Below are 72089 nucleotides of genomic sequence, written 5' to 3' on the forward strand. Positions count from 1 at the left end.
TGGGGGGGGGGGTTGAGTTTATAGGTTTGGAGGTTTCTGATGAAATCAGATATACAAAGGACCTTAAAAAATACATTGTTTGTATACTATAAAAAGTCTTTTAAGAATAGTCTTAGATAATTATTTAATAATAAATATATTTGAAGGTGACTGGGACAAAAATTATGTAACTTTGATAATTGATGACCATGTTGAAGTTAATGAAGAAAGAATAAACTATGATGGATTCAATTTTATTGTAGAGGTACACGACAATAATTGTTTTCTTTTTTGACATATTGTGATGTCTAAGAGCCCATCTAGGGCAAGAAACCTATTATTTTTAAAATACTTTTTTTAGGTTGGAAGCTCATTGGGACTTTGGTTGGGTCTCTCAGCAATGGGTACATTTGATTTCTTTGTAGTGGCTTTTGTTAAAATGATAAATTTAAAAACTGAAATAAACAAATAGAAAAACATTTATGTTTTCGATTGATGCAATCGGTTTTTTTGTAGACCTCTTATTTTTTAAGTAATTTAAGTTTTTTTTAAAAATAATTAAGTCGGTTTTAAGGTACTAAAACGCAACAAAATAAAAGAAGAAAATGGCCAGTATGAACAAAAATAGTAAGATCTTTAATTTGACACCTTACTTTTAAAATTCTGTTGAGTAATTATTGAAGAAATCAATTTTTTTAACCTCGGTTTAATCAAAACTTTGAAGTAAAATATAATCTCCCACAGGCATAAAAAATATGGGTTCATATATACCTTTAGAATCAGAAAAATATTACGAATCCATTGTAAGCAAAATTGCAAAAAAGTAAAAAAAAAAATAATAAAAATGGCCTAACGTATTATTTTTTTCAGGTAACACTTAATTGTAACTATTAAACTAGCCAATCACAAGTCTCAAAAATTGACTAATCGGGAAGCTTAACCTCAAAACCTCAACCAATAGAATTGACAAAAAAAAAGGATAATGTTCATAGAATATACAGCATGACCCTCGAAAAAGTATTTTTAAGCATCTGCAGCCTATATTTCTCAATAAAATATTAAAATATTCATATGTACTTGTTCTCTATAATTTTCTACATCAAAGGATATCAAAATATTTTTTTTACATCAATTAACAGCCGAGATTTTTAAAGCCAAAGTTTGGAAAAAGTGCTTGAGAAACTGGATATTGCTAAATATTTCTTAGTTTTTTATTAGTATATTACTTTTTATCAACCAGTTAAAAAACAAATAAGAAAGAAGGGCAAGTTTACAATTGATACATTTTTTATTGCATTTAAAAACGTTACTTTTACATATAAAAAACTACTTTTCAAATTTTACTGAATACATTTTTCTTATAACCATTTTCCCTCAAATCTTATAATATCTCCCACTTATTAATATGACCTTAAATAAACCCCTCCCCAATTTATGCTCATTACCAGAAGGATTAGCGCAACCTTTACCAATAAATTCACGCCCACTTATCAAATTAATCTAAGACACATAAAAATCATTTCAATTATTAAATGTTTAATAAAAGTTTGTAGCTGTAACTTTTTGGTTTTTTAACTTATTTTGATAAAATAAAAAGTGTTTGATTTCTGTTTATGTAAACTTTCAATTTGCTACTATTTTTTATAGGATTTCTTTCTGTAAGTGTGTTTTTGCAATTTACACTAATCTAAAAATGCCTTTTAGAGCAAGTGAAAAAAGTGCTTTCAGCATGAAATAAATTTCTTGGAAACATCTTTATATAAGGTTTATAAAAAGTATTGAAATTATGAGGAAAACACGTCATTTCACTTTAAAAAAACATTTTTCTTGAAAAGTTACTTTTTCCTCAGCCACTTTTTCAAAACTTTGGCTCAAAAAATCTCAGCTGTTAATTGATGTAAAAAAAATATTTTTATATCTACTTGTGTGGAAATCTACAGAGAACAAGAACATATACATTTTTTGATAATTCATTGAGAAATATGGGCTGCAGATGCTTAAAAATACTTTTTCGAGGGTCATGCTGTATACAATAGATACTACAATGAAAATAGTGATACTTACATAACATGTAAAGAACGAAAAATTATGAACAAATATGCTTCAATCTGTTTATAAACTTCAAAACAATGCAGTTAAAAATGCTTTATTGTTTCTTGTGTTTAAAAAATATCTGTTAAATTGTATGTATATATATTTAGGTTTATTTCAAGTTTCAAGTTTTCAAGTTGTTTAACCCTTTAAAGTCGAAAATTATGATTCTTAAAATAAACTCATATTTTTTATTATAGTTTTATAAATCTTTTTCAATTTAGCTTACAATGGATTCCTAATATTTTTCTGATTCTAAAGTTATATATGAACCTATATTTTTTATGCCTGTGGAAGATTATATTTTACTTCAAAGTTTTGATTAAACCGAGGTTAAAAAAATTGATTTTTTCAATAATTACTCAACAGAATTTTAAAAGTAAGGTGTCAAATTAAAGATCTTACTATTTTTGTTCATACTGGCCATTTTCTTCTTTTATTTTGTTGCGTTTTAGTACCTTAAAACCGACTTAATTATTTTTTCAAAAAACTTAAATTACTTTAAAAATAAGAGGTCTACAAAAAAAACGATTGCATATCTGAATTTTATGAAAAGTTTTACATCTACTACTTACTGAAAGAACCGGCTAGCTATCTTAAATAAAAAGCAAAAAAGGTGATACATCTTCTTTGGAAAAAAATAATGAATATAGTTTCAAGATCACGTAACAATATCTTTTTTATGGCTGATTTTTACTTCAAAGATTTTAAATTAAAATTGATTTTAAACTTTTAAGAAATTATTGACAAACGCCCTAATAATTTTTAAATTCACATTAATACAGCATTTGTAATCTTGACGGTTACAAATTTGTACATAAGGCACTTTAAGTGAAAGCAATAACCTGATTCTTGGTAGGGCTCTAAATGGATTCTTAAAGGAAGGTCTAATTTTCTTTAGTTTCTTCTTGCCAGTTACTTCACTTAAATTCAAGAATTAAATTACAAAGTACTAGGATGTCCGTTATACCGTTTGTCAAAATACCAAATAACAATTTTGCACCCCTTGGACAAAAAATATTCATGGTAGTTAACAGAAATGACATTTCTATGTAAATAAAAACTCTTTTTTATGTCAAGAATAGTTTTTTACTTTTTCTTTCCATTCCTTTAGTGGCCATTTCGATCTCTCCCTGACAGATTTTGAATTTTAGTAGAACTTTCAAAAAAAAACTCTTCCAATAATTGCTTTAAAAATATTCAAATAAGGACCCTCAGGGAAAGAAATGGATGATTGACTGCAATTTTTAACTAAAATATGAAAAATGAGGTTTTATATCTTTTATTTTGATAGTGTGGTTAGGGTATATTGGGTACAGGGTAGACCCGCAGGGTTTAGGCACTGTGGTATTGACTCAGCATATTTATTAAACCCCAAAATAAAAGTAGAGGGGTGGTTTGTGTGCTCGTTATATACTTTTAGATAAAGTATAAAAAAATTACCTCATCTTTTTGCCCTCGTCTTGATTTTCGTTGTTTGAATCCAGAGATGGAAATTTATCAGACAACAAACTAGAACTATAAAATGTTATAGATCAAGTCAGGGATCTTAGGGATAAGACATTGAACAATAGATTGATGTATATCCCTAATGATGATAAACAAAGTTAACCATTCTGTAGTTTGGATTAAAATTAATGATTGAAAATTTTATACAATTCTTTAGGCCCACGAAAAATGAAACATGGTTATAAAACTTTGGGACCCCTTCCCTCCCTTAGACCATGTGGAAGATAAGAGAAATGGTATTTTATTTCCTTTTTTTAGCATATTCGAAGCGGTCTTCGGTCTATTTTACAACCCACAAACAAAAAAATCTCTACAAACAATTTAAAAATGGCAGAATACCTGGCATCAAGTTCTGTTGCTGGATAGATATCAGCTGGAAGGTTTGGGTCTCTCATAAAACTGATCATTGTGTTTTGCTTCTCTAAAAAGCAAATTGTTGTATTACCAACGTTTTAGCCACAAACCGCGTTCTACAAAAGGGATAGAACAATTGGCGGTAAATTTATGTTCATTGAAAATATTAGTTGAAGTTATGACACTGCTAGTTTCAATCAACAAATCAAGATTTAATAAAGGTACCCAAAGTTTTACAGCCTTCAAAGGAGATAACGACGATAAATTAATGTACATCACTAATGTTGATAAACAAAATTAAGCATGTTTATAATAAACTTTGTGTACCAATGTAATTTATTGTCAAATGTCTTCTCCCCCCCCCCCCCAAAAAAAAAAAAAAAAAAAAAAAAAAAAAAAAAAAAAACAGTTGTTCTGAATTAAACGAAGATACAAACAAAATTAAAAGCATTAAATCATATCATTTAGAAAATATTCTAATTTCCAAGTGTTTTTCTTCATTCCTTTGATGGATAAATAGAAATATGATAATATTAATCATGGATTAATTTTGCAAAATTATCTAAATAAATATTTATACATAAATAAAACAGTTTAAATTTGCTTGTATAAATAACATAAATCTTTATATAAAAGTAACACAATCTTGTCTGTCTATACTGAAAGGTCTTTGGTAACCAGCGGCTACGCTTCTACAGGCAGTTGAATTTAATGGAAAATGTCGACCTTAGCTCATTTACAAGTTTAGTTTTTCTAGGGGCAATTTATCTTGGGGAGATGGTGGTACCCAAAATAGTTATAAACCTTTCCAGGACCTGTGAGAAGCTATATTATGTAAAGGAGAACCATATCGGCTTAGCTGCGAGAAACTTTGGTACAAACAGACAGACACAGATCCTGTTACTTGCTGATTGTAAAAACACTGAATTATATTCGAGCTAAGCTGTTATCAATAATGACATCCTTGTTTTCATTAGGTCAAACAATTATTTTATCAAATTTGCTTCTAGAAAATTTCACAAAAGTTTTGAAAGGGGAATTGGATTATGTGTGCTAACTTCCACAAAAAATAACTTTACTTATTTATCGCATCGTATTATAAATATTGTAAAAAGATTACCACGAATAATTAAAACGTTAAAATATAAGATTAAAACAAGATTTTTTTACTCGTATGGCCAAAATCCTGGGCTAACAAAACTGGTATTGAAAAATGCAACGTTTACACACACTAATAAGTTTTAGCGATTTCAATATGTAGTAAATTTTCATTGTATTTTTAAAGTGAGAAAAAATTCCTCCAATGGAAGCATCCAATAATGTTATTGCCAAACTTCTCGTGCTTCGTTAAAAGATGTGGATGTATTGTAAACGGAATTGAAGTGATACCTAATTGAATTGATCTACTGAAAGTATGTCACGTCGCATTATTGCATTTTCTTCACGGATACAGAGATACATAAGATTAATAAAAACCACGTACGTGGCTCAACACGTAGCACATCCGTAACTAAAGACGCTAAAATAGTTCCTACTATGTCAGATGTACGACATTGATAGTTAGAGTAGGGAAAATGCCTTAGCCTAAAGCAGGTGCAACTTATTACCATAGTTAGGACTTCTAAGACAAAGGTCGTGCAATCAAAGAGTTGGTTGTCTCTTGGGTGTTTAATTTAATACTCTGTTTGGACAGAAAAGAATTGACAGTCTCCTCTTAGTTATCCTTGGTTGTTGAACCTGAAGTTCAGATGTCAATGCCTATGAAAGAATAGGGTAAACTTTGGTTTATAAAAAAAAATAATGACAACAGCAAAGCTCAAATATGTGGATGTACCAACGGATAAAGTGAATAAAGAGCAGAAAAATCACGAAATCTTTTTGAATGAAAGATGTACTGGTCTTTTGTAACATGAACTACAGACCGACATTTTAAATACTTGATGCTCATTTGGAATCTTCACTCTAAATTTTGATCGGTATATCTTGTATGACAGCCATAAAATGCATGTTTTCCTTTCATAGACGGACGAACAATTTGTATTATAGAGTGGCATGGATACTTAAAAACATAGTATTTAGACAAAAGAGAAAAAATTTATCTTTCGATGACCATTCTCTATATCCCTGGATTTCATTAGTACAATAGATCAGCTAACATTTAATTTTCATCAAAATTATGTTTTGAAAATAAGTATATAAAACAAGCTTAAAAATGTGAGAAAATAATCCTATGAACCAGTGACGTCAAAGGGGGGGGGGGAGGGGGTTAATGGGCTAAGGGTGCTTAACCCCCAACCAAAATATTTTAGTAATACATTAAATTAGCCCCCACGCGAAAAAAAAGCTTGGACGCCCTAGCTAGGAACAAAAATCATCCTGGGTACGGCTCATCAAATTCAAGAAGCTTAGTATTGGTGCTGGGCAGGATTTTAGCTATAATTTGAATAGATATTTTCATTTGTTTAGAGAATCAAAAAAAGAATTTGGAATAAAAAACATATTTTTGAATAAATATTAGGGAGTTAGGAGTGCCCTGTATGGTTTGCTCCCCGCCAAGTTAGTGTCCTTTAATAAGTAGGAAGGGGGTTAGTGGTTTATTTATCAGTTCGTGGGATATTTAGTTTATTGTCCATCACTCAAAAACCTATATTTAATGAATATTTGTCTTTATTTGAACAAAAACAATGCTCGCATTCTACATGGTGCAAAAACATCGTTTGACCGGCTCAAACAGCGCTGCAAAAATAATGGATATAGAATATACATGGATATTATGACAGGAGAAAAATTGTATTTCATTTCGGTTGCTTTTTTCCCATATGATTCATTGGTCAGTTAGTTCATTTTGCAGGAGGGGAGGGGGAAATCTTTATTTTAGCCTGCTGCGTATTTCACTTTATTAAAAATATGAAAATCTGGTTTAAGATACAAGTAATAATATATCCATTGCTGCAAAAACGCTTTTCATAGAGAGAGAGAAAGAGAGGGATAGTGAGGGGGACGGGATAGACAGACACAAGAGAGAAAGAAAGAGAGAGATAGAATGTAAAAAGAAGAGAGAGCGAGAGAGAGAGAGAGAGAGATAGGGAGAGAGAGAGAGAGCGTAAACGAAAGAAAGATAATAAAGAAAATGAGAAAAAAAGAAAGCAATGTAAAATTTCTTGTAAAAACAACAAGAGTAGACACAAAAAAATTGTTAAAAATCTAAATTAAAAAATCTCCAAATGATATTAAAACTTTTAATTTTCAGTTATTCTTAAAAAACTGAAGTAAAAAATAAACAAAAAAGCCTGTATGTATACCTTAACCTTGATTAAAAAGCTTGGAGCTTTCACATAAAATGCCTGTTGAACACTAGTACACCCCCGCCCCCTTGAAAATTGAAAATAAGGGGGCGGTGCTGCGTTAGTTTTGTCATAAGCCAACACTCTAAGGGGCTACTTAATACCCAATATAACCTAACCTAAACAAAAAACGAAAAATTACCTCCCCCCTTTAAATTTTAATTTATTACAAAAATTATGGGGGAGGGTATAAGTGTTGAACAAGGTAATTTGTGTAATAGCGCCATAAGCTTTCCGTTCGACCTCTCAGTAAAACAGCACATTTTTTTAGCAACTTTTAGAAAATGTTAGGATATGTCAAAGTACAGCTGGAGCCAGACTAGAAACCGATTAATATCCGCTTTATTAATACAGCTTATCAGCCATACTGAAAACTCATGTATTGCATCGTATTGCAGACAATTTTCCACGAATATAAAAATAAAAGTCATAAAATCAATACCAATTTTGTCAAGCCAGGTCCTTCGACACCTTTTTTTTTATTTTAATCTGCAGAAAGATGTCTATAACACGATGCGATTACTAACTATTCAGTTAATAATTTGCATTTTTTTATTAATCAATAATGATCATTATTGAAACATAACGTTTAAGTTTAAAAACGTACAAAAATTGTGTTTACTATAAAAGAAATGGGAAAATTTGCTATGACAAATTATTATTTGCAATGTATCAACACCAAATCGCATCCTAGAAAAATGTCCTAAGCATTTAAAATACATAAGTATACATTATACAATATATCTATAGTATATATGGGATTTTGACGTTTGTTTGTTGTCTCTATGAGAATAAATATCTACCGCGTGTGTGAGATACGTCCACAATTAAATGTCCCACTTTTTGCATTTTTGCGTACGCCAAAATATTTTTGCACTTTTGTGTGAGCGAATTTTTGAGAGCGATAGAAATTCAAATGGTGATTTTTGAGTGATTTGTATTAGTTGGACTGTTACAGTGTTTTCGTGAAACGTTCGTTTGTTCAACCAGAAGAAATGGTTGTTCGAAAACAGGTATTATTTAGTTTTAAACAGGGAGGAGAGGGACATTGGACTGTAAATTAGTTTGTTACCACTTTATCTAAAATGTTCGCGCAAAAACTATGGTAATTTTTTTCAAACTAGAAGTGTCCAAATAATTCAAACATAATTTTAATCTACTGAAGAACGTAATTTTTTTCTTCGTCATTAGAGTTTTATATCAATTTATCGTCCAATGTATCATCCTTTATTATCCCTGGTAATAAATCAATATTTTTATTTTCATAATGGTCACATTGTTATCAGCGCAACTGCTGTAAATTTAATTTCAATTTTTCTTTCTTTTTCTGTTTTTTTAATTGCTCGGCCGTCGCAGGGGGGGGGGAGTCAGGAAAATAGTTTAAAACCACCTCAAGACATTGGTCGAACTTGAAATTTCCCAGATCTTTGGCTTTAGACAAAAAAAAACTTACTACTTACTACTATTATAGTAGGTATATTTGAATTGATTTATTTAGGTTGGAAAGTTAGAAAAGTTGTGCATAGATGCCAGTGTAAATCTAATATACCAAAGGTCAGGATTATAAAAAGTAGCGCAGCAACTTTATAAATAAGATTTGGTCCGAACGTCCGTACAAAGCTGGATAATGTGATGTGGTTAAGACTAATTTTTAAAAAATGCTAAATTTCTTTTGGTTAGTTGAACATACTTTTTATTCACCCCTCTTAATTTCCGGACGGGTGTAATTTTTGTTGCCACCTCCCTAACTACAATATCTGGTTGTATCAGTTAGACACCTGTCAAGGAGGGTGTAAAGTCGAGGGATGTATATTGTATACACCACCCATTAATTTTGCCATGGGAGTAATTACACCTCCCTCCCTTCTGCACGCCTTCAAATTCTACATGTCAAAACGTTTATCTAACAATAAGCCCCACACGGATGACACACATATTTCTTTATTAGTGACTAACAAAACTTCTTTTTTATTTTAATATCTGCGGTGAGCTGTCTATAATACGATGTAATAAATAACTATATTAACATTTTGTTTAAGGTGTAAATATTTAGCAGACGAAGTAATCAAAATTGGTTTAGAAATACCAAGGTAAAACAATTCTAATCAGTGATCTTAAGGGATAACGCTTTGAAAGGTAAATTTATATACAAAATCTCCGCGATTAAAAACTAAATAACCCCTTTTGTTTTTAACCTAACGAATTTCAGAATAATCTTTCAATGTCCCATCCCTGTATTTAATAAGATATGATTCTGAAATATATTGTTAACAATGATGACCACATCCATAAAAGCGAAGCTCTGAAACGGTATGACAGACAAACATTAACTTTTATAGAGTGTCAGAACTGAACTTACAAAATATAAATATAAAAGTTTTGACAAAATTATATGTATATTTGTTGCAAATTTCTTAAATACAGAATTCTGTTTAACGGCATACTGACATTTTTAGGACTTGATTATAGAGATGCTTCGCTTATAATATTGTACCTTATTGTATAAGGAACCAGTACTCCAAAAATGAGATCAATCGGATGATTATATGAAATGAAAATTGTTGTTGAAAAAGTTTTAAAAAATCAACATGTTTAAAATAAACGTACGGACATTCTGGTAACGATTTTAGAGTTGCTACTCTTTCTAAATCGTACCTAACTGCTACAGATATCATCATGCAAAGTTTAAAATCGATAGGACAATTCTAACATGCCTAAATTAACGAAAAAAACTATCCGTTACGTACGGACGGGCGGAGTGGCTCTAATTATGGAAAAGCTTCGCTTTTAAAATCCAATGACTATTAGCAATAACTAACTTCTCTCAGAGTGTCTAGTTAAGCACAGAATCTCCCGCCATATTTTAACAATCTTTAAAAATAGTTGAAAAGGAATTGTTTTTTGTTTATTGATTTTATATTTTCATGTCAAGTTAGGTACGTTTATATTAGGTAGCTTACCGTAGATTAAGGCCCCGCAGGATTCAGTGCTCGATTGGCACTTTGAGGAAAAGCACTATATATCCCTCTGTCTATAATAGATTGCCAAGTAAAAGCATTTTTTGAGAAGCATTCATTTTGTATTTTACTTTGTCCTTCGGTCTTTTAGACATTTTAAAAATAATTAACATTAAAAAAATACAAAAATACGTAAGAAAGGTTTCGTGATTATATTTTCCATTATATATTTCTATTTTTGAATCATAAAATGCTCGTTAAAAATCTTTGTCCGTATTACCATCCATGATTTTTGTGATTCGCTTCTTATGGATGTTGTCATCCTTTTTTTTTCCAGAGGTGATGAGTCTGACAGATTGTCTATAAGAAATGCGGGCATCGAGGTGTTTACAGATCTAGGAAATGGTCATATGCTCGATAAAGATAGGGTGAGATTCTTAAAATTTTCTTTTGTACAAAGTAGACCTCCGACTGTGGCGTAGCTCTTAGCGCATCCTCTAATTGTCGTGAAGGTCATAGGTTCGAATCTCGGCCCAACACAGCGTCATAAGCTAAGACGTTAAAGATGGTTCCCGCTGCTTCTAAGTCAGGTGCTTGATATAAAAAGTTATATAGAAGGGGGAGTGCTTTGGCCAAAAACAGTCGCAACTCATTACCATGCAAAGTTATGACTTCCAGACAATGGTCGGGCAATCAAAGAGTTGGTTGTTTAAAGGACGTGTGACCAAATAATTGTGGTCAGTAATTGAGCAAGATTTGGTTCAGAGATGCACCAAAAAAAGATCTCCTGGTATATCCCGTCCTCAAAGGCTATCTTCGATATCTATAATACAAAGTAGGATGATGTCTGTCTGTCCGTCTGTCCGTCTGACCGTCTGTCCGTCCGTCTGTCTGTCTGTCCCTTAAGATCTCGGTAACCACTGAACCGATCGGATTCTACTCTTCAGGGTATCTACCTATTGGTCCTGTGGTGGTTTTAAGCTATTTTCTTGGGGGGTGGGACACCCCCAACCCCCCCAAAAACCAAAAAATCCCCCCCCATTTTTTTTTTTTTTTTTTTTTTTTTTTTTTGAAGGAGATTTCCATGGTCCTTTATGGTCTCTCGCAATAATTTTTTTTTATCACCTCTTGGGCAAAGCCCCTAGAGGCTAGGGGCGAAGCCGCTAGTATTATACAAAGTATTAGGTTGACTGTCTATTCTTCTTTAGTAACCTCACAGGAAACCGTACCTTCAAACAAAATAGTTAAAAACCTTTCTTGAACCTTTATGTTTCAGTTAAAAGGATAGCAATATCGATTCAGCAGTCAGCGAGATCCTTCGCTACAAACACACGCACAAATAGACAGACGTTATGTTACTTTTATATATGGTTAGTTTAGATTGAATTATGATTTTTTAATTTAGGAAATTTCTAGTTATTCATCGGAAGAAATCCGCCAACTTATGGTGAACAAATTTGTTGAAGATATTAGAATGTAAATTATTTTTATTTAAGATTAATGAGTGTTTTCCCACAAAGCGCCTAGGATGCTGTACGTATTGGTGCAAAAAATGGGGACAATTTTTAAATTGATTTGACGGGGCAGTTTATTTACGTCACAAGTGAGGGGAAAGAAAAGGGAAGGAGGAAAGAAACCCCCGAGAAAAGAGATGGGGGTATGACGTCACACGCCAAAACAATTTGAAATTTGTCCCCATTTTTTGCACCAATACGTACAGCATCTTCAATACCTACCTAATTAACAACATAAAAAATTATCCCCTTATTTTCATTGTATTTTATACAGGGAGGGGGGGGGGGGTTAGTTCTTAGGGAAACCTCCAAATGCTACTTTGATTATATTTTGTAAAGCAAATCTTTTCTGAAGTTATAGTTAGTCTGTCTATCCGTAATGGAATAAATATCAAAATTGTATATTTTTTTCTAATAATCCTTTCTAATATTATAAACTTTTTAAGGATGTCTTATCAATTTTATGAGCAATGCTACTCCATTATTCACTTTGTTTTTTAGTCAGTCCGTCCGTAACGCTATTGGAGAAATGTGATTATCTCAGCTGCTATTTAAGATCCAGAGCATCTAGTGTGTTATTCACTTTTCCGTCGTTCTGTCAGTCAAACAAAATACAAAAATTAAAACTATGTGAGAAAGGTTTCGTTATTTTTTCTGCAATATTTTTCTATTCCTGACTTGGACAAATACTCCATCCATGATTTTCGTGCTTCGCTAATTATGGATGTTGTCATCCTTGTTTTCATTTTTAGTTATCTTTGGAGCTATATACCCTTCTACCTGTATGATGAAATGGTCTCTGCTATTCTCAATGGGGTTAATCAAACAGTCGAAGAAATGAAGAAAAATTGGAAATTAGGTGAGAAATTTAATTTAAAAACTTAGGCTTTTAAGTTGCTAAGTAAAATTTTAACATGTTTCCAATGGACTTAAAGACTTTTTAATCGTATTATATATATTATGTAAAGGAGTAAATTGTTGTGTCTGTAGCTTAAGATTCGTTGACTGAAACTTCACTCCTTCGAATACGTAGCTCCTAGAAGCTAAACGCGCATCCACTTGTAAATAAAATAAATTGGCAAATTGAACCTAGCTGTATCAGGAATATTCTGGCAAAGTTTTAAATCCAAAAGACAACTCAAACATTATTTAATTTTCAGTGCTATTCTTTACGGATAGGAGAACCTAATACATAATAATAAAAATCCGGAATTTCTAGTAAATGTTAACTTATAAGGATAGCGGACTTAGTTTAAGAGTATCTACTATCTACAAACAAAAAAACATAGTGCTTCCCCTCAAAGGGCTTTGCAAACACAACCCCCCCCCCTTCCTCATTATCTAAAAATCTATATTATGGGAGTGAGGGGGGTTGTGGCATTTGAGCCTCCCCCCCCCCCTTTGTGGAATATTTAAGAAATAAAGGGGAGGGGGTGGGATGTCTGTGATCGTATAGTCACTTTGAGGGAAACCGCCAATATAAATACTTATTTAGGTACGAACATGCCTATATTTACACAGAAAGTGTATGCAATAGTAAAAGTAACAGAAGCCATCCAGCATAAACGATTACAGGTTATACTAATATTAGTAGTAGTAAAGCTCCTCTAGAAGTGTCTGTCCCTGTTAATTTTGTATATATGCTCAGTTCTCTGTTGAGGTACTTTAACTTAATCTTTTTCCCCTCTCTCCCACAAAAAGATAGTCTTAGAAACCAACACAAACTTGTAAGTCATTTTAACACTTCTGCCGAAAAATTCCCTCCCCCCCCCCCCTACAAAAAAAGGACCAAAACATTTTTTTTCCTCCCCCTTTCTCTCTTTCTCTGTATATCTTTTAATATCTTTCTTTCTTTCACTCTCATTTTTTCATCTCTTTTCCCATTTATCTCTTCATCTCCCACTTTTTATCTTTTATTGTTATTGCAGATAGACGGACAAATATGAATTGTAGTAAAACTTTGCTTTATTTTTTTGGAGCAGCTTACAGAGTCTAACAAAGGAAAGAAAACACTAGTTTTAAAATTTGGCCATTCTATGCATATTGACGTCATATTCTCTTCTAATAAAACGTCAATTGGGATAGTTCGGCCAGGCATTTGTCCACTTTTTTTTGTAGACACAATAGATGCTTTTTATAGTGCCTATAAAAATGACGTCATACTGGCCTACCATTGATTATTTAGTGTTTGTAGTGGCCTCTCATTGGTCATTTAGTCTCTGCAGTTGCCTATCATTTGTAGTTTGTATTTTATGACGTCATTTTTACAGGCACTGTAAGGAGCTTTGAACTATAGGAACCGAGTAATAGTGTCTAACTTTTTATCTTTGTGACGTAACAAAAATCCATTTCTTTTTAGAGGTTTCCTTTCCCACCTCCCCTCTCATCCTTCGATTTTTGTTACGTCACAAAGATAAAAAGTTTGATACTATTACTAGGTTCAACTATAGGCTGCTTAATTTTTTATATTCTAGAAATTAAAAGTTGATACAATGCCAAAGATGATAAGAACAAATGTTATCAGAAATCTAAACAAATTTCCAAAACTAAGAGTTCTAGGTAAAATTTTGTAGATTTTTTTATATTTAATTGTGAAATTTAGTAAAATATACAAAAAGTATTTAAATATCTAAAAAGTAGGAAGATTTGAAGAAATTAGTTACTTAAATAGTCCTTATTTAAAGAGTAATTAATTATTATTTTATATTTAGAATTAGAAAATATATTAGGTAAGACATTAAAGATAGAATTGATTCTAGCAAGTATTATTAGTTAGTATTGTGACTTAGTATTAGTATTATACAGGGAGGGAGGAGACATTGGACCGTAATTTACAAAGTTGAAACTGGATAAAACGATAATAAATTCACTTTTCATTATTGGGGTTGTACATCAAATTTTTAGTCCATTGTCTTATCCCTTGGAGCCCTAGAATCATATAAATATGTACTGAGACACGAAAATAGCTAATAGTCTAATAATATCTAGAATAATCTTGCTTTTAGGCTAACTAAATGTAAAGGCGATCGTATAATAACCCCCATAAAAAAGTAACGGGATGTCTATCTGTATCGAAGTTTATAGCTAACTGCCGTACTGATATGGTTCTCCTTTACAGTGAAGCTTCATATAGGTGCTGTGAGAATTTAGAGCTAATTTTGGATAGGTTACTACCACTCTCCCAAGAGAAATCAACCCCAGTAAATAATGACACAGTTTCATTCACTTTTTCTTTCTTTTAAAAATTTAAAAAGAGGGAGATCGATTCCTCCCCCCCCCCCCTTAACATCGAGTTCACCTAGAGGACTATAGGGAAGTAGCCGATATTGTTAAATAAACTAGGACTTTGAAGTATTTTATAGTTGTGTTGTCATTAGTTAGATATATTGATAAAATTGATATTTTTTCATATATAGTCCATTAATCACTTTTAGATAAATTTTGTTGTGTGTGGGCTTATTTAAAAAGAATTTTTAGAGTGCTCACAAATATTACCAATTACTACACCCCCCCCCCCCTTTCCTCAATTTAATATTTAAAAAATTGTTTTTAGTCACGAGAATCGTTAAAGTACCTTTCCTACCTAGTCCAGCAAAAACTGAAGCTCCTTCTTAAAAACTCTTCCAAACAATGAGCACTCTAATTATTTTCTATTATAAGCTTATTAGTAAATTAAGAACTCTAATTATTCTCTATTAGACGCTAAGTAGTAAATTAAGCACTCTAATTATTCTATATTTGTAGCTTAGTAGTAAATTAACCTTTAATAGATTTTGGATCTGTCACTGGAGACGCGACAGTTAGGATGCAGAGGCAGGGAGAGTTCATCATGTACAGGTATACTTTCAGACAGACAGTCAGACAGATAGACAGACAGATAGACAGTTAGGATGCAGAGGCAGGGGGAGTTCATCATGCGCAGGTATACTTACAGATACAGACAGATAGACAGACAGATAGACAGACAGATAGACAGACAGATAGACAGACAGATAGACAGACAGATAGACAGACAGATAGACAGACAGATAGACAGACAGATAGACAGACAGATAGACAGACAGATAGACAGACAGATAGACAGACAGATAGACAGACAGATAGACAGACAGATAGACAGACAGATAGACAGACAGATAGACAGACAGATAGACAGACAGATAGACAGACAGATAGACAGACAGATAGACAGACAGATAGACAGACAGATAGACAGACAGATAGACAGACAGATAGACAGACAGATAGACAGACAGATAGACAGACAGATAGACAGACAGATAGACAGACAGATAGACAGACAGATAGACAGACAGATAGACAGACAGATAGACAGACAGATAGACAGACAGATAGACAGACAGATAGACAGACAGATAGACAGACAGATAGACAGACAGATAGACAGACAGATAGACAGACAGATAGACAGACAGATAGACAGACAGATAGACAGACAGATAGACAGACAGATAGACAGACAGATAGACAGACAGATAGACAGACAGATAGACAGACAGATAGACAGACAGATAGACAGACAGATAGACAGACAGATAGACAGACAGATAGACAGACAGATAGACAGACAGATAGACAGACAGATAGACAGACAGATAGACAGACAGATAGACAGACAGATAGACAGACAGATAGACAGACAGATAGACAGACAGATAGACAGACAGATAGACAGACAGATAGACAGACAGATAGACAGACAGATAGACAGACAGATAGACAGACAGATAGACAGACAGATAGACAGACAGATAGACAGACAGATAGACAGACAGATAGACAGACAGATAGACAGACAGATAGACAGAGAGGTAGACAGACGGATAGACATAAAGATAGGATGCAGAGGCAGGGGGATTTCATCATGTACAGGTATACTTACAGACAGACAGACAGACAGACATACAAATCTTCAGATAGGATGGAGAAACAAGAGGAGTTCAACCTGTAAAGATATATTTACAGACCGACAAACGTACAGACAGACAGGCAGACTGACAGACAGACAAACAGATAAAGTGTGGGATATTTATACAGACAGACAAAATGCATGAACTGACAAATTACAAAAAAATACTTCATTTGAAATGAAATATGGACATATCAAATTAAATGCTACCCTAAAGTCAAACAGACAATAATTATGAAGAAAAACAAGAATTTAGTTCAAATACAAATTAAAACATATTATAAAATGTATGTAATTATTTCAAATTTTAGGTATTAGTACAGAGAATCCTCTACTTGATTATATCACAAGGATTTCACTTTATTATTAAATAATTTTTTACTTACTTTCCGATACTTTGTCAGTTATAATATAGGAGTATAATATGCATTTTAAAAAATTTGAACCAGTTTTGTTAGTCCTTGCCTCCGGCCTATATTTTTTTTATTTTAATATCGGCGGAAAGCTATCTATGATACGATGCAATAATAGTTATTTATTGCATCGTAGTATAAACAGCTTTTCGCGGATATTAAAATAAAAAATATAGGCCACAGACAAGGACTAACAAAACAGTTTTTTTTAAAATGCATATTATAATAGGGTTTTAATCTTAAGATTGTACATTTTTATGATTCGGAGAAAGCTTGATATAATACGATGCTATACATAATTTTTCAGTATGGCTGAGAACCAGTTCTAATCCACCGGATATAAACAGTTTTCGTAGCGATAGGAAATAACCATTACACGTAAATTTTATCAAAAGACTCATAATAAAGTGAAATATCATTTTAGTGCTATTCGAAAAATGCCAAATCTAGGTTTGTGATTTATCATACAAGGATGACAACATCCATAAGTAGCGAAACAAAAAAGCATTGATGGACAAACGGACAAAGTAAGTAATAGATTAGCCGGACAGTTGTCATAAAAGAAAGATATGTGTTTTATGAGTAATTTTAAATTACTATTATTTTACTTATTTAGTTGTGTTCTCGCTGAAGTATAATTGCAATGAAGATATTCTCAACGCCCTAATGACCTCAAAAAACACTTTAAAGGTAAAATTTCCAAAATCTTTTTTAAATTTAAGAAAGACGGAAAATCATTATTGGCTTTAGATTTACAGGCTTACTAATTCCCTTTTAAGGGATAAGACAATAGGGGATAAATCGATGTAAATCCTCGATTATGATAAACAAAATTAATGCATTCTGCAGATTAAACTTATTGGTTTAAATGTTTGAACACTATGAATCAATCTTTTTAAAATTAATTTTTGTAACCCAATCTTTTTAGCCAACGAATAAAACTTTGGGTATTGGTATAATATAAGTCATCAAAATTAAATAACTTTTTTTGTTTTAGGTGCTTGATGTAGAATACTCTAGGAAAGATAAATATTTATATTAGGTTTTGAATTTATTCTTTTTTATAAGGCGTAGGCTGCTGTCCGAGAGAAAATGGACCTGCAGTTTCAATACTAAGTAGCAGTGTCTGTTAATGTAAGATCTTTCTAGGGATTCTTGAGGGAGGAGAGGGGAAATGGGATGAGGGGTAAGCTGACACTCAAATTTCAAAGTTATTGTTAAAGAAGTATTTGAAAAATGTTTTTTTTGGGTAGGTAATTTTTATAGGAGAAATTTGTCTTGGGTGGCTTAACTTAACCTTTCCCCAAACTATTTTTAAACCTTATCTAATCAAGATCCTTTGATACCCACACACACAGACTTTTATATAAGAATGTATATTAAGCTCCATGTTTATTAATATTATCTTTCTGAGCAGATTAATAACGGATGATTGTGTACCTAAGATCCTGGAGTTTACAAATATTGAAGAATTGAGTATGAGCAAGACTAAACTGTCAGCCGAGGCACAAGCAAATGTCATATTGGGGCTGCCTAATCTTAAAGTATTGCCAAGGTAAAAGAGAGTAGTTTTTTTACATAATTCTGTAAAGTTGAAGTCAAATGTTCTTATGAAGTCAAAGTATTCTTAATTATAAGCAAATGTATATATATGAAATGGTCCAAAATTAAGAACAGTTTGACTTAGTAAGAGCATTTGACTACAACCCAACTTTATGGAATTACACGAAAAAAGGTCCCTCTTGCTTTTGAAAAAAAAAACACTAATGGAACCATATGTACATAAAAGCGAAGCTTTACAAATTAGAAGATCAAAGCATTTAATATTCAAAATTATTCCGAAAATAGCTATCCTCAAAATAATAGAATATGTACGTTTATTGTTGATCCTTGCATTTTAAGACTTGATTATATTGATACTTCGCTCTCTAAAATGTTTCTTACTGTTACAGGAATCATTTGAAACTGATAGGAAAATTCTAACAATCATAAAATATAGGCTATTCGTTATTGATATACGGACAAACATAGAAGATAAACTTATCTTTAAAAAGACCATAATAATAACTTGGACACCTACCATTAATGTTACAGAAATCACTATGCTATGATATCGAGAGGAAAATTCTTACATTATTCCCTATTATTTATCAATCATATTTTTTAGAGGAGATTTTCTTTGTGAAGCATTAGAGTGGATAGCATGGGAGCAAATGAATGAAGTCAAAACTTATCATAGGCTAAATATTAAAGTAAGTCTAATATATCATTAGAATTAATTATTGAGTTAATACAACTATACAACGCACGGTTACTCCCCTACAGGCCGCTGGTTATTTCTTATGCAACTGGTTTTCACATATCATAATTGTTTTTTTGTCTGAGTTAAAAAGAATTTTGATAGTTCAACTATCAAAATTGAATTACCCGCCATTATAAGGGATTTTAGTGTCTTTTGATAAAAGAATAACTAGATCTTTAATTCATTTTTTAACATATATTTGGTCTGTTATTCCAGTATTTCCAATTTTTGTGAATATTGGTATTAAAAATGAAAGGCCTTAAATGGGAATTTAGTAACTATAGTTGAATATTTTATGTTACTTTGAGTTTGTTGATATTCTTTTTTTATATTTTTGTGCTTTACTACTAGTACTCATAGATTTTGTAATAATACTGTCTAAACATTTTTTTTATTCCTAGAATTTCTGGTCCTCTGAAGTATACTATTTTCACACGCTGGATCAGATGACACTGGTATCAGAAATGTGTCCCCATATCTCACACATGCTTTTTATGTTTCAAGACAGGTATAGTTGAAGTTTATTGGTGAATATTTCTTACAGTATGGCTTCGAAACCGATTAAAATCCGCCGGATTAGAACCGGTTCTCATCGATACTAAAAAAAATATTTATAGCATCGTATTACAGACAAATGTCCACGAATAATAAAACAAAAATCATAAAATTATTACCAGTTTTATTATCATTTGCCTTCGGACCCCCTTAGGCTAGCAAAACTAGTTATTCATCTTAATATCCGCGGAAAGCTGTCTATAGTACGATGCGATAAATAAATATTCCAATAATTGATTTCCACTAAATGATTTTGTAACTAAATATAAACGAGATGCAACACTTTATATAATAATAATTCCTATGGTTTTTTTCAAGCTTTCTTTCAAGGGGGTTTAATTTATTGGTTTTAAATGTTTAAGGGGGTATTATAATGTATTGTTTCTAATTTTGTTTGGGTTAAAATGAGGGGTTTCAAAGTGTGATGAAGTAAAAGCCCCTTAAGTAAAACGTCTATAAGTGATACTATAACTCTTTTAAAACTTTAGATTTACCTGCCCCTTAGATGTTCTGAGCAAGTTTAATTACCTCCAGGTATAATATAAAGATAGATTTGTTGTTTTATGACTTGTCCAAGGCTTTTGATTGTGTGCTAAAATTTTTTCAAAATTTTTAAAAAGTTGCATTAATTGGGATTCATTTAAAAGAAAGCAATATGTACGTCATGGGGTGGTCTTTATTTATTTATTTTGGGTGGGGAGATTTGTCAACCTTCCTTTAAAAAATCCGTATTTTTTTAGGACCTAGAATTATGGGGAGGAGACTTTTACCTAGATGAGTTTGAAATTGTTCTTCAGGCTGTTGGTAAAACTTTAAAAAGGTAAATCAATGCATACTCGTTTATGAGTCACTTGCGACTTTCTTGAGGGGGTATAAGTTGACCCTCCACTTTCAGTTTCAGTTTTAAAACGAACATTTTTGTTGGGGATGATTTATTCTAGGATTTATTTATTTTAGGAGAGTAGGTATATCCTCCCCAACATAGGCGTCCAAGGGGGGGGGGTAATGGGCCATTTGGCACCCCCAAACGATTTTGGGGGTGCCGTAGGCACCCCCAAAATTTTTTGAACAATACCCCCCCCAAAAAAAAATTACCCCTACCTTGGGGGTGCCGTAGGCACCCCCAACGATTTTGGGGGGTATATTTACCCCCCCCAAACCATTTTAGGGGGGGGAAATTACCCCCCCAAAAATACATGTTCTTTAAAAAAAATTTTGGGGGGGGGTATTTACCCCCCCCCAAATGGAATGTTCTTAAAAAAAAAATTTTACTGAAAATTTTTTTTTGGGGGGGGGAGGGAGTAATCCCCGCCCCCCCCCCCCTAAACCATCACGGGGATCTATGATGTAATTGTAAAGCACTGAAGATTCCATAAAATAGATACCTAACTAAATTAAATATTTCATTAAATACTGAAAAAGAATTTCTATAGGCGATTTCTTTTGGGAGGATGTCAGGGTGTCTCAAAACTAGTTATAAAACTTACCAGGACCTATAAGACGCTTCACTTTAAAGTATAATCATATTGGTTCATTGGTTAGTGAGTTAATTATTGTATTTTTATGTTCTAAAGAATGAGATACTACTATATATTTGAATAGTAGTGGCGCCCTTAGCATCTAAGAACTCGTGTTTTCTAAAGGGTGAAAAGGGAGGAGAAAAATAGCCTAAAACCACTCAAAGGATTGACCTTTAATAGTGTGGAACCATCATGGGATCTATGTGAAGCTTTCCTAAAAAGGAGAACTCAGTATTAAAAGTAATGAAATCTGAAGCTATAGTCAAATAAACCTTACTTACTACTTTATGTTATAGGATAGTACTTATTAACTTAATAGATTAGGTAGGTGCTTTTTTTACATAATTGAATTACCCCCCCCCAAAAAATTTTACCCCCGGGGTAAATTAGTTTGGGGGGGTAATTACCCCCCCCCCCCCAACAGATTTTGGGGGAGTATTTACCCCCCCCCAACAGACTTTAGGGGGGGTAATTACCCCCCCCAATCAAATTTTACCCCCGGGGTAAAAATTTTGGGGGGGGGTAAAAAAAAATTTCGGCGCGCTTCGCGCGCCATTTTACCCCCCCCAAACACGATTTACCCCCTCCCCTAAAATTTTTTACCCCCCCCCAAAAAAAAAGCTTGGACGCCCCTGCTCCCCAAATCATTAATATCAACCTATATGAGAGGAGAGAGGATCCTTTGCTAAGATAAATGGAAACGGACCATTATATTTTTAAAGTATTGTTAAAATTGAAAAACTAGAAATTTATCACAAACGCAATTGCTAAAAAGAATTTGATATTTGGGCAGTTCCCTCAAAGTGCTATGTCGAGAACTCCCCCTCCTCCTTCTTTAGAAAATAAAGTTGCGTTTTTGTGTTTTAAATATTTTGGGACCAGTTATGTTAGGTTATATTTGGTTCAGGGTAGCCCCGCAGGTACAGATCCTTTAAGGCATAAAAAATAAACTACTATTTATCATTAATTCATTTTAAATTTAAGAGTGGAAGATTGGTGTGTTTGCTCGCTAAACACTTTAGGGAAATCACCAAATCTAGCACGCTGGACACATTTGGACACTTGCATGTCAAACAATTCTGTCACACATTACATTCTTTTTGTCCCATCAAATTGCACATTTTTAAGGGATGCAAGGATATATAACTGATAGACAGAGATGCCCAAGAGTTGGATGGCTAGTGTTAGCCCCCTCAAACTTTGAAATCCCCTATTTTACCCCCTTCAAATCTTAAGATATACACCAGAATAACCCCCACAAACCTTTTTGATTCATTATACCCCTATCAAAAAAGCTTGAATGACCTTGTTATAATTAAAATTTAAATGATTTCTTTTATAAACATTTATATAATTAATGATTATAATTGATATTTGGTAGATAAAAATACGAATAAATCGGTCTGTAAAAATTCCTTCTCAAGGAATGAAGTAACTAAAAAAGATTAATCTATTTTTCATTTATTGTTCTATTTATCTCTGGTATTTTCTATGATTGTTGCCTTAATTACATTATATCAAAGTGATTGTATTAAAAGTGTATAAACAAAGACAACGTTTTAATGTCTTGGTGGAGAAATATATGGACGGAAAGACGTACAGTTAAACCCCAGTTACAAAGTTGTTACAACCCTTTAAAAGGCAAAATATCTATAATACAAAGTAGAACGATGTCTGTCTGTCCGTCTGTCCGTCTGACCGTCTGTCCGTCTGTCTGTCTGTCCCTTAAGATCTCGGTAACCACTGAACCGATCGGATTCTACTCTTCAGGGTATCTACCTATTGGTCCTGTGGTGGTTTTAAGCTATTTTCTCGGGGGGTGGGACACCCCCAACCCCCCCAAAAACCAAAAAATCCCCCCCCATTTTTTTTTTTTTTTTTTTTTTTGAAGGAGATTTCCATGGTCCTTTACGATTTTCGCAATAATTTTTTTTATCACCTCTTGGGGCAAAGCCCCTAGAGGCTAGGGGCGAAGCCGCTAGTATTTTATAAAGAAAGCTTTAAAAATATAATAGAGTTAAGAAAAACAGGGCTAAATCTTTGTGGGCTATCGCCAAAAAGGCTTAACTACTTTTTGACCCTCTAGTTAATAAGAGAAACATTCAAGTTAAATAAAAATTAATGATTATATCCCGAACTAAGTAACTTTTTTTGAACAAGAAGTTTGCTAGTTGTACTTAAATACTTTATTTGTCATCATACTTTAATCATAAGCATCGGGGGTGTACACCAATTCATCGTCTATTGCCTAACTTATGCCATATGCCTGACATAGGATTATTTTACGCGCTCGACTATTGATCAACATACGTGATCAATAACCTTGATTCAAAAAGTTCATTCAATTCTTGAAATAATCTGCACATTTGATGATAAGAAATCCGCGTAAAAATAGAAATTGCAGATTGGAAAACATATGACGTACATCAAATTGACCGGGAACGTTTTTTGCTATATGAGTTCGGTTTAGTAGCGAAGCTACTTTTGAAGTAATTGCATTGTATATCCTTTTTTTTATTTTAAGGGAAGGGAAAGTTATGCACTTGGGGAGGGGGGGGGGAGGACTATAAATATTTATGAATAATCTACACTTCTATAAATGCCAAAGAACCACCTAACATTAAAGACAAACACAAAGCTTTTTATAGTGCCTATAAAAATGACGTCATACTGGCCTACCATTGGCCAATCCAAATGTAAACTGGCCTGCCATTGGTAATTTGGCCTTTGTACTGGGTTATCATTGGTCATTTGTATTGTACGACGTCATTTTTTATAGGCAGGTTCCAATAACAGTGTTTTTAGTGTTTTTAGTAGAATCCTTACTTGACCAGGGGCGTCCAAGCCTTTTTTTTTGGGGGGGGGTAAATTTTTTTTAAGGGGGGGGGAAATGAAAAAAAAATTGGGGGTGCCTACGGCAGCCCCAAATTCGTTTGGGGGGGGGGGGTAGCCCCCACTTTACACCCCCCCCCCTTGGACGTCTCTATGCTTGACCTTATTTGAACTTACGCTATTCTTAATCTATTTGCTTGTCTACTAAGATCTATTCTTAATCTATTTGCTTGTCTACTAAGATCTTTCATGTCGCTAAAGAAAGAAAGTTCTCTATATTTCCAAGAAAAGGTCTAGCCTATTTTAGATTTGAGTATAGCGAAGGGTTATCCACCTCCCTCTACCTTCGAATATAAAGTAACATAAACTAAAATATTAAGGTTGGATCTGCATCATTTTGATGGAATGGACCTAAAAAGTTTGAGCCTTATCTCCCTGTACTGTGCTAATCTTCAATATCTTGGCTTCAGCGGCTGTGGATTTAAAGGTATGATAGCGGGACAGACTTATAAAAATGCTATGCTCCCGTATTTAATTGAAATGATTTATGTAATTTTGATTTCAGTATTATAAATTTGTTATAATACTAAATAGCTAAGCTGCATTTGACTGAAGAGAGTAAAATGATCACCGAAATATTTTTTAAATAAATCTATCAAATCTATCAAATTTAATAATTTTTATGTAAATAACACTTTTTCCCCACCAATTTATTTTAACAAAAAAACAGCCAATTTACGCAATTGTCTCAATTATATTATAGTAAAACAGCTTTAAAATACACAATATACAATGAGATTAGAAAGTGTATTTTTCAATTTTTTACAACCAATCTGAATTGAAACAATAAAACTGCCATTATTATTTTTGTATTGTGTTTAGAATCGCCAACAAGTACCGATGAATTTGAAGCATTTGATAGAAGGTAAAACAAAATACATTAAGTTAATGTTAAGTTTGTTCAAAGTTTTTCAGACATTTTTCTCTTTTATGATCTCAAAGTAAAACCTATTTAAATTGACATAAGAAATTAATATTTTGTGTGTGAGTAAACCTAAACCTTTAACCTACACTATGTGTTAAAACTTTCTGTTAATAATTCTAGTACCCTAAATTGCAGGATACGTGGATAGGTTAATAAAAGATAAATTTTAGTTTATGAATATTGTTAATTGTAAATTAAATGTTTTAGGACTGAAAAAGATATAATAAATAGTATGGAACTTTTTCTGGAACTTAAGGTAATTTTTCTGCAAATCTTCTCTAAAATTCACTTTCTCTATTTGTCCATAGCTATTTTTTTTTTGGGGGGGGGGGTTGTAAATATTTGAAATGATCCCTTGGTCTGTCGATCATGATTCAAAGGACAAAAGGAGGGAATTGGTTCCTTTTACCTGGGGTAATTTCTCTTGGGAAGGTGGAGATACCTGTACCCCCAAAATAATTTGAAATCTTTCCCTGAACCTATGATAAGCTTTACTGTAAAAGAGAATCTGTGCAGCGGTTAACGAGGTCTTCAGCTACAAACAGATACACAGACAGACACATAGACAATCATTTTGATACTTTTATACATATATAGTTTATACGAACACAGATTGTCAGAAAGACAATCAGTTGTACATCCTACTCCTTTAGCATATGGACCTAAAATTTGATATTGATTTTTAGACAATTTCCATGAGATCACCATGTCCTGCCAATATACTTTTAGTCCTACTACAAAAGGCTATAAATATCAGGTAAAACTTTTAGAAATCAGCAGTTTTTCCTCTAGATATCTCTAAATATTTATTCTGAAGACATCTAAAAAATGCTACACAAAATATCCCCTTCTGTAGATTACAATTAGTGATTGAAACGTATGAACACAAAACTTAGTAGCCTAATCAATCAAAATTCAATCATAGACCCTAAAGTTGTTAAGAAAACGAATAAAAAAATGTTACTATAAAACTTTGGGGACTAAAATACACAAAATCACCCCTTCTGTAGATTAGAATTAGTGGTTTAAACGAGTGGACACTACTCCAACCAACCAATAAAAATTAAATAAAAGTTTTTAAAGTTGTTAAGCAAACAAAGTTTGGGGACTAGTGTAATAAACAGCCCATTAACTTCTTCCTCCTGTCTCTAAGTGCATATAAGAGAGAAAGAGGGGAAGGTCACCCCACCACTACAAATCAACGTTTGATACCAAAAAATAAAAAAAAACAAGAAGTTTATCTCCTGAATAATCCTTATACTAAAGTAACATGATGTTTGTCTGTTTGTTTGTGTGTGTGTGTGTCTGTGTATCTGTACCGAAGGATTTCGCTAACCGCTGAACCGATCGGGTTCTCCTTAACAGGGTAACTTCTCATAAGTCCCGTGAAGGTTTATAACTATTTTCTTGGGGGGTGGGACACCCCCAACCCCCCCCCCCCCAAAAAAAAATGAAAAATACCCCCCAAAAATTTTTTTTTTACATTTTTTAACTAAAATTAAAAATGATGGGGGGGCACCGGCACCCCCCCCCCAAAAAAAAAAAAAATTTCCACCCCCTAAAATATTTTTTTACTTTTTCTTTTAAAATCTAAAATAAGAAATTGGGTTATCAATTACGCTAGAGGCCTCAAGGGCGTAGCCGCTAGTAAAACATAAAGAAAAAGACAAACAAACCTATAAAATAACTTTTGGTCGGATTTTATAATTATTCTTATTTTTAGAAAAGTATCTTTTGGTTTTGATTGTGCCTTAACAGATGAGCTAATGGACAAAGTATTAATTGAAAATAGATTTCAATATTTGGAGGTAAAATTATAATTTCTTTTCTCGTATTCATTTGAATCCGGTGGATAGGAACCGGTTCTCATGAATACGAAAAAACTATGTCTAGCATCGTATTATATCCAGTTTTCTACGAATATAGAAATGTACAATCATAAGATTAAAACTTGTTTTTTTAGCCGGTGCCTCCGGCACCTCGGGGCTAAAAAAACTAGTTTTAATCTTATAAATGTACACTCTATATCCGCGGAAAGCCGTGTATAATACGATACGAGAAATAACTATTCTCGTATTCATTCGAATCCGGTGGATAGGAACCGGTTCTCATCCATACGAAAAAACTATCTCTAGCATCGTATTATATCCAGTTTTCTACGAATATAGAAATGTACAATCATAAAATTAAAACCAGTTTTTTTAGCCGGTGCCTCCGGCACCTCGGGGCTAAAAAAACTAGTTTTAATCTTATAAATGTACACTCTATATCCTCGGAGAGCCGTTTATAATACGATACGAGAAATAACTATTCTCGTATTCATTCGAATCCGGTGGATAGGAACCGGTTCTCATCCATACGAAAAAACTATGTCTAGCATCGTATTATATCCAGTTTTCTACGAATATAGAAATGTACAATCATAAGATTAAAACCAGTTTTTTTAGCCGGTGCCTCCGGCACCTCGGGGCTAAAAGACTAGTTTTAATCTTATAATTGTACATTCTATATCCGCTGAAAGCCGTTTATAATACGATACGAGAAATAACTATTCCAGTATGGCTATTAATATCCGCTGAATTAGAACAGGTTCTCAACCTTACTAAAAACCTTGAATAGCATCGTATTACAGACAATTTCACACGGATATTAGAATAACAATCATAAAATTGCCCGGAGCTAACAAAACTGGTTAATCTTGTAATTTTTTATTTTATTATCAGCGGAAAGCTGTCTTAAATACGATGCGATAAATAACTATTCACGGAACAAGAAACCAGCTATTCAACAAACAATCAAGTAAAGTTGCAAGATTTTGTATGTCTGTTATTATCTTGCTAACCACTTAACCGATTTAGTTCTCCATTTTTGGGAAGCTGCACATAGGTCACAGGATGGTTTTAAGCTACTTGTTGTATAATCTTAATACTTGGGATGGTTTAAGGCAATTATCTTGAATACAGAGTTTTAAAAGATTTTTTTCTAACAATTTTTGTAGGAATTTGAAGTGAACAAAACAAATGAGCTGAGCATGAAAACTGTTAGTTCTCTTTTGGTTAATTGTGATAATTTAAGGTAAACTTTTTCTATTGTTGTCATATCTCCCTTTTTCTGAGTTTTTCAAAAGTGATAATTGATAAATATAATATTCTATTTTTTAGGTGTCTCATGGATTTATCCTGTTGGACTAGAATTACAGAGTAAGTTTTGTGGTTTCCCTCAAAGTGTTTAGTTAAGCACATAACCCCCCCCCCCCTGATTATTCTGAAATAGATTTAAAATTAGGGGAATATTTTCGTTTGTTTTGGTTTTACTTTTAAAATGGTTAGGGACCACTTTGTGGGTTAGACTTATAGAAAAAAACTAGACCTTCTTCCTATTTATCAATTTATCTAGAAATAGGGGGGGGGTCTTTGCTCGCTATGAACTTTGTAGAAAAGTTTTTTTTTTATTTACACCATTCTAAACGTCATTTTGGTAAGAATATAATGTCATTTGATTGAGGGAAAACAGATGGGAGGAAGGGTTGAATAAAATTCAAAAATATTTCATAAAAGAGTTCATATTCAAAATGAAAACAAATCACTAAAATTTAATAGATTAAAAAATATCTTTAAATGATGTATTTTCTAGGGAAGATTTTGAAGAACTTAAACTTCACATGAAAGGTAACAAAAACTAATATAAATTAAAAATTATTTTTTTGTTGTTCCTAAGCAAACTAAAACCAAAAAATAACCCTACTCTTTAAACACTAAATTAAAAAATTATTTTGCTAAATGTTAAAACTTCTAAAAAGCTCTTGTATTAAAATTGTAAAAATATTTTATTATTTATTTTGGCCATAGTTTAATTTAATTGCAAAAGTGTGTATAAAATAAGCAGGCAGCCACGCGTCAGCCGCAACGGTGCCTCAAATCTATACCCGTTTGGATGCTTAAATTTTTTGTTGAAAAGATGGATTATCATATTTTGGTCAAGTTTAGACTTTAAGTTAATTTTTAAAATTGTAAAATGTTTATTTTCCTGAGTCGTATTTAGCTGAAGTACTGCTCCTGAGCCCTGAAAAAAAGTCTTAAAAAGTAAAATCAGAAACCAAAGGATATAACTCTGATTTTTAGTGAATAACATAGAGATGAAATTGGAAGAGGAACTGGAAAGAGAAATAAGTTTGTATGAAATATGCCAGTCACAACTTAAAGTAAGTATTTACAAGAGTAATTATAAAGAGAAATAAGTCTGTATGAAATATGCCAGTCACAACTTAAAGTAAGTATATACAAGAGTAATTATAAAGAGAAATAAGTCTGTATGAAATATGCCAGTCACAACTTAAAGTAAATATGTACAAGAGTAATTATAAAGAGAAATAAGTCTGTATGAAATATGCCAGTCACAACTTAAAGTAAGTATATACAAGAGTAATTATAAAGAGAAATAAGTCTGTATAAAATATGCCAGTCACAACTTAAAGTAAGTATATACAAGAGTAATTATAAAGAGAAATAAGTCTGTATGAAATATGCCAGTCACAACTTAAAGTAAGTATATACAAGAGTAATTATAAAGAGAAATAAGTCTGTATGAAATATGCCAGTCACAACTTAAAGTAAGTATATACAAGAGTAATTATAAAGAGAAATAAGTCTGTATAAAATATGCCAGTCACAACTTAAAGTAAGTATATACAAGAGTAATTATAAAGAGAAATAAGTCTGTATGAAATATGCCAGTCACAACTTAAAGTAAGTATATACAAGAGTAATTATAAAGAGAAATAAGTCTGTATGAAATATGCCAGTCACAACTTAAAGTAAGTATATTCAAGAGTAATTATAAAGAGAAATAAGTGTGTATGAAATATGTCAGTCTCAACTAAAAGTAAGTAAATACAAGACGAATTATAAAGAGAAATAAGTTTTTTGTAAAAATGAATGCTTTGCTAATAAACTCATTAAAATTACCGTAACCATAAAAATTATTTAAATATATTCAAACTTGAAAATGTCAAATAACTGTTTTTTTAGGAAAGATACCAGCCCGTTGCATGGTTTGATGGAGATTAAAGTTATTTTGTTCAAAATTTATCTTATATATATTAAACATAATATAATGATTGTATCTAACCAGGGATAAGGGATGGGAAACGTAGGAAAATATTATTTCAGGCCTATTTCAAGCCTAGGCCTATTTCTAGCCTAATAAACCAGTTTTGGGATGGCGCAGTGGTTCGTATAAAACGCTAATGAAAAAGCTGTGTGTGTGTGTGTAGATAAAGTATAGAATCAAATTCAGGTAGCTAGTTTAAAGTAAAAAACATAACTTTTTATAAACCTATATATTAATGGCTTTTGTTAAAATAAAGTTTTTTCTCTCCCAAAATTTTTTTATCTTTTACTTTGGTAATTTGAACTGTCAGAAAGCTATCGTTGGGTTTCCTTCAGACAGATTTTAGTTTGTATTATTTGCATTTTTATTAATGAGTAAAAATTTTATTTGAAAATTTCATTGCTAATTAAAATTCAAAATAAATAAATAATATGCACTTGGGTAACATTCTATCAAGTTCTTTGGATACTATTATGTAATGATAGATTTGTACTGTGTTGTATTGTACATATATGAGGGTTAAGGTGGTGTATCAATTCCGTATTAAATTTTTAAAATTCAAAATACAACATCTAATTTATAAACTACCAAATGAAAATTTGTAGCTACCTTCTTTCCAAAAAATAATCCCGTTATTTTTGTTTTTTCTATATGGCCCTTTTTTAATGTTTAACTCTAAGCAGATTTAATAATTAAGTTAATGTGATCTAACACCATTTATATTTATTTTTTAGTAGCTGACGAAATCATTATTTCCGCCAATTGGTGATTGGTTGTTAAAAACAGGCCAATTCTTTTTGGTTTAGAGCGATAGCTACTTGGGAGTGTCCGCCAGTTTGATAGGAATTTGTAATAGTTGCAATATCCCTTTAGAATCTAGGCCGGGACCTAATTAATGGCCAGGTTTCCTATCCCTTATCCCTGTATCTAACATTTTCTAGATTTATAAAAAGAAAAGTATCCAATCTGCAGATTATAGTAAAATGTTGTTAAAAATTTATCTTCCCTGAAGACTAAAAACTTTAGCAAGCAAACGGCCAAACGGATGATTGCAGGTGCTTAAACCAAATAAACGAGGTGGTATAATATACCATCAGCCGTTTGGCCGATAGCAGCCCATAAACATTTGTTTGGAAAATAGCAGCAAAATTTATTATTTTCATCTGCATGTATCAAAAACAAGGATTACAGTACCAAAAGTAGCGATGCACTGAAAATAAAGGATGAACAAACGGACAAAGTGAGTTATAGAGCATATATTCAAAGGTCATAAAAAGGAAAATATAAAAAAAAATTAAAAAATCACGAAACCATTTTACATGAACAATTATCTATGTCTTTTATAGCTTGACAAACATACTGACGAACCAAGTACAACTGGATTCTTTTTGGTAAAGGGTATCTTCACATTTATTCGCAGATTATTTCGAAATGACGGAAAATAGACACACAGACAAAATTAATTATTGGGTAGCTTCGAAGCTAAAAAGATTTGTAGTAAGTTTACTTTTGCTGATAAATTTAATTGAAATGTGATAAAAGGATCATGTGTTATTTTATGATCATGATTTGATTATATTAAATAAATTATTATAGTGTTTACATTTGTTTGGTTCGAGTTATTTTTGCATCGTATTATAGACAGCTTTTCGCGGAAAACTTTTACAAACTAAACATGATAATGGGTACCAGTGTAATTTATAGCCCAATGTCCTCTCCCTCTCAAGATATATTATAGAAGTACTTTATTAGCCGAGAATTATCACATATCCACAAGTACTTGTAGAGCTATATTAGAAAGATAAACATAAAAGTTATTTATCGCATCGTATTATAGACAATTTTCCGCAGATAGCAAAATAAAATATTATGGGAATAATAACAAATTTGTTGTGACCGGATTAGTATTTTTTAAAATCAAACTTTATGTTTAATGAAAGTTTACCATTGGTCTTGACATGCTTTGTCTAATGGTTTCAAAGGGGAAAAAGAGGAATTGCAGAATTTTCAGTTAGATACAGGAATGAATCAATTATAACAACTTTAGGGACTTTTGATTGGTTGGTTCATTATTTTGAGTGTCTTAACGTTTTAGCCACTAATTTTAATCTACCGAAGAGGGTAAATTTGTGTATCATCATTGGATATGTACAATGTAAATTCATTAACGGCCATTGACTTGTCCCTTTGGATTCCTAGGAAGTCATTGACCATAGAGATAGTTAAAATTTTGCTGGTACGCCTTTCTATTTTTATAGAAGCATATCTGATCTATAATTAGGATCAGTCTATCCATTCTACCGTCCATTTCCTTTATTTAGAAATGTTAAAATTTTCCTATCGTTTTGCCCGATGATTCCTGCAACAGATAGGCACGAGCAGTTAAGGAGCGTAACTGCTCTATAATCGTTATCAGAAAGTGTGTACGTCGTTTTTAACAATATTGTTTATATTTACAAATTAATGTTCTGTTTATTAAGTTTTAACACTCCACAAGTATTTATGTTCATTTGACCAACCCTATGAATTTAGAGCTTCGCTTTAATAGATGCTGTCATCCTCTTTATCTTCAAAATCAAAACCAGGCCACGCAAGGTTAAAGGGTGTTAAAAAAAACAATCGCTCACAATTTGAACCACTATAAGTACTTCAAATCTTGAAGATAGACCCCATAATGTTTAGATTTTTTGATGGGTCATGTTAAAACCCTTGTTTAGACACCTTAAAAAGGTTTCTACCTCAATCCTAGCCAATTTGGGATAAAAAATACAGACCCATCCAACATTGAGGTTTGGTGGCTCTGTTTAAATCTAGTTCTTGATGTTTGCTAGGTTTTTCTTTTTGATGCCAAATTGGCTAGGATTATGTTAGAAACCTCGTTAAGGTGTATATGCAAAGGTCTTTATATGCCCCATAAAAAAACCGAACATTATGGGGTCTATCTACAAGATTTCAAGGACTTAAGACGGTTTGTTCTTTTTTAAAAAAGAAAAATTTGTCTTAATTTATAATAAAATATGCACTTTAGGCGTAGGGCAAATTTCTCTGCAAGGGCTAGGTTTCGAGCTCTAGTGCTCTGGAAGGGTGGGTAGATTTAAAATTCAATATTGTTTTATTATTGTCATTGCTTGGGCATGAATTGTATAATTCTTTTATTAGTTTAGGACCAAAACTGCAAGGTTTATAATAAAAAAAGTGAAGCGATTGGTTTTTTTAAACACCCTTTATATAGAAGTTAAAAATGTCAAAAGTTCTAAATAATGACAACCGCTCTTAACTCACCCCCCCCCCCCCCCTCCCCCATAAAAATTGGGTTCCCAAAAGTTCGAGAATAGTTTTTTATTACGTCGTTTCAAATACAGATTAAAACCAGTTTTGTTAGCTCTGAGGGAACATAACTCGGGCTAATAAAACTGGTTTTAGTTCTATACATTTTTATTTTGATTTTCGTGGAAAATTGGCTGTAATAGGATGCAATACATGAATTTTCGGTATGGCCAGTGGATATTAATCGGCCTTGAAGCCATACAGAAAATTGATTTACACAACCAACAATGATAAACAAAATTTATCCTTGAAATTAAGCTCAAAAAATAAATATAAATATGTTTTCAATTAGTTTTTAGATTTTTTAGACCTATTGAGAGGGGAGTTTAACTTGATTAATTTTAAAAGCAAACAAATTGCGGAAAGTTGCCGTAGAAATTTCAGGTTTAAGATAAACATCTTCACATCACTTCTCGCCAGTAAGTTTTAAATCAAGCGAGGCTTTGGTTGCAATGAAAATCTTCATCCTTATGTAAGTAATTTATTTCATAAAGTTTTAACACGCAACATGATCTATAATACCCGGTCTTACTCTTCAAAGATATAACAATTAGTGTTTTTTATATGAAAATATTTCATAAAGGGCTTGCCCTCTTCGCCTTCTTTGCCTGTTAATACAATTTCCATCAATGGTAGTTTTGTGCTTCGTTACTTATAGATGTAGTCCACCTTGTTTATATTCAGTTTTGTTCTCATGATGTTCAATTGTATGATGGGATTTCCTCAAGGATATTACGGTTATAATGGATATAACCCACAAAATCACCACCAAATTGATATTGGTTGTAGTATTTGTACTATTGGTGGGACTGAAAACGATACTGCTACTGGCACTGTAAGTATAATTATTAGCAACTCGTAATATGTATAATCTAATCCATTACGGACAACATCCATAAAGCGAAGCTCCAAAATCATAAAGAAGGAAAAACTAGCAATTACTCTCGCACTATGTCAGAACTTAATAAGCAGAACAATAATTTGTATATCTGAACAAAATTTAACATAGATTTATCGAAAAATTGTGTACATACGGAATATAGTAAAAAAAACAAACTTTTATTTTATAGAGATGCCTTGCTTATAATATTGTACATACAAAAGTTGTTTCTAAAAAAGAGAATGTTTTAAATGGACGTACGGACTTTCTGGTATTGATTACATAGTTGCTACGCTTACTTAAACGTACCTAACTGTTATAGGAATCATCATATAAAGTTTGGGATGAGACAATTATACATGTCTAAACTAACAAAAAGAGCTTACATCCCTAATTGTAAAAAAGTTTTGCTTTTAAAAAGTAAGATTTTCAGATGCTGTACATATTGGTGCAAAAAATGGGGACAATTTTTAAATTGATTTGACGGGGCTGTTTATTTACGTCACAAGTGAGGGGAAAGAAAAGGGAAGGAGGAAAATAACCCCCTAGAAAAGAGATGGGGATATGACGTCACACGCTAAAACAATTTGAAATTTGTCCCCATTTTTTGCACCAATACGTACAGCATCAGATTTTCAAGATTATTTTCTTAATCAAGAAATTTCCAAAATGTATTAGGGTGTTGACAGCACTTTCCATTCATGTTTTACCATCCGCTTAGAATTTAAAGATGGTTAGAAGTCTGAACATTATTCAACCTGATTTGGTAACTGGGAGGAAGGTTTCGTGATTTTCTATCAATCTTCTATTCATATCCTTATTCCTGTTTCTATTTTTCATATATTTTTTATGCCAACTGAATATTTGCTTGACAATTCTCTGTTTGTTTGTCAATACATGACTTTTCCTGACATCCATTTATCAGAATAAAAACCCAGCTAGACTTTTTTTTAACCGTTTTTTGTCTCTGACAACTGAATTTCACATCATTTTTGTTAGCAACAGTATTGATGTAAGACAAGTAGTTTTAAAAAAATATTTTTGGTGTTTGTGGTAGGATTTTCAAAATGTTTGTGCGTAATGGTATTAAAATAAATTTCCAGATAAATAAGATTTATATTTCGTTCTTGATAGCTTGTTTATTTTTAGGGTTCTAGCGAAACTGTTACACGTAAGCCTGATCCCAAACCACCATCAAACTGGCCAGGAAGATAATTTTGTATTATAGTCTCAAACTTAATGCATGACACATTTAATACCTAAAAATATATTCTCTTTATCTATTCGTGTTTTGATAAATGTTTGAAATTAAAATTTGATTCAATAAATAATATTTCTCTCCGAATTTTTTTATGTATTTATAGCGTTTTGTGAGAAAAAAACAGGTTGTCAACTACACTAAACTTAAACAGCGAACGGAATGAAAAATAAATTTTGTTCATAGATCCTAAGAGATGAGAGGATGAATGATTAGTTAATATACCCCTGGTAACCTCAGACCTCTAGTAAACGACAAACTGTTCCAATCTCCCAATTATAAAAAAAAAACATTAAACAGACAGTGTTTTTCATAAAAAAAAACTGGGTTATAACTCATGGTTAACCCTGACTTCAGCTTAAACTTGACATAAGCAACAAAAAAAATTTTTTTTAAAGAGAGGTTGCTTTGGTTTCAATGAAAAACATAACAGCTCTCAAAGAAAAAATCTCTGATATAAAGTAGAACGATGTCTGTCTGTCTGTCCGTCTGTCTGAATTTTTTTCTTTCTTTGTAAGCAAAAAGTTATCGCTGAACAGATTGGGCTCTACTCTTCAGGAAATATGCCTACTGGTCCTGTGGTAGTTTTAAGAAATTTTCTTTGGGGATTTTTTTCCTTTATTCTTTTGAATAAGCGGGGTGAGGGAACTCCAACTACACTACGAAAAATACTCCAACAATTTAGGACGAACGATTCCAGAGGGTGACTTCTGAATTCCTCAAAGACCCTAGAGGCTATGGTAGAAGCCGCTAGTAAGATCATATAAAGTAGTAGTAAGATGTTTTTGTCTGTAGCGAAGGAACTGCTGAACCTATATGGTAATAATTTACATCGAAGCTTCTTATAGATCCAGGGAAGGTTAATAACTATTTTGGTGGAGGAAACCTCCACCCTTCCAAGAAAAATTGTCCCTAGGAGTTATCAAGTCCTCCACCCTCAAATTTAAACTAAAGTTGAAAGTGATGGTCCCTTCCCCCATTTCCTCAAGTTTCTCTAGAGGTCTTTAGGGGCGTAACTGCTAGTATAATTTAAACAAAAACTCTTTTAAAGATTCAACCATGTATCTAACTAACTTTGGCTATGCGGTCTTTCAAACTTGAACAAATTAACAGAATAGAAAGTTATGCTAAAGTTATCATACAAACCAGCTAATTCTTTAATCAGCGTCATAGTAAATTTGACGTGTTTTTTAACCAGGAAAGAATGGGCTGTTTATTACACTAGTCCTCAAAGTTTTGTAATAACTTTTTTTTATTCGTTGGCTTAACAACTTTAGGTACTTTTATTGTATTTTGATTGGTTTGTTCATTAAGTTAAGTGTCCAAACGTTTCAACCACTAATTTTAATCTATATAACAGGTAATTTTGCATCATCATTAAATGCACATTAATTTATTGGGCATTGTCATAACCTTTTAGATCCTTGTTTGTTGGCTTCGTGGAAAGTGATTGGCTCGAGTTTGGTAGGTTAGCTATGGGATCGACAGCCGCCGTGCATCTGCGGCTGCTGCTGAAGCTGATTGGTTGGTATATGAATTGCGAAGAATCAGGGATCTTAAGGGATAAGATACTGAACGATCAACTATTCTACAATCAAAATGATGGTAAACAAAATTAAACCTTCTCTATATTTTTTTTCACAACTATAATCAAAGCACCAAAAGTTTTTAAACAACCGAATAATATAACGACCATTTTCGTTCTTATTCTGGTTATACTACAACTTACTTTGTATGTTATTCTAACTGATTTTTCATCTATTTTGATATGGCAGAATTACAAAAAATGAGATTTACTCGACTGCTACTTGCCTCTCATTAATAAAGACCTTCTCTATAGCCCACTTTGTACGTCGGTCTGTCTGCTTATTAGTACGTTCATAAAGCTATGACAAAATATGTTATTTTTATTGAAGAACTTTTTTTCGGATGATATTAAACAAAATACCCCCCTTCCCTAACCCCAACCAAAATCTAGACGTTTAAGAGATTGTAAGCAACAAACTAAGAAACACACAGTCAAACATTCTGCTACTAAATAGATCTTTAAAAAGGACAATAAATATATGTACATGTACTTATTTTTGTGGCTTTTGTTTTATTGAAGTTTTAAATACTACAGAAACAAGGATAACAACAGACATAAAAAGCGAACCGAACGAAAAAAAGTAAAAGATAAAAATGCAACGTATCTTTTTTATAATATTAATATGATAAATAGAATATTATATAGAAATCTAAACAAAATTCAATGTAAACCAATCACAAACTCCCTAAAAAAAACCATGATTTTAGTATAGACGTACTAACAGTCGCATTTCACGACTTGATTTCAAAAAGGTTTTCTCTAGCAGCTAGGCCCCTAGAGTCATCTTGCTACACTTGAGGTATTGGGAGGGGGGGGGGGGGGGTTGGTAAGGTAATTTTTTGCTATGGGCGATTTCTCCCTCAAAATAGTTATAAACCTTATCATGACCTTTGAGACGTTACACTGTAAAAGAGAATCATACCGGTTCAGCGATTAGCCAGATCGTTTGGTACAGACAGACACACAGAAAGATATTACTTTTACATAAGGATCGATATAATTGTAGAAACATTATCACCAAAATCAAAATAATAGGATTATTACATTATGGGGTGAAAATTGTGCCTAAAGGATAGAAAAAATCTAAATTAAACATACGAATATTTTTGAATAATTATAAAGATATTTCGCTGTCTAAAATTTACCAAACTGTTATGGAATCGTCATGCAAAGTTTGAATTATTATAGATACGGGAAAATTTGAAATGACGAACGCCCAGACCTATATCAAGGATAGAAAAGCTTCGCCTATAAAAATGCTATATAAGGGAAGGAAATATTTCACTTTGGTAGAATTATTTTAGGGGGGGGGGGGGTTATTTAGTTTAGGGGGAAAACAGGGAGGTATAGGACATTCGACTGTAAATTAGTACCCAAAGTGTTATGAAAATGATCTCTCATTCAATAATTTTATCTGCAGAAGGTTTAATTTTGTTTTTTATTATTGGGAATTTACATCAATTTATCGTCCATTGTCTTATCCCTTGAGATCCCGGAAGGAAAAAGTCGTAATGCAGTATATTTACACCACTTGTATACAGACAATTTTTATATACAACAAATATTTTTATTCTTGTTCAATCTAGGATTTCAATAGTCATAACTTTTAGCATTATGTTATATTTGAATGGTTTGAATATAGAAAATTAATAGTAGACATGCCATTTTTAAATTAATAATTTTTCGAACTATTAACACTTTGGAATGGAGACGTTCATATATGCTAATGTTATTGGTTATAACATTAAACTAGAAGAATAGAGGGGGCATGAGGTATATGTAACTCTGCCCATTCTCTGTCCCGAATTTGTTACCAGCTAATAGCTCTGGAAATATAAATTCCAATAAAAATGTAATTTGCTTGCAAACGAAAGGGTCTCAACCACTTGGGGCAGGTAGTTGTTTGAATTATACATCTTATTTATTTTTGTATTCATTTAATAATTGAAACAACTGATATACCATTCAAGAAACTTACTTTAATATTTCTCACTGGCGGCTACACCCCCAGAGGCCTCTAGAGGACCCTCCAGGCCGGAGTGGGGTGGGAGATATGTTGACCCACATACTTTCAATTGAAGTTTTAAGAAGAAAAAATAAAAATAAAAATTGGAGGGGGCATTTATTTTAGGGGCGATTTCTCTTCGGCGGGTATTGGTACCCTTATCCAAAATATTGATAAACCTTTCCAGGATCTGTGAGAAACTACCCTTTAAACGAGAACCATATCTGTTGAGTGATTAGCGAGATCCTTGGGTACACACAGACAGACAGACAGACACACCAGAGATCCTTTTACTTAAATATAAGGATTTATGAGAAAGATTATTTTATAAGAAAGTCAAAAGAACAGGTTAGCTCTTGAAAAACCTGTGAACATAAATCCTAGATTCATCAAGTTTATAAATATTCCAAATTAAAGATGGGCATAGGGCAGTGATTTACAGGCTAATAAGGGGAAACAAGGGGGAATATTTAAGAGAGATAGGGAAAAAAAGTTTAGTCATCTGCATAGAACGGATAGAGAGAGAGAGAGAGAGAGAGAGAGAGAGAAGGTCAAAAGCGAAAAACGAGGGATTTTTAAAAATGAGGAAAGCTCTATATTAATTTTCCAAAAAAAATCTGAACGTTTAAAAACAGGTTATCTCATTCGTTCGCTCAAAAACACTTTGTGTACTATAAACTTTTCAACTAATAATTAATCTACATAGGGAGTAATTTCAAAATTGGGGATGAATAGCAATTTATCCTCCATTGTCTTATCCCCTAAGATCACTAAGGTTTAGGATAATGGCAAATAAAGCAATCTTCACCTAATGAAATACATATCTTTATTCTGTTAAACTAAAATTTTGGGGGAAAGATTTATTTTTATTCCTCTAAAATGGTTAAATTAACGAAGATTAGAAAGTTATGCTACTATGCATTTGTTTATGTTTGTTTAAAGTATAAGGGAAAGGAAAGAAAGACACAAGCATAGTAGAGTAAACCAGTAGACGTTACACTTCTAGAGTAATCATAAGATATGTAAATCTGTCCGTCTATCCGTCTGTTCTTACATAAAGTATATTATGAATGTAAGACACAATTATAGGGAATGAGGGGGGGGGTCAGGAAAATAGCCTATAACCACTCCAAAACATTTATAAGGCTTGCCTAAAAAGTAACATTTTATTTGGACTAGTTCTTTCCGAGATCTTTCTTTAGCTTCAGACAAAACAAAACTTACTTCTGTATATAATAGGATACTTTTATGCTTACTCTAAAATATTTACAGATAAAAATACCTTATGATTACTCTATCATTTAACTCTATTACTAGAGTAAACTAGAGAAGGAAAGAGAAAGACCGACTTTATTTATACTCTAGAATTTATCCCCCAAAATAGTTTTAATTTTAGTCTACTTTAAACTTTCCTTAGCAATTATTCAAACTTTAAAGTAATGATAGTTTACATATATAAATAATATCAAGGTATAGATAAGGTGAAAATGTTTAAATATTACTTTAAATTGTCGTAATCTTAAAAACATTTCCTTACTGAAGTGTTTTTTACATTTGCTTTTGTGCATGGAATGAAAACCGGGGAGGGAGGGAACATTGGGCTGTTTATTACACTAGTCCCCAAAGTCTTATAATAACGTTTTCTTATTTGTTAGCTTAAAAACTTTGGGCACTTTTAATCAATTTTGATTGGTTGATTCATTAGATTGAGTGTCCAAACTTTTCAACCAATAATTGTAATCTACAGAAGATGGAATTTTGTGTATCATCCTTTGGGGTGTATACCAATTAGTCGGCCATTGTCTTATCCCTTTAGTTCCCTGATTGAAAGCACATGGAAAAAGAAAGGCCGGCTAAATTTATTTTTGGCTATTCTATGTGTATCACATGACAATAGATATTTTTATATCCTTTTCAACTATTTTTAATAGCATTTTACTATTCTAAGATACATTTCGATTTTAATGATCGTTTTCAATTAAGTCTCTAATAGAAGTGAATTTACCATAAATTGAAGAATCATAAAATTGCAAAAGATTTTGTAAGAGAAGGTTTTTCATTGGGTAAAATTGTAATTACTAGTGTTATATTTATTTTACTATTTTTTTTTTTAATGTAATTTGCATATTTAAAAAAAACAAGACATTGGTCAGATTGGTTAATCCTATCCTATTATATAAAGTAGAAAGGGTTTTGTCTGCAGCTTAAGGTTTCGAAAACTACTAAACCAACAGAGTTTTTTCCATGTCATGAAAGCTTCACATAGGTCTCAGTATGGTTTTAGGCTATTTGAATGGGTTGGGATTGGATTAGGCTATTTTCCTGTTTTCTCTTTTCGCACACAAAGCCCTTAGAAGCAGGGGTCACAGCCGCTAGTCAATAAATTAATGAATTTAGAGTATACATTGTATATTATAATATAGTGTCTTTTTATTTATAAACCAACTGATGATTTGTTGAAATTAAACATTAAAACAATGTGGATTGGACTTATCAAATAAAAATAAAATGTTTAAATAAACTGTGTTGATCACTCTATTTTATTGTAAAGTATAGAAAAATGAAAAAGAATTATGAGTTCACAGAGGACAGGTTTGAGGAGCTTTCAGATGATGCTGACATTGATGCTCTACTTGAGTCTCTTCCTGAAATAGGTAAGGCTGTTATCAACTTTACTATTTAAAGAAGAAAAAATACTTGAAAACTATCTAAAAGACAAGTATATAGAAACTTAAATTTTATGAAAGCTTATTATTGAGCCAAAAATGTTAAACGTCCTGCAAAACAATAAATAGATAAGCTAATTCCAAGTTCCAGTCCAGAATCTGAAATTATTCTGAATCAAAGCAGAGAATAAAAAATATCCTTATATGAATGTTACAGTACGTAGCTGTGTCTGTTTGTTTGACTGTCTGTGAGTGTGTACAGCTGGACCGATAAGGTTCTCCTTTGCAGTTTAGCTTCCTATAGGTCTTTTCCGGGAAGGTTTATAGCTATTTTGGGGAGGGTAACAGCACCTTCCCAGGAGAAATCTCAACATGAAAAAATTACCCCTCTCAAAATTTTTCTTTTAAAACTTAAATTAAAAGTAGGGGTCGGTTTTCCCACTTTTAAAGGCTCCTAGAGGCCTCTAGAAGCGTAACCGCTAGTCTTCTATAATTAATATTATATATAATATTGTAGATGATGATGATACATCCACTGGAGAAAATGTGCCTTTATTCAATGAAATGTACCAAAAGGTAAATTTAAATTTAATTGAATATTTAATTTTTATACGGTGTCTTTAATTTATACCTGAATTTTAAAGATTGTATACAAACTTTTTTTTACTTACATTTATTTCTTCAATTGCCAAATTGGTTAGCCAGTATAACACTGTACATAATTTTAGCACCACAGTGTTAGGGCACTGCAGGTATGAGTCTCGCAGGGATTGGCCTCCTGAAAGAGTTAGACATAAGAAAAATGACTCTCTATTTATTTTTCAAAAAATATGGGAAGGGTGGTTAGGTGCTAAAAAAAGCACTATAAAAAATCCCACAATTTTTAACCAACCAAACAACATTTCTATTTTTAAGGTGCGCAATGTTTTCACCAGCAATAATCAGCTGATTGAAGAACTTGGAGAGAAGACGACATTTGAACAGAGAATTCAGTTTATGCTTCAACTTAATGTAAGTTTATAAAGGGATAAAACAACATTATCTTTAGATCGCAAAATAAATTTATCTCTCCTCGATCCCTTTAAGACTGAATTGATTTAATTACCCTAAAAATTGCACCCATATGGTATTACCAGAATTTCATAAAACAATCCTTAAACTCCTGCAATGGCTATGGGCTTTCAAGCTTTAAGTGGACAGCATTCAAATTTAATCAATAAGATAATACATATATTTAATTTTAGGCCGTGAAAGGAGTATTGTCAGATTTGAGTTTAGTCAGAGAAAACCCAACTCAACATCCAGGTAGCATTTTTACATCCACTATTTTCCACAATTAAGGTTGGTTCATGAATCCTGCAGTAAAGCTTTAATTTAGGCATTTTATATTTTATTGTCTTAATTACAAATAGTGCATTATGATTCAGGGAGCACTTAGGAAGACTTTAGAAAGAATAGCAAACATGTTATTTATTTTATATTTCAAAATTTTTTTTATGTGATGTAGCTGTCTGATTATAAAAATATTTTATTGGTTATTCCTAAAACAATAAGGCACGCACCATGTGGCATCAGTAAATTAGCAAAACATCTCATTAATTATGTCTGAAAACATGGATTATCCTTTAATGACAGATTAGTGGTCTTTTAGGTCACACTCCTCTTACTAAAAATGATATTTCTTGTTTTTACAGAGCCCCCAAAAGAAAAAGTAAGTGAATGGAAGAAAGCCCCGGAACTGAGTTATGGTGCCAACAAAGATTATCCCTTCCTCTCCAATGCTGTAGAGGTATAATTTATCTATATATTTATCTATCTATCCCTTTAACACTAATCCTTATTTAGTGATGGGCTTTATCTGATCACCCCCCCCCCCCCTCCCCACAATTTCCGTAATCTTAGGGGCAATTTCTCTCGGGAGGGTGGTGGTACCCATCCAAAATAGTTATAAATCTTCCCTGGACCTATGAGTAGCTACACTGTAAAGGAGAACCATATCAATCCAGCAATTAGCGAGATCCTTTGTACGCACAGACAGCCACAGATCCTTTTACTTTTATGAAGAGAGGGAGGGGACATTATTACACTAATCCCTAAAGTCTTATAATACTTATAATAACGTTTTCATATTCGCTGGCTTAACAACTCTGTTGACTTTAGTGAATTTTGATTGGTTGATTAACGTGTTTAAACGTTTCAACACTTGATTTCAATCTATAGAAAGGGTAATTTTGTGTATCATCATTGAGGATATACACAATTTTTCGTCAATTGGCTTAAGGATTATTTTAAATTCAGGTGAGAAGTGATGAACAGGAAGGAAGATACATGGTTGCTACACAAAGAATTTACCCAGGTAATGAATATTCAATACATGTGGATATTATGACAGGGGAAATATTATCGTCAATTTAGGTTGCTAACCTGAACATCATTTATGGGTAGTTTGTTAATCTAGTAGGAGGGGATGATATGGGGTAAAAGCCGTGAAATGGTAGGATCGTTCTTATAGCCAGCTATGAATTTCCCTTTATTCTAGTAAATGATAATCTGGTGTTAAATCCAAGTAATAATAAATCCAATACCCAGGTGATGTTCTCATTGTGGACAGGGCATACTCAACCTCTCTCTTCAGGAATTTTTAATGTTCAAAGTGTTTAGTTTTTTGTTAGTTCTACTTATTAGTAAGTTTTATTTGTTACTTGGCCTGTCAGTTATTATTATTACATTAGAAGTTGAAAGAATAAAGATGTGATGTCCTTAGGTACTCCACAATTATGGTGAACAAAATTACAAGTTACGTAGCTTAAAATGATTGGTGGAAAAGTGTGGATTACCCAATAAAGATTATAAAATAAACCCTGAAGTTTTTAAACCAATGTGTTTATTTTCTTTGGTAACCCATGCAGAGAGTACTGTATTATGGACGTATAGCAGACAGTCGCTAATTATAGAGTAAACTCACTATTCTTACCATCAAATAACTTCACTTTATTTTAAGTTGATCAACTTTATTGAATACACAAATGATTAAATAAGCAATATTATACAACTTATAATTATATGTTTATCCTGGGTTGGATTTCTAAAGTAACTGTGGCGTCCACACCAAGGGACTCGAGCCTACAGCTACAGGGGGCGAACCTAGCAATGCAAGATTCAAATACCAACTAGCCCCTTTAGCTTTGCATATATTTATTTGCAAGCCGCAGCTTGCAATATCATGATAGCTACCCCTCCAGTCATTATCCTATTTAGCTGTCTGTTTATATTAATATTAGAGAGGAGTAAAGCATCTCTATAATCCATACCACAGTACTAACTCTGCATGGCCACCCTATACCCAATATAACCTAACATAAAGTGACTGGAAGCTTTACAAAAATACGAACTCTTCCCCTTAAATAATATTTTTTCAAAACAAAAAGGGGGTTGGAGGGGTTTTGTGCTCGACTAGGTACTTTAAAGGGAACCGAAAAAAATTTGAACATTTTTTACATTAAAAACATAAAAATAGAAATTACTACCCGACACACTGTCTCAACTGCTTTAGAAGATTAAAAGAATCTATCAAATGTCCAACATGTAATCAGGTATAATATTTGTAGCTGTCTTTAGTCCCCTAGGAAAATGGGGATAGTTGTCATAGCTTTTGGCCTATCTATTCTATTGACGTCATAGTAGAGGGAAAAACAAAAGGGAAAGAACCCCCATATAAAAGAGATATGGTATAGGGTACTTCCTGACGTCAATTGAATAGGTAGGCCAAAAGCAGTGATATCTATCCCCATTTTGCTGGGACACTATAGACAGCTACATAATATTTATTAAAAAGAGAGAAAAACTACAGTATTTGAAATCAAGATTGACGAAGTTGAATATGCATAATTATAAAGTATCTGTGCAGTATCTGTGCTATTAAAAAAATTAAAACTTTTTATTTCAGGTTAAATTTTGTAATGCAGATTGTTACTCAGAATCATACAACTCTACACACAGGTAAAATAAATTTTAACAGGGAACTAATAAAAATAATGGAGGAAAACTGGAATTACATGTTCAGTTCAGTTGCGCGCCGTAGGGGTTCATAATCCCCCCTTCCCCCCCCCCCCCCCAAGCCCCGCTACATATATCCTTCTTCGGCAGATACTTTTAAGTTTTTAGGCTTTTTTGCGGGAAAATAGGTTGTAAATTACCCATTCAACGAGATATTGATAAGAAAAAAGACTCTTAAATATTAAGGACTCTTAAACCACTTAAATATTGCTTCTAAAATTTATAATTATTTAGAAGTTTTTTTTTTTTTTAAATGTTTTTGTTTGTTAGTTTTTAGTGCCTTTTGGAAATTTTTTAAAAATCTCGAAAATCAATAATAAATCATTGACGACTAGATTTGCTTTAATTGATAAATTTATGATTAGATGGGAATGTGGAGTTTTCGAATTAATGGACAATGAAGAAATTGGCAAAATGGCAACCATTGCCTACAGAATTGTTGCAAAAACAGGTAATATGCACAGTTAGGACTCTCTGAAAAAGGTGGTGCAATCAAAGTGTTGGTTATTTGTTTGGTGTTACTTTGTCAGTGTCATGGACAGCAGATTTAATATATTTTTTTTAAATATAAATATTTCAAAAAAATCATTGAAATTTGTCTCTCTAAAAAAAGATTATTCAAATGTTTTGTGAAATTCAAAAGAACGTAAATCATCAAAAAACAACCTTTATGTCTAACACATTATTATATACCAGATTATTTTTTATGCGAAGCTGCTCTTTAATTTGCTTTGTCTGTCCGTCTGTAACGCTATAAATGAAATTCTTTCTTCTCATCTGCTATTCAAGATAGACTGTTGAATTTTTTTTTGTGGTGACTCCCTAAACCTAGAAGCATCCAATGTGTTTTACTTTGTCCGTCAGTGTGTTAATTATGCTACAAAATATAAATGCGCGAGAAAGGTTTTGTGATTTTTTTTGTCTCCAATACATCTGATCTTTTAGTTTTTAGTATACATTATAAATATTTATTTAGGTTTTAAATACTTGAATGAAGTAAAAGAGACAATAGCAAATACCAAACCAAGTTATGGTGAAGGAGACTACCCATCTGCTTATAATCAGGTATCTTACAGGGATCTTAATGGACAAAACAATGGACAATAGATTAATTTGATAAACAAAATTACCCCTTTAGTAACTTAATTTAAGTGAAGATCAATTTGTTTCACGATTTTCAATAGAAAATACAGATATAAATTAAGAATTACAAAATCCTTAAGAAGTGAACTGGATTGACAAACAGACAAAGTAAGCTATAGAGCAGACGTTCAGTTGTCATAGCATAAAGTAGCTTCAATACTTAAAATCAATAAAGTTTTCAAAAAAAAATTAAACACTGACCAATTTTTTATGTTTAGATAGACAATGCAGAAAAAAGACCAACTGGTGATCATCTCAAGAGAAGCTTTACTGCATTAGTTTTAGCAAGGTATGTTATAGTTTAATCTAGGGATAAATATATGTACATCCCCAGTGAAATAAACAAAATTACAACTTCTCTATATTAAAACTATTGGTTGAAATGTTTGGACACGTGTTTGAAACCACTCCAAATTCAATAAAAGTGTTTGAGCTAGGAATAAGCATGGGCATAAAACTTTGGGTACTAGTTTAATTTACAGTCCCATGACCTCTCCTTTACCTCTCTTTACTTACTTACATATATGATCTATTTATTTTAGGGGGGCATTTCTTCGTATTTTCACCGTACATTTCCTCCTATTTCTAGCTTCTGCAGGGGCTCTAACCCTACGGGGCAATCACCTAACCTAAAATAAAAGCTACTGTGAAAATAGAACGAAACGCCCCTTAAGAGGCATTTCAAGAAAGGGGGCTATAACCTTTAATTCTAATTTTAGATGTTTACAGTTAACAGAATGGTTTCCAGAAAATTTGCGTGATGATACATCTTCTCCAGAATTTATTTACATTGCTTCTTTATTGTTAAAACACATTCAGGTAGGAATCTTTGACTTTTTATGTTTAAACTAGCGGCTTCACCCATAAGGTAATAAGAAAAGTAGCCTAAAACCATCCCAAGGCTTAAATATAAAAATAAAAGCCTAAACACATCCTGAGATTAATGTAAAGCTTCCCTAAAAGAAGAACCAAAAAGTTCAGACAAAATTTGTTCAATAAAAATGTTGGTTGTCTGAAAGGCGTTACTTGAATGAGTATCCAAGATGCTTAGCCAGAAGTCTTCATTTATTACATTGTTTGAAAACGCAAAAATGTTTTTCATAAAGAGTGTTCTAATAACGGATATAGAATACATGGATATTGATAGAAATTCTCCCAAACCCTGATACTGATACTGTTACTCCCAGCTGGTTAATATAACAATACCCCACTTTGTGACTTTAGCAAATCTTCTCCCCTGGCCATGGAGGAACTTATTGACTTTTGACAAATATCTGAGGAATATATTAGCAATCTCAAGTGCCAACAAAATTCCCCTGTCACAATATCCATGTATTTTGTATCTAAATTAGAATTAAGCATTGTTCTAATTGAAAGTACATTTTTAATTCTAATTTAGGCCTGTGCCTGTAATGCCTATGAAATAAACGAGTTTATCAAGAAGGGATCTTCCATGATTAATTCAGAAAGTTTAGAACTTGGTGGTGCTGTATATCCCACTATTAGGTAGGTAGACAGTTAGATAGAAAATAGATAAAGACATAGATGGATAGATGATTAGAAATGTTTCTAAACCTACTAAAATATATGTAGATGGACAGTTAAAAAGTAAGATTTGTTTAGTAATATATGATAGTTGCAAATTAATAATACAATTATGAATAAATGAAAAAAAGTTGAAACTATGTAAACTTTACAGCTTAGAAAATATAATCTGAACTGAACTAAAAATATAATAATTTTAACTCCCAAAAACACCTTCATTGAACACACGATAAGTTTCATCATACAGGAGAACCATATTAGTTCAGCAGTTATTGAGTTAAATTGCTAAATGCGTATCAGGATAACTATGAGTGCCTCTCCGAGCTCAACAATAGAACATTTTGTTATGCAATCCGTAGATTTTCAGTTTCAAAGATAGGTCTCAAATATAGGTATTATATATTGTATAGAATAATTTTAATTTAGTTTATCAAACCACGCGTGTAATAACAATACCTCCCGAACAAATTATGGTACCTTCTGCTGTGTCAGAGCAACAAAAACCATCTTTCCAAATGAAAAGGTTACATTTTTGAAAATTTATTTATTATAAAGTTTGTCAAGTCTAAAATTAAAGAGTCTTCCCTATTATGACAAAATTACCCCTTATGTAGATTGAAATTATTGTTTGGAAAGTTTAGACACTTCTATACTAGCTAATAAACCAATCAAGATTTAAGTATTTAAGCTAACGAATAAGAGCCAGTGTTAAATTTGGTTTGGTAGGTTCTAAACTAGCGGTGTCAAAACTTTTATACTAATAATTCTAATAAGCAGCAGGTGTAATTTTGCTCATCTTCATTGGGAATATATAAATAATCATCCTTTGGCTTTTCCAGTGGTGTACAGAGGATTTTTACAGGGGGTGCACAAAGCTTACATGAAAAGTTTGACACCCCCTTTAAATCAAAATTAAGGAAGGGTTAAAGCTTTGGGAGGTGTATTAGAGACAATAGAAAGGAGTGTTATTTTTAGTTTTAGAGAGGTTGATATAAGGTGGTTGTGTTTTTTATAATGTAGGAGACCTAGAGAAGTTTATCTAACCCCCCTTAATATTAAAAATAAGGAGGGTTTACACCCCTTAATCATGCCACTATTACTGACAATCATGAATTCATGAATAGGTCAGATTAAAAAAAAAAGATTGATTTCGAGTCCCCTCAAATTTTAAAAATAATACGAAAGTTTACAGCCATGTCGGGGTAATATTTCATTCTTATTATTAATATTTATAAAACATTTATTATTTTAAAATTAGATTTGCTTTTATTTTAATTAGGTAATGTAGTTTTAATTAATAATTTGGTTTAATAACTATTTTAAAAAAAACTATAGTAAGCTTTATATTTACATATATAATATATAGTAAGATTTAAAGTTTTTGATTTAGCCTAGCGTTTAAAATTTAAACTAATATAACTCAAAAGTTGTTAAGTTTTTTAAATCAATACATACAAAGGATATAAAACTTGACATACAAATTTACTTTGTATCTTACACACCCCGGCGCGCATATTGAGCGCACAACGCGCACACACAAACACACACACACACACAATTAGTCACTAGAACACAAAATCTAACATATCATAAAGCATTTTTGTATTGGATTGCCTATAACGTTAAAGTGTTACTGTTCCATTTTTCAACCTTTGAACCAACCTTTACAAAAAAGGGTTGGGAGAGTTTTAGTGCAAGTTGTCCACAATGAATTCATAATGGTCAAATTCTTTTTTATTAATATGAAAAAGTTATAACATAATGGGTAATTAGCGAGTGGATCTTAGATATTTAAAGTGGCAAACAGTTAAGCAGACAATTATCTGTGGTTATTTAAACGTTTACCTTATGTTTATTTACGTGCACAATGATTCACCAGGGGGGTGTGAAGTCATAAGAGTTAAAAAAGGGGATGGCTGGTCTTTCCAATTTTGTGAAAATATTTTAATATCTTATTTTTTTAGATGGATGGAACAATGAAAGATATATAACTTATCTTCCCAAATTAATTTCTACTCCATAGTTCTTTGCTTCTCTATTTAATGTATTTTTTTGTCCAGATTTATAACAATGTGGCTGACTTGCTTAAAATTTTCCCAACCCTTTTTTTCAACCATCCACTTTTGTCTGCCTACCACTTCAAAGATATGGTCTGAAGGGTTTATTTTTTGACTAATTACAATAAGATATATACATACAACTATGTAATGAAATGTTTTGTAATATTATAAAGAAAAAGACTAGTTGGATCCGTCTTCTGTGGTATTTTTTACCTTTGTATTTATGTTGTTTGAAAAGTGTGTGTGTGTGTGTGTGTGTGTGTGTGTGTGTGTGGGTGTGTGTTTGCGTGTATATGTGTGTGTTTGCGTGTGTATGTGCATGTGTATGTGTGTTGGTGTGTGTGGGTGTTTGTTTAGAGTGCGTGTTATTTTTTCACAACAGATTGCACTTTTGGAAGGATTTTTAGTTCAAAATAAATTCGCTAGGACATAAAAGTATAATAAAATATATCTTGTGCATGTGTCTAAGTATTAAATTTAAGTCACAGGATTTACTAATTGCAATAAATAATAACTTTATAAAGAGAAGAATATAAAATTAAATAATTTAATATGTTTTTCAATTAAAGTAGTGATATTTTAAAACCTTATGTTAATTATAGTAGTATCTTATTTGAAAAATTAGTCTCGTCATCCGATTGTGCCATATTGGCTTTTTCTTTGTCACTGGCAATATTATCACTTGATATAAGTCAGTAATTTTCCCAAGACATTTATACCAACGGCTCCGCCCCTAGATATCTCTGGGAATACTCAAGGCAGTGGGGGGTTGTATTTTACCCTTTCATTAATCTTATTTTATAAAAGAAACAAAATCTTTTTGGGGGATGGTGGAGTCGACTACATTTAAAATTTTAGTTTGTACTTACTCGCTTACCGCCAAACTGATCAGGTTCTCCTTAACAGGTCCCTTATAGGTTCTTACAGGTCCTGGGAAGGTTTATAACTATTTTGGTGGAGGGTACCACCACCCTCCCAAGAGAAATCGCCCCTAGAAAAAATAACCCCCCCCCCCCAAAAAAAAATGGATTCTAGATTTAACTCCCTCCTTCTTAAGTGCCACTAGAGGCCTCTAGAGGCGAAGCCGCTAGTATAAATATATGAGACATTTTTTTTTAGATCCATGATAACTATGGACGATTCTATCATACAGAAGAGAAAGAAAGCAGACAAAATTCACTTTCTCTACAGGTATTAATATTTTTAAACAGCAAACCTACTCTAGAATTATAACGTTAATGTTTGCCTGTCCTTTAGTCTGTGCATGTACATATATTTATAATTCGCCAAATTGTATTAACAAAAACGATGAAAAGGGATGGTAAAATTGGTCATATGCCATACAGGAAAATCATGTATAGCATCGTATTATTGACAATTCTCCACTTAAATTAAAACAAAAAAATATTAATACCACTTTTGGTAGCCCAGGACTCGGCCCCTCGGCTGGAATTAATCTTATAATTTTCTTTTTTAATATCAGTGGAAAGCTGTCTATAATATGGGATGCAATAAATAACTATTTTTAAATTTTCTATAAAAAAAAGTAACAGATTTGTGTGTCAGTAATAGTATAGAAAGAACTGTTGAACCATTTAATACTTCCTTTGCTATTATATAATAAAAATCGAATATGATTTAATTTCTTTTTTATTTAGTACTTTTTCACCTGTAATTGTGAGGCTTGCAAGAAAAATTGGCCGATGTATAAGGTAAGTCGAGGTTGGGTGATTATTTATATATATTTTTTTAAAATATTCACGCAACCTTTCACTTTGATTTTAAATAAACGGATACAGTATACGTGGATATTGTGACAGAGTAATTTTTGTCGTCACGTTTTGTTGCTAATATAGTCCTAAGATATTTGTCAATATGTCTCTCCAGGGTCAAGGGACGGAATAGGTTAAAGATCATAATTGGTGGGGGGGGGGGGGGGGGGGAGCTAAATTGGAAGAAACATTTTATATTGTATTCTACATATATTCATAACAAAATATAATTGATTTCTCAGTAAAATAAAACCAAAATCTAAATTATAAGAAATGAATCAATATTGGCTACATAGGCGTGCAGAAAGACCAATCCCCCCTGGAAAAATTAAGGGGGGTGGATAGTGGTATCAAGGTAAAAAAAAGTCACACACCCCTTATATTCAATCCCCTATGGCAAAACCATGTGCCTGCCACTGCTTGGTTATTATTACAAATTATTTTAGGATTTTGGAAGAAAAGACTCGTCAATGAAATGTCCTGGGTGCAAGTTTGACTTGGGCACAGATATTTCCAAGGTATCATAATCGTTATATAAAAGTAACAGGATCACAACCTTTGGCTAATTTTATTGAATTTTGATTGGTTGGTTCAAAACTAGTAGTGTCAAAACATTTCAACCAATAATTTTATTCTATGAAAAGGAATTTTTTTAATCATCATTGATTAAATACATTAATTTGTCATCAATTGTCTTATCACTTTTGGATCCTTGCTTATATTGTAGTTTTTATTGTTATTTTAAAAATGTATCAATTCAATATTAACACCAAATAAACTTCAAATAACACTGAATTAATTCTGTGAAAACCAGAAGAAAACCAAGATGGCGTACCAAAAACAAGATGGCGCCAGATGAAGCATGAAAATGGCGGGAACTATCAGTGTAGAGTACAGGCTGGTGATGGGTTTACAAGGCTATATTCACGCTGTAAATGCATCTACTGGTTTTGTATTCTACATTTGATAAATTCTACACTTCTGTACACAGACGTAGAGAAAACAAACCTCTTAGTGAACGAAAAAAAAAACAAAGCATCCATGTTAAAAAAGAACGTTTTTTTATATAAATTTTGATATTAAAATAGATACAAATTTTAAAATGAACATACAAACTTTCTTGTGACAGCAGTAGTGTTGCTGCGACTTCTAAATTGTATCTAAATATTTTAGAAACCTCCAAATAATTCTTAAAATATGCATTTCAAAATCAAGTTTTCATGTAAAAGTTTTTGTGAATTAACCAAAAAAAAACAGGTTAAAATTCAAGCAATTTAATTCAAATCTGATATGCAAACTTTCTGGTGATGATTATAGTGTTGTTGCATTTTCCAGATTGTACCTGTATGTTACAGGAATCCTCAAACAATCATTGCTATATACAACAAGACAATCACCATTTTAAAATACAGTTAATAGGAAATTTTGTTTAGGTGAAAAAATGTAAGAGATGTAAGAGAGATTTGAAGACCTTACCCAAGCTAGTGGCGCATCTTAATAAACTTCAGATGGATTTCAGGTAAATAGATAGAATGGAAATTAGATTGATTGTTAAATAGTTGGATAGATATGTATATGCTAAGATACTTGCATAGAGACTGTGTGTATATCTGTGTATTCTCCTAAACAGTCAAGCTTTTTATAGGTCCAGTGAAGATTTTTAACCTTTTTTGGGAAGGATACCACCACTCCCCAAGGGAGATCACCAATGGAAAAAATGGACCCACACAATTTTTTCTTTTTCTTTTTTAAACTAAATTTTAAAGTGGTATAAGGTGGATCCCCCCTCCTTCCCCTCGCTAGTACATCCTGATTTAGATAAAGAAATCATCCATGCTTAACAACCTTCCTATGAAAAAGAATTGTTTCAATATTTAATTCCTGTTTTATTCACTGATGAAACTTTTAGGATGGTTTTATCAGTTGCAAATACAGGTAGAAAAAAACAAGGAAAGAAATTAAATGATTTAGCCCAAATATGCTATCTTCATATTATTTCATTCCTACATTCAAATAAAGAGTTATTTAAGTGTGTGTGTGTGTGTGTGTATGACTTCTTCCTCTTATCCCAAATTTCAAAAGTCCTTAGTAAAACTTTACCTAGGCAGTTGATAAATATCAAAATCTTTTTTTGGCCGTTAATTAAGTATTGCAAATTTTATCCATTATAATGCTTTGAATAGTTTAAAACACTTTAAAAATCTTGAATTTTACTTTAGTTTCAGTTGATTTTCCTAATTCCTGTTTATCATGGTCTGCTTTTCAGCTATTGAAAATGCCGCAAAATTTAATATTTTGTTGGAGTAAAGTTGGAGTAAAACTTGTTTTGTCACGTAACTGAAGGGGAGTGGGTAAAAAAGGGGAAAAATAGAGAAGTGGGTTGTGGGGAAATTTTCCCTTAGAGTTGTTTTTGGGAATCACATTCCCTTTTCCCTGCATTTATAAGTCCTCAAGAACGTCCTTGTAAAAGCCTATATTTTATTTTTAGCTTTTTAAATAAATCCCTTTCCATTTACATTCGAATTGGACATAACTGTCCTTGTTAAAAGCGCAGCTATTGAAAAATTATATTTACTTGTAGGAATATAATGGATGGTATAAATGAGGAAAACGCAAACAAATACATTGCAACTTACTCTAAACTTTTATCAGAAGTTGAAAAGGTACAAATTTTAAACATAGACAAGTATACAGAATAAATTTTATACCTGCAGCATTAACGTTAATTTTAGTCAGGTCAAAGTCTGGACCACAATTTGTCATACTAGAGACGTTAAAATATTACATACTGCTGCTATTTCCTCCAAGCGACACTGATATTTTGTCAGGGGAAATGCGTTGGCCGGAAAACAAGCGAAACTCATTACCATGAACAGTTAGGTCGTGAAATCAATTGTTTGGTTGTCTGCTCAAATGGACGATGCACTAAGTCCTTGGACGAACGCTTTAAATAAAAATTGTTATTAAACTATCGACATTTCGATATTTTGTCAGCCATATAGTCGATTTAAATCATTTAAATCATATATCGATAAAATATCAACGGTTGAAAAGTAAATATTAGTCAATTTGTGTTTTTTCTTACTTGTTATTCCAATAATCTAAACTTTTTTGTAAAGAGCTTACCTACTTGTGGATTTTTTATCCTTTATATTTACTATTTATCAAATTATAAAAAAAAGAAAAGTATATTAACATGAAAAATACATTAGAAAAATCATATATTAAATGATAATAAGATAAAAGATACTATAACTAAATATTTCAAGTTTTTTTGCGTATAATAAAAGAAGCTTTTAGAAAACAAAGGAATTAAGAATGAAAAAATCTATTAAAGCTAAGCTCAAGAAATCAGACGGTCAGACAAACGAACATTTACAAATAAAGAGTATTAATTCATATCCAAATTATTTAGTTTAACAAAAATCCGCGCAAATATATTAAAAACTGAATTAAAACATGATGCGCATGCTTGATATGGATATACTTAAATTTTCAGACTTAATTATTGATATACTTCGCTTATAACATTATGCCTTATGGGCCTAGGAATCCATATAACAAACACAAAGTGAATTGGATGATTATATTAGTATCATGTAAAGAAAGTTTCTAAATTGTACAGAAATCATCATGCCAAGTTTAAAATCTAACATGCTTTTTAGGATATGATCTATTCATTAGGGACGTACGGACAGACTCTAATTTTATAAAAGCTTCGCTTCTAGAAAGTAGATAAGAGGATAAAGAAAGAAATATGAAAGAAAAGTCTGAAGAAAGTGAAATGTCAGCGACGGCAAAATTTTATATCTTTTGTTGAAAGCGAAGCTTTTTATAATTTTGGTAGGTCAGTCCGTCATTATCAGATAGATTTTTTTCAGAATGTTAGAAATGACCTTTTGATTTTAAACTTTGTTTTATGATTCCTATAATCGTAGCAATTTTCGAAAGTACATTATACAATGATTATTTTTTACTTTTTTGACAACATTTTATTGTATGAAATGATTATCCTATTCATCTGATTTTTGGCCTTATGTTACCTCAGACAACAAGGTACAATATCAAAAGCGAAGCATCTGTATCCTTAAACTTTAAAATTGAAATTATGTCCTTTTACAGTATCCTATATTTATGCAATTTTGCAACAAATTTATGTAGAATTGTGTTTAGACTTACAAATTAATGTTATTCTTAACTGACACTTTCAAAGAATTATTGTTCGTTTGTTATAATTTTAGAGCTTCGCTTTTATGGATGTTCTTATCCTTGCTTATAGAATATATTCAAAGTTACTATAGCCTCAGAATACTTATTTATATAAGAACCAAGAACAAATAGGTTATGTATCGCAGCAATGACAATAATTGGATAATGAAAGCCAGTTATCAAAAGAATTGTAAAAAAAATCACATAGATGTGTTTTAAAAGCCAGTGATATTAGGATACATGACAATTGGTGTTCACCTTACATAAAATTACCCTTCTGTAAAATACAATAATAAGTTAAATTGGTGTTCACCCTACATAAAACTACCCTTCTGTAGAATACAATAATAAGTTAAAAAGTTTGCACTCAATACATAGTAACGAATATTTTCTAAATTGTGTTTGAAAACTTAGAAGTTAAATTGATTTTCTATCTATTTTTTTTTTATAGATTTTCACACCTCCTTGCAGGCAGATAACAGAATGTGAACAAGGTGAATCATATTTTTTTAAGTAGCAAAGCTACTCTAGAATTTAAAATGTCCGTTTGTCCGCCTGTAAGAAACAGAATTGGTGAATTCTCAGCATCTGTTCAAGATAGTTGATATTTTTTTATTAGATTTCTGTAATCAATGAGCGCCTATGATATAATTTAGTTGGCCAATCGGTCTGTTGGTCATTTTATACAAAGACTCCACCCACCCTTCTATTTCCCTCAAGAGGGGGCAAAGCTATTGTTGTATAGTGTATATAATATTTCTTAAAGGTTTCATTAATTTGTTATAGTAAAACTTTCGGTCACAATTGGACACTATATAATTTAGTTATTTCTTATCAAGAATGTATTATTATGCATCACGACTAATACTATTTATCATGCAAGTTTTGCCTTCCTTGATCCAATATTTTCCTTGTTTAGTTTTGTTGCAAAGCTACGCTGTACTTGGTAACTATTCATTTGTTGATCCGAAACCAGAGGAGTGTCAAGTGGCTTTGTTTACTGGAAATCAGGTATTCAGAGATAGATAGATAGATAGATAGATAGATAGATAGATAGATAGATAGATAGATAGATAGATAGATAGATAGATAGATAGATAGATAGATAGATAGATAAACAATTCAAGTAAAACATTACTAGAAGGGGAATGAGTTATATAACTTTACGTTCCCATCCTGTGGACCCAGTTCCGAATAGCAAAATTGGTTGGGTCTTTAAATATCAACCATCAGCGTCGTAAATATTATCACGGGTAAATTACTATAAAAGAGCAGAAAGCAATTAGTTAGCAGGCGTAAAGGTCACTGAATCCAGGTAGTTGTCAGGGTTATACATCTAAACATTTATTGATATACATATATACTTAAATAATTGTACAATTATTCTTTAGGATTCTAGCTCTGATGAGGATAGCGATGGAGAGGAAATGCCAGACTTGCTTTAGAAGATTACTAGAAGTTATCATAGAAAAATCTATAATATTTCTAAAAATTGTAATAGAAAAGTTCTATAATTCTAATACAAAAATTCAAATTTTGTAGATATTTTCTATCCATTTATTTCTAGAATAATTATGAAATTGTTTGATATAGTTTTAGAAACTCCAGAATATATACTTAGTTGAAAAATTAAATTTTATTGATTTTCAAAAGAAATTTAATTCAAATTAAAATAACTAAAATTTTCTAGAAATTTATCCAAGTGCCAAAATCTGAATGTTTTATAATTTATTGTATTTTTGTAAATTTTACATATATTTTAAAATAAATTCATAAATTAAATTTTTTTAGTATCTAGGCTTCTCTATAATTCATTATGTCTGTCAGCCCGTAACTCAGTAATGTAAATGTTATTTTCTCCGCTTCTATTTAAGACAGACGTCTGAAATTTTTGATGATGGTTCCCTGAACTGATAAGCATTCACATTATAATTTACTTGGTCCTTCTGTCCGTCGGTAATGCTTTAAAAAGACAAAGAAATTTTTTATAAAGGTTTTGTGTTTATTTATAATAAATTTATATTTCTTATTACATTTTATACTTAGGTTGTTATCCATTTACATTTTTCCGTCCTCATAATTAGGCACATTTTAACATAGCAAACCATACGAATAGACAGTTTTTTTGTTCTCAATAAAATGTGAATTTCTGGTTTAAAATAATCTGTCTATAATACTTCGTATTATAGACAGATTTCCGCGTATAGTAGAATAAAACAATAAGCTAAACCTTTAGAATAAAATATAATTCATGCATATTTACATTTTAATGATAATAAAAAAAACATTTGAATTCTGTAAAAAGCAATTTGAATTTCGTTCTCAATATTTCATACTTTAAAAAGTTTATAGCTGTTATGATAAAAAATCACATTTGGTGTAACATGTGAAAAGATATTTTTTGGCTGAACTAACAATTTTTTTAATCTTATTTCAATTTCTTAACATTTTGCCAATATTTAAACTTAAGATACATATGAAACAAAGATGATAATATTTGTAACAAACACAAAATTGCAAATTCGTTTTCTGAATCTCCCCCCCCCCCCAACACCCCCTCCCCCTCCTCGCTAAGATTACATATCCTTCTAAATAACGTGTTGGTTTAATAAAGGATCTAAATTTATGGATAAGACAATGGCCCATAAATTAATCATTGTACTTCTCCATCCAATCATGATACACACAATTACCCTTCTGTGCATCAAAATTATTGACTGAAATGTTTGAATACTCAACTGAAAGAATAAACCAATCAAAATTAACTAATTAAGTCCCCAAAGTTGTTGAGCCAACGATTAAGAAAACGTTATTATAAAACTTGGGGACTAGTGTAATCAACAGCCCATTGTCCCCTCTCTCTTTGTGGTTAAACAGTCTTTTCAAATTGTACATATGGGTTTTCTGTCCATTGGTCATTAATGCAATTAATATTCAGAATAGACATTAAAAATCTACGTAGCTCACAAAAAAGCCATTAAAAATCAAGATAAATTGTTAGCCGCATATTTAATTCCATCCCTAGGTATTGTGCGTGCTAGTGACTGCGTCCTTAGCATCAAGTGGCTATTTCAGTACACGAAATAACAGCTAAGACAAAACACTCCCACTCCACTCTTCTTGATAAAGTTAAATGATTTTTGTCGCGAAGCTACACTAAAATTTAATCTCTTCTGTCCGTCCGTCTGTCCGTACTTAATGATTTGGGGTAAACGTGATTTTCTCGGCCCCTATTCAAGATAGACAGCTGAAATTTTTAGTGAAGATTCCCACTACATATGCCCATCTAATATATACATTGTTTTGTCTGTCTGTTTGTTATTTGGGGTGATAGATCGATTCCTAGATTATTACGTTTTCGTGATTTTCTCAACTCCTTTTCAAGATAAAGGGCTGAAATTTTCAGGGATTAATTTATTTTGTATTCTACATATTTTCACCAAGTTTTATTAATATTTTATTTATTAATTGGGGTGCTAGATCGATTCCTATATTTTTTAGGTTTTCATCGTTTTCTCAATTCCTATTCAGGATTGACGGTTGAAATTATCAGGGATTGAGTATGCTCATGTTCTACATATTTCCATCAAGTTTCATTAAGATTTGTCTATTAATTGCTGTGCTAGATCGATTCCTAGATTTTTAAGTTTTCATTATTATAAGGTTGATGATTTTAAAGGTGTGATGATTTCCCTATTTTACCAATATTAATATTTATTATATGACACTGCTTTATAGTATTTTTTTCCTGATATACAATCATAATTTTTGAGCTTCGCTACTTATGGATGTTGTCATCCTTGTTTTATATTTTGATTGATTTAGTGCCGTACATATAGATCTAGATAGGGGATATAAGCCCAAAAAGATAGAATAAAGGGGAGGCAGAACTTCTAAATCTAAAACCTTAGGCGATTCTGACACTCGCACAAACCCCCATCACTTTCATGCACGCCATTTCCCTTGTTTATTTATTAGTTGGTCCAGTCAATAAATAAACAAAAATTGGGATCTAGTGCAGTTCACGGTAAAATTTTCCTGGGAAGGATTATCTCCAAAAATCTATGATTTATAAAGGCCACTAGCTGCCAAACGGCTGAACGTATTCCCGATGCATGAGACAACCTAAAAATAATCTGTAAAAGCCAAGATTCAGTACAGCAAAAGGAAAGCTTAACTGAAGAAAACACGCGTAAAATACGTCTTTTTTTATGTGCGCTTGCAAGATAACTGTGCGTTATTGAGTAATGGCTATTTCAGATCATTTGTGTCAGTTAAAATTTTGCAATCTATAATACAAAGTAGAACGATGTCTGTCCGTCCGTCCGTCCGTCTGTCCGTCCGTCTGTCCCTTAAGATCTCGGTAACCACTGAACTGATTGGATTCTACTCTTCAGGGTATATACCTATTAGTCCTGTGGTGGTTTTAAGCTATTTTCTTGGGGGGTGGGACACCCCCAACCCCCCAAAAAACAAAAAAATACCCCCCCCCTTTTTTTTAGGAGATATCCTTGGTCCTTTGTAGAAGATTTCCTTGGTCATTCTTATTTTCTTTTTTTTTACACATTTCACCTTACACTTTTTTTATCATCTCTTGGGGCAAAGCCCCTAGAGGCTAGAGGCGAAGCCGCTAGTGTCAATATACAGGACTAGCCGTTTGGCCGCTAGCAGCCTTTACATTTCATTGATTTTTGTAGATAATCGATCAGAAACATTTTACTGTAAACTACTCTTGATCCAAAAATTGTATATATCATATTTGGTGTGAATTCATTTCCGCATATGCAAAATATCATTAGATCTCCAATTGATATATTATTACTTGGATGTTGCACTAAATTTTTATGTACTCTGATAAAGTGATGCTCGCAGCTGGGTAGGATAACGATATCCATCATCCACCCCCTCCTACTGGATTAACAAGCTGACTATTATATGAGTTCCATATTAGCAAACTATAATGACGACAAGTTGTCCCCTGTCAATATATCCACGTATATTCTAAATCCATATATAAATCAGGGAAAGCGGGTAAATTTCCTTGGATATTTTCTATTTGCTATTGTATTTTTAGTGGGTGTAATAATCTATGCAAAACCTTGACGAAGCCCAAATTACATAACTTTTGCACCACGTCGTCTTCCTGTGACATCATAAAATGAGGGATATGAGAGGAGAAGTAGAAAAGAAAATCTCTAAAAAAGAGATGGAGAATATGTATCACAGGAAGACGACGTGTTACAAAAGTTATGTATTTTGGGCTTCGTCAAAACCTTCACTATATATAAGGTGTTTAATTTATACAAACAGTTGAGGACACGCAACCAATTTTTAAAAATTATAATTTTATAAAGAAGTGAGGGTTTTTTGTATGTCTACTGAGATCTTGCTAACCTTGGAAAGGATTGATATCTCTGTTTTATTGAAGCTCCCACTCTGTCCCAGGATGGTTTTAGACTATTTTTTTTTTAAATAAGTATTTGTAAGATTTCGTATAATTCCTCCAACTTTGAATACCAACCCCTAAATATCATTAAAACACTGCTATTGTCAAATAAATCAGAATAAGATTAATTTTACTACTTTCTAGTTTGGCTCTAAAAGTGATTCCTATGTGATGGATTAGAACCATTTCTTTGTAATATAAAGTAATAAATAACTATTACTCAGTCTCTTTATAATGCAAATTGTATCTTCCTATATTGTTTTTTCTTCATTAATTAGATTATTGCATGCTGTTTTTGTGTTGACTTACTCTATCTGTCTCTATTAATGCTCAAGGATCACTTATTTTTTTAACATTTCCAAAAATCAATCTTTAAAAACCCAAAAAATTATAGAATAATAATAATTATTTAATAGAAAAGGGGATGAATACTGGTAAGGTAAAGAAATATAAAAAAGCATTCAGTAAGTCAAATTCAATAAAGAGTTTTTGCATGCCTAATATTTGTCTATCAAATGCAAAATTCAATCAATAAATATATGGAGAAGCCAGTTGCCGAGCTGATCTCAACCACAAGCTTTGATGAAATTACACCACCACTTATTTTTGTTTGTCAAAAGGGACAATTTAACAATACAATTTCAAAACAATATGGATATGATGTCTATTCATATTTTATGATGGGTCTTGTTAATGGTAAAATAAATTACACCTGGAGTGGCAACAATAATGACAAATCATTTAAGGAGCTACAAAATGAAATATTCCAATATGACCATTCTAACCTTATCTCAGAATATTTTAACCTTCAAACAAATATGTTTGAAAAATTAGAATATGAAAGTGTGTTTACTAACCCACAAGGATTCTGTATGAAAATAGACAAAGTTAGAGTTGGTACAGGCTGGATTGAAACTGAACAGGAATCAACACTTATTCCAGTTGATCTCAGACTTTGGATACTGGCTTAAAGGGAATATGCAAGAATTCAACAGGTTCTGCCTGACTTTGGGTACTAGCGCATCAATGCCCCGCTAACTAGCTAAGTTAGTTTTAAATATTGCCGACAGAAAAATTTGTTATTAGATGGCTGGTTTTAACAAATATTTTTCCCAAGAAAATGTCATTTCATGTATAGAAACAATCTAAGAACCCCTTGAATTTAGGTGGCATTTAAAATATATGAGAAGGGTTGAGGAAGTTCTAAACATGATTTTTCTAGTGATTAATTACAGAATATTACTACAATGTGATGTACTGGTAATTTAATTTTCAAGTAAATGATTTTTTATTTATATTAGCTAAATTATATTACCATGATCCCTTTACAATTTTGGTCAAATTTTCTGGATAAATCTGGTTTTCATTACTTTTCAGCAAAAACTCTCATATTGAATTAGTTGCCCATTGTCCCCTCCCTTACTCCCTGCAGATTGTGGCTGATATGATTCTAACCATAATAACTAAAAATTTATTACATAAATCAACCTGTACAACTAAAATTGCTCCTCCAAGTAATTTTCAATATTATTGTTCAATTAGCTTTATTAATAATCAAAGGTAAATATCTAAAACATTTGACACATAATACAGATAATTAAAACATAAAATTAAAAGTAACAACTTAATTATTAAAATCACAAGGATGTCAACATTCATAAAAGCTAAGCTCTGTAATGGGAGAACTAAAAAACATTAATACTTGTAGAGCGTCAGAACTGAATAGGTATAATATAAATGTATAGGTAAGTCTAAACACTATTGTAAGTAAATTTGTAGCAAAACTGGAAAAAAATAAGCATACTTACATTTATACAACCATTTTCATAGAAAAACTTTGATTTTAACAAGGGAAAAAAATAATTTACCTTATTGGTTTGGTATTAAAATATGGGTTAAAACTCTACAAGAAATGAAAGCTAAATTTAAGTTGGGTAAAAAAATTTAGGTACACATTTTTTTTCGCAAAACCAACTTGTGCAAATCTTGCTCATTGTAACTTTAATAGACATTTAATAAATTATAACAATGATTAGCTTTTTGAGCAAGGATAGTATATGTAAATTCTATTAGAAACAAGGATAACAAAGTCCTTATAAACGAAGCTGTAAAATAAGAAGGTGGACAAACAAACATAACCACCTGCAGAGTGTATAACTTAAGCAAAAATGTTATACTGTTGAAGGTCATTCCTACATTTTTAGGACCTGGTTGTAGAGATGCTTAAATTATAACATTGTACCTTGTTGTCCTAGGAATCCTTATTAAAAATTAGATGAATATGATTATCATATCACGTAAAAAGATTTTTAAAAATTACATGGGTTCAAGTGACCTACAATTATGAAGTAACTACGCCTTTTATTTCGTACATAACTGAAAAGGAATCATCACACAAAGTTTGAAATCAATAGGAAGGTTCTATCATGCTTAAAAAAAACTCTACTCTACATAAATAAACAATCAAAAGTTAATTAAAGTGCCCAAGGTTCATAAAACTTTCAGTACCACTGTAATTTACAGTCCATTGTCTCCTCCCTCCCTGTTCATAAATAAGTAATCAAAATTAGTTCTTTTTATAATTCCAGACCAATATGCCATAAATATCACCCTACCTCTTTTTTATCTAACCTTTCTTTCTTTTAAATCTTTCTCTTTCTCTCTCTCTCTCTCTACCTATTTCTTTAGCCCCCCCCCCCCACGTCTATACTTTTTCAATGTCTCTTAACTACCTCTCTTATGCTGTTTCTCTGTCAAAAAAGCTCCAATCGCCTTTTCTACATTCTAACGAAAAATTTATTTGAACCAAATAGCCAAAAATTATCAAAAATGAAAAACTTAATCTTTCATCCAAAGGAAATGGATAGGTTAATGAAATATAAATCAATACCTTCTTCTTTATGCTACTAATATCAGTTTAAGGCATAGATCCTTTCAAAGTCAATATTTTGCCCACTGTCTTTAAAAAGTTGTAAATTTTTTTTGTCCCCAAAGTTTTATAAATACGTTTTCTTAGATTTTTATAAATCTTAAATGGGTCTAACCAGGGGCGTCCAAGCTTTTTTTTTTGGGGGGGGGGGGGGAATTTTACTTCACCCCCCTCCCCCTTCTCCTTGGACTTCTATGGGTCTAACAAATCTATGGTCTCCAAACTTTTCCACAGCTAATTCAGACTAATGAAGAACTATTCAAACTTAGGGATGTATAGGTATCTATTGTCTATTGTCTTATCCCTTAATATCCCTGATTGACACAAAAATGAATAAAAATGATCTATTTTTTTGCTATTCTCAAAATTATTCTCCGTTTTCTAAATTAACCAATAACGCAACAACAACAGCCAACCAAAGTTGGTGGAACCACAAAACTGTCGAAATTTTGGGTTAGCAAACATTTTTAATAGTTATCTATTGCATTATATTATAGACAGCTTTCCATGGATATTAAATATAAAAAATATTGAAATCAAAATCAAAAGATACTTCGGCCCTCTGGGTTAACAAAATTGGTATTTACATCTTTTATTTTATTATAAGTATAAAACTGGCTCTAATACGAAACGATACATGATTTTTCAGTATGGCTTAAGGTCGTTGTTGAACATAGCATCCTCTTTCAAATATTCTAAATTTGAACAAATACACGTTCCTTTTTGATAATTGGAGAATGATCATTTAGCCGTTTACGAGAACTTAATGTTTATAGTCTGTTTTATTACGAGAGAAATAATAATAAATTTCGCAGATTTTGTTGTTGTTTTTGTGTTGTGGAAACACCAAGAAAACAGAGAGAAACAATAGAGTTTTTGCCATAAATGGTCAATCAAACACAATAAACCGTCCAACTTATAAAGGAACTTCTTGAAGAAGGGGATTTTTATTTAGTCAAATATGATTTCTTTCAATAATACGAGAAATAATTTTTTTGGGATAATATAATTTTCTTAATCATTGCTTTATACTAAGAAATTCAACGATTTATTTCTGCCCTTTTTTACGATTTTATATAAATGTATAAATTTTATAACCAATAGTGTGATTGTACTGTTCCCACCCTGCGTTCCTATTGGTTAAATAAAATGATTGTGTCTCTAGACGTTGTATATTTATTATAGTAACACAGAGTACCAACTTACCAAGACGGGGAGTTTTGATTAGTTCAATGTAGATTGCGGTGGTTACCACATCTATATACAACAACAACTTCAACAACATTTATAAAGCACTAATAATATATCAAGCAAAATTTTTATAATTTTGAGTTGATTCTAGTGATTTTGATATTTGTGAAATTAAACATTATACAAAAGAATATAGATTAATAAGAATTTATTAATTTTTATCTAAAAATCAAGCATTTTTGGTTATAAATGAGTTGATTTTTTAAAAATTCATGATAGTTTGTGATTTAATGTTATTAAATAGACAATTTTATCATAAAGTTGTGAGATATATAATATATTTTAATATTATATTATAAATATTTATATATATAAAAAAACTAATTATTTAAATTAAGTGAGATTGATAACATTATTAAAGTGACATTAAAAAAGCAACAACCGTGGTTTTTGTTGTTGCAGGTTTGAAACCAGTTTTCAGGACCGTTGTTGCGTTCTGAGTGTGAGTGTGTTGTTGTGCGTAACGCGCTGCGACGCTGTGTGTGTGTGTGTGCGTAATAGCACGCTACGCGCATTTTTGTTAACAGCTGTTTGACGCATTTAAAAAAGAATTACACAACCATTTCATAAAAACAAGGAATTAAAGCTAGTTTTTTAAATTTAATTTATAAGAATATGAATATAGGCCTTAGAAAAGTATTTTTATAGTATTTTATATTTATAAAATTGTTTATTTCCAAAAAAAAAAGAAAAGTTAAATTTATTTTCTTTCTATAAAAAGAAATGAATTTATTACCTAACGAAAAACTAATTTTTCCAACGTTTTTGCTAGTAAAAAATTGGCAATTTTGAGAAAAAATGAATATTTTACATGTTAAGTACTTTTAGTCAGATTCTCAAAGGAAAAGAACTTATTTATAACCTTCGGAAAGAAAGGAGTTGAGATAAGCTTTCTTTGAAAAAATTTAAAAAGTATATTAATGAAATATAAAATATTAAAATGAAAAATTATAAGATTAAAACTTATTTAATGATTTTATTTAATATTTGTGGAAAATTGTATATAATACGATGCTATCCGTGATTTTCAGTATGGATGAGAACAGGTTCTAATCAAGTGGTTATTAATCTTTTTCGAAGCTAAACTTGAAATGTTTACCTCAAAATTATTTTTTAGTTATTTTTTCTTTGGATTAAATATATCTACTTTTGTTTATCTAAATTGGATAAATCTTAAAGAAAATCAAATTACTGATTACGTATATATCTTTAGGATTAGAAAAGATTCTTTTTTTTCTACAGGACAAAAACGTATTCTATGAAAGGATAAAAGAACATATTATTCATGAAAAGTCATTGAAATCATCCCTATAATAAAGTAACAGGATGGCTGTCTGTTTGTACTGAAGGATCTCGCTTACCGCTGAACCGGTCGGGTTCTCCTTAACAGGGTAGCTTCTCATAAGTCCCGGGAAGGTTTATAACTATTTTAGAAGAGGGTACCACAACCACAACCACAACCCTCCCAAGAGAAATAAAAAAAATCGAAATTGTTTTTTTAAATATTCTCTCTTTTGCCTAGATACTTGAATGCAACATAGACAAACTATTTATCAAATTAGATATTTAAAATATAAAAAAAATATTAAAAATACCACTAGTAGCCTCTAGGGGCGTAACCGCTAGTATTATATAAAGCAGTAAGATTTTTCATCTGTTGCTTTAGATATGCATAACTACTGAACCGATTTGGTTCTCAATTTAAGTAAAGATTCACATAGTTACTGTATTTGTTTATATCTCCTATGAGATTACTTCTTTTGTAGATTAAAATTATTGATCGGAATATTTGAACAATACTAGTTTTGAACTACACAACCAAATTTAAGTAAAACTAAAGTACTCAAAGTTTTTGAGCCAAAAAATAAGACAACGGGGTTAAAAAAAAAACTTTGGGTACCAGTGGAATCGCCCCCATCCCTGGTAACCAGACGGCTATGAAAATTTTAAAGAATCAACGCCCTTTATTAGAAGCGCTCCTTTAATTAAGTCAACTTTTTTTAAGCTTTGAAATTTTTTTGACTACATTATTTGCAGTTCATCTTCCAGTGACCTTTCCTTGTTGCAAATTAAATGTTTTTGGGTACTTATAAAAGTATTCTTTCTTTCTTTTTTAATTATCTAATGCTTACTTGGCTATTCTTTATTTAGAAAATTCAGTTGTTTTGAAAGTTAACTTTTTAATAATGACTTAATGTGGTTTTATCTGAAGGTTTGGTTTTTGTCATCTTAGAAATAAACAAAAGTTTTTTTTAGATGCAAAGCTTCTCATTAATTTACCAGACTAAGACACTCTATTGGTCGATATGTAGGATATAATCAATTAAACAAATGATTATAATTACGACATCATAATTTACTTTTATCTTGATATATCTTAACGTTTGTTTTTGTCTTTAGTTTAAGATTTTTTTAACTATTAAACCGATTGAGTTTTTCACTTCAGAAAAGCTTCACATAGGATTCGTATAGTGGTTAAAGCCATCTTTATTTTAAGATCTAAATCCAAAGATGGCTTCAGTTTTTTCTGTCTCTCTATCCCTTCTAAAAAAATACATATCATACATTAATTTCACCTAATTGATATATAAATCACCTGGCAAAGTTTAAAATCTATAGGAGGATTCTATCATATTTATTAGATAAAGACGCAAGGACGTACACTAAATGTAGAAAAGCTTCGCTTTTAATAAAGTATTTATAACCAAGTGCCAATGGATATGATTTTTATCAACAAAAGTCACCATTATGTTGGCTGCTACATTCAGGGATCTTAAGGGATAAGTCAATGGACGATAAAAAAGATATACATTCCCCGTGATAGACAAATTACAAATTCCTTTGTAGATAAAAATTATTGGTTCAACAGTTTGGTCATTTAAAATTCAATAAAAGTATACCTAGTTTTAAGGATAACGAATATACAAAACTTAGTTATAAAACTTTGGTTACCATTGTAAATAACAGTCCATTGTTCCCTCCCTCCCTGGGTCCAACCCTTATTAATGCATTGGTTCGTACTTCGTAGGAATAAGTGGATAAATTAAATAACTTCTTCATATTTCATATTTAACTTAAATAATTTTTTATTGTTTTTGGAACTTACAAAGACCAAAAAGTACTAAAAAAAAATTTACGGATCTTTTGAAATCGAGTTGCTATCCTTTTTTAGTTTGACCTTAATGTTAAAGGAATCATCAAGTATAAATCTGCTCTATAACTTACTTTGTCCGTTTGTCAATCTTAGATTTTTCTGTCTCTCTGCCCCCCATCCTTCCAAGATGCCTCTAGGGGCGTAACCGCTAGTTAGATATCTACTTTGATAAAAAAAAAACCATGACAGTTAGTAAAAATCTCTCAACCCAAACTAAACTAATTTATCAAGTTTTATGTCTTTTTATATAAAACCTTTGTTTGTTATCTTGCCAGTACAAATATAACACAATTACAAGAATAGTTATATTCATAAGTAGCACAGCAAACTTTGAAAATTAAAATCCAAAAAGAGCAATAAACTTTCTAAACAAATAAGATAAAGCTTTTTGACTGAACACTTTCTTACGTACTTGTGAATAGATTTTTTATATAAACTATTTACCTAAAACTTACTAAATACGTAATAATGATTATTTATCGCATCGTATTATTGACAGCTTTCCGTGGATACAAAAAAAAGATTAAAACCATGCAATTAGCCCCTCGGGGCTAAACAAGCAGATTTTTATTTTAATATTCATAGAAAATTGTCTGTTTTACGATGCGTTATTTGATTTTTCATTATGGCTAAGAACCGTTTCTTAAATATTTATCCAGCGGATATATTAATCTGTTGCGACGCTACAATAGCGAATTGTTAAGAAGTTACGCTACCAAAAAGTACAAATTTTTCACAATAAATAAAAAGCTTAAAACTGTGTAAATCGCTCAGGGTATCGCAATCGATATATAATTACTTGGATGTTGCATAAGGTTTTTTATGTACTTAATTAATGTGATACTCAAAACTAGCTAAAATATCAATATCCCCCATCCATCTCCTTTACCCCATCCCCTCCCCTCCTACTGGATGAACAAACTGACCAATATACGAGGTCCATATTAGCAACATAAATTGATGACTATTTTTTCCCCTGTCAATATATCCATGTATTCTATATCCATTGGTATAGTATACTAGAGTTTTATCTATAGCTGTATCTTTTTAAGCTCAGCAATTTTATTCCAATTTTTGCATTAATAGTATTTATTTTTAAAATGTGTACAAAAATATATAAATTTTATCAGAGATGGAGGTGGCATTGGATCGTAAATTACTCTGGTACCCAAACTTTTCTTTCATTCCTTTGCCTTAAAACTTCAGGTATAAACTAATGGTGATTAGACATTTCAACTCAATTTTAGTTTAATTTAAAAAAAAATGGACAATTTTGTTTATCATCATTGGAGACGTACATCAATTTATCGTATATTATTTACTTATACTTCTGAATGCCTCTTAATCCTAAATACATAATCTTTTGATATTTAGACTAATTGTAGATAAAAAGGCTTTCAAAAATATCCCAGAGTGATAAGAACTTGGCTTATAAATAAATAGATTAATCTTTTAAAGGCCATTAAAACCACCCTTTTATTTTTTATAGTTTTGCTTTAAATTACTTTAGTCTTTAATTAATAGTGGCTAAGAGAAACATAAAACAAACAAAAAAATTTAATTTGGGTACTTTTATTAAATCGTGATTAGAAAGTTGAAATTTTAAACTTTTCAACCAAAAATCTTAACCTGTATAAGGGATTATTTTTGTTTATCAATATTTGGAATGTACGTCCTTTTTCTTGTTCTTTAAGATCCCTATAAGAAAAAAATCTGGGCTTGTAAATTAATGCAAATTAATTATACAAACAAATGATAATTTTGCACCTTAAAATGGTATTGATTTGAGGACTAACCAATTTTCTTGACCTATCCCCTGAGTATAGATAAAGGCAGGGATCTAAAGCGATAAGACAAAGGCCTCTAAATGAATGTTCATCCCAAATGAAGATACACATATGTATCCCTTCTGTTGTAAAATTTAATAATAGATTCCAAAGTTGTTAAACCAACAAATAAAAAACGTTATTATAAACCTTTGAGAACTAGTGTGTTAAACAGCCCAATGTCCCCTCCCTCCCTGAAATAGATAAAGTTGTCATGAAATGCATTGTTTAAAGCTTTTAAAATGTATAAAAGTGTAAGAATACAGGGAGAGGTAAATGGATTATAAATTTAAATTCCATCAACAAAAAAAATTTTAAAAAGGAATTATACTGTTTTTTGACTGTAAGTCATACTAGAGACGTTAAATACTGCATTAACCTTAATAGAAAAGTCTTAGCCTCTAAACAGGCACAACTAATTACAATGTACAATTCGATCAAAGCTGTTCATTCATAAAGTTGGATGTCTGTTGGGTGTTTTAAAATTGAAAAAGACAATGATCTTCTTAATTATTCTTGGATATAACAGAACAGTATCATATCATAGGCAAAATTTATATAATGTTGGCATATCTATGAA

General features: G+C 31.6%; 4 protein-coding genes and 1 long non-coding RNA gene across 6 annotated transcripts in view; 4 read left to right on the top strand and 1 right to left on the bottom strand.

The window, feature by feature from the left end:
- Nucleotides 1-274, top strand: part of LOC145306309 (uncharacterized) — a 2892-nt gene extending 2618 nt beyond the window's left edge. Inside the window, exon 4 of the mRNA XM_080148391.1 lies at nucleotides 147-274. Coding sequence (XP_080004517.1) covers nucleotides 147-274 — 128 coding nt within the window. The remainder of the gene's footprint in view (nucleotides 1-146) is intronic.
- LOC145305789 (ras-related protein Rab-32-like) overlaps nucleotides 1-4045 on the bottom strand; it is a 22360-nt gene extending 18315 nt beyond the window's left edge. The window contains exons 1-3 of the mRNA XM_080147598.1: nucleotides 3919-4045; nucleotides 3514-3582; nucleotides 2916-2993 (exon numbers count right to left, since the gene is read on the bottom strand). Coding sequence (XP_080003724.1) covers nucleotides 2916-2993; nucleotides 3514-3582; nucleotides 3919-3986 — 215 coding nt within the window. The 5' untranslated portion in view covers nucleotides 3987-4045. The remainder of the gene's footprint in view (nucleotides 1-2915; nucleotides 2994-3513; nucleotides 3583-3918) is intronic.
- A 3954-nt stretch (nucleotides 4046-7999) lies between these two features.
- Nucleotides 8000-31998, top strand: LOC145306252 (uncharacterized). Of its 2 annotated transcripts, XM_080148317.1 has the most exons (28): nucleotides 8000-8290; nucleotides 8776-8831; nucleotides 9317-9367; nucleotides 10572-10662; nucleotides 11640-11710; nucleotides 12501-12607; nucleotides 13244-13323; nucleotides 14223-14307; nucleotides 14460-14477; nucleotides 15519-15585; nucleotides 17516-17541; nucleotides 17708-17781; nucleotides 18089-18109; nucleotides 18507-18646; nucleotides 19259-19343; nucleotides 19795-19901; nucleotides 20437-20482; nucleotides 20689-20768; nucleotides 24681-24787; nucleotides 25183-25225; nucleotides 25493-25541; nucleotides 25972-26042; nucleotides 27009-27093; nucleotides 28284-28360; nucleotides 28447-28485; nucleotides 28919-28953; nucleotides 29407-29486; nucleotides 30313-31998. In XM_080148317.1, the coding sequence occupies exons 1-28, from the start codon at nucleotides 8273-8275 to the stop codon at nucleotides 30349-30351; spliced, it is 1848 nt and encodes a 615-aa protein (XP_080004443.1). In that variant the 5' UTR covers nucleotides 8000-8272; the 3' UTR covers nucleotides 30352-31998. The 2 variants fall into 2 exon arrangements, with proteins under 2 accessions (XP_080004443.1, XP_080004444.1); XM_080148318.1 differs by lacking the exon at nucleotides 14460-14477.
- A 2407-nt stretch (nucleotides 31999-34405) lies between these two features.
- LOC145305307 (uncharacterized) lies at nucleotides 34406-35946 on the top strand. The gene is made up of 2 exons (XR_013874561.1): nucleotides 34406-34556; nucleotides 35751-35946. It is a non-coding gene; the product is annotated as an uncharacterized LOC145305307 (long non-coding RNA).
- A 6034-nt stretch (nucleotides 35947-41980) lies between these two features.
- On the top strand, nucleotides 41981-58685 carry LOC145306253 (protein-lysine N-methyltransferase SMYD4-like). Its single transcript, XM_080148319.1, has 23 exons — nucleotides 41981-42106; nucleotides 42636-42694; nucleotides 43034-43129; nucleotides 43363-43423; nucleotides 43813-43907; nucleotides 44417-44474; nucleotides 44708-44751; nucleotides 45634-45711; nucleotides 46065-46117; nucleotides 46540-46625; nucleotides 47151-47239; nucleotides 47536-47606; nucleotides 48037-48136; nucleotides 48717-48823; nucleotides 49289-49385; nucleotides 52042-52113; nucleotides 52581-52634; nucleotides 53141-53212; nucleotides 54128-54213; nucleotides 55276-55357; nucleotides 57355-57397; nucleotides 57823-57914; nucleotides 58295-58685. Exons 1-23 carry the CDS (start codon nucleotides 42013-42015, stop codon nucleotides 58346-58348), a joined length of 1743 nt encoding a protein of 580 aa, XP_080004445.1. The 5' UTR covers nucleotides 41981-42012; the 3' UTR covers nucleotides 58349-58685.
- The last annotated feature ends 13404 nt before the right edge of the window (nucleotides 58686-72089 follow it).

Source organism: Acartia tonsa, chromosome 14 (genome assembly GCF_053477335.1).
Source record: "Acartia tonsa isolate MP-2025a chromosome 14, ASM5347733v1, whole genome shotgun sequence".
NCBI classification, from domain to species: Eukaryota; Metazoa; Arthropoda; class Copepoda; order Calanoida; family Acartiidae; genus Acartia; species Acartia tonsa.

Coding starts and splice junctions, on each gene's coding strand:
- LOC145306253 (XM_080148319.1), top strand. CDS start 42,013: ATGAAAAAGAATTATGAGTTCACAGAGGACAGGTTTGAGGAGCTTTCA. Junction 44,752..45,633: donor CATACTCAACCTCTCTCTTC/AGGAATTTTTAA, acceptor AAACATAAAAAT/AGAAATTACTACCCGACACA. Junction 46,118..46,539: donor TCATACAACTCTACACACAG/GTAAAATAAATT, acceptor ATTTATGATTAG/ATGGGAATGTGGAGTTTTCG.
- LOC145306252 (XM_080148317.1), top strand. Junction 12,608..13,243: donor GAAGAAAAATTGGAAATTAG/GTGAGAAATTTA, acceptor ATACTTATTTAG/GTACGAACATGCCTATATTT. Junction 15,586..17,515: donor GGAGAGTTCATCATGTACAG/GTATACTTTCAG, acceptor ATATCATTTTAG/TGCTATTCGAAAAATGCCAA.